The following is a 70,917-nucleotide window of genomic DNA, read 5'->3' on the forward strand; positions in this document are numbered from 1 at the left end:
TTTTGCTGAGCAGGGGCTTAGCCGGGAAGCTTGGCTGTCCACATGGCATCAGTTGGAACAATTCATCTGTACCTGCTTTTAAAGTGGTGCATCACAGAACTGGCAAGTCGGGGCTGGCTCTGGATCCTCTCCCGGTGGGCGTCTACACAAGGTGGCTTGAGCTGCCTCACAGAAAGGCAGCTGGGGTCCCACACTCTGTGTCCCAAGAGGTGGAAAGCAGAAGTTACCAGTTTCTTGAAGCCTGAGAAATGAGACAGCCATCATCCCCACTGCTTGGCCAAGCAGAACAGACCCAGATTCAAGAGGTGGGGACAGCAACTCCATCCCTCTGTTGAAAGCGTGTCAAGGAATTTTGGAAAAATGTTTCCAAGCCTCCACAATTGTTTATTTGTTGTATCTTTTATGCGTTCATTTATTTATTCTTTAAAAGCTACTTTGAACATAATTAAAACTGTCATTCAGCTCAGGTACCCCATTTCATTAGACCATGCTCAAATGTTGACCAGAGCAGCCCCGAGTTTGTATCGGGAGACAGATGCAAATCCTCCCAAAAGCCTGTCCCCGTGGCTTGGTGGTGGTGACAAAGAGGAGACCACAGCTGGAGAAAGTAGCTTCTTTCTGAAAACTGAGGAGAGAATGCCCTGTGTGGTGTCTGTGTCAGTGGTGGTGGTGGTGGAGCTCACAGCTGAGACACATTCCTCACAACAGGCTCCTCCTCGTTTCTGCTCAACTGATTGGTTGCAGCCCGAACCTCCATGTCGTCACTCTCTGTGCTGTTTTCTCCGCTTTCTCTATCCTCTTCAGGCTCAGGGGAGTTTCAGCCTCCCGGTGTACTCAACCTCCCATCTGATGTTTTATTAACAGTCCTTCCCTGTTTCCTTGTCACTGACACCAGCTTGGCCTTTCTACCTCTTCTTAAAATAGGTATCTGTTAACACACACTAAGTGAGCTGGAATTCTGTGAGCTGCGGGAAGAGCAGGCACCCCCTGAGAGGGGCCGTAGAACCCCCCTCCCACACCCATCCACTCAAAAGGCTAACTGCCCTGAATGGGCAAACATTCAATACTATTGTTGAGAATTACAGGCCTTTCCATCCAGCTGTCACTTTGCAACGATAACATTTACAAACAAGCAGGTGTGATTATCACAGGAACACAGGGTAATTATGCACATGTGGGCTAGAGGGAGCCCAGGGAACCCTCTAGGCTGAACCTTGGAGTCAGTCCTGAGCATTTTCCATAGCGCTTCCCCACCCCCGCTCCAAGGGAGGTCTTCACAGTTTCCCAGTCGGAGCCTCAAGTGTTCCAGTGCTGCTGCAGCCCCGTCATGGAGGAGTCTGTGCACGTGTGTGCCCACACGCACTAGGGTCCCATCGCCTGGGGACACAGCAACTGGGGGCCACGGGTGCCCCTGTCCTTACCCTCTTGTCAGGTTGGGACTCTGCGAAATGCAGGGAGGCTGGGAGCTGTAGGGACAACTCAAGAGGACAGAGCTGAGAAGCTAAGGAGGCATCTGGAAACTCCCTCCTTAATGCCTCCTGACACCAGGCCTTTCTGCTTGGCCGCACATGCGCAGCACAGCCTGTGAGCATTTTGGCACTGCGTTCACGTGCACGTGCTCATGAGTGTCTCTGGAGGGCGCTGATCTTAAAGCTTTCTGGATGCCTCATGCCACGGCATCTGGGCACCACGGCCGCAAGGGGTTCAGTACCTCCCACGCTGAGCACTTCGGACACCTAGCAGGGACTTGACAGGTGTTCGCTGAGTGAAAAAACGGGCAGCCACTGAGCCATCTCTAGGGACAGGGCCGCGCCATTCAGACCCTCCTCTGTCTCAGCCCTCGTCTCCAGGGGCACTTGACATGTTAGCTCAGCTCTGCAGGGCAGGCAGCCCCCTCTTTTGTCATCCCCATCTGTGTCCTAGAGCGCCCCCGCCCTCCAACCTTCCAGTCTTCCCCTCCTGCAGCAGAAACCTGCCCTCCCAGCCTTTCCCCTACCCTGTCTTCACACTTTATCTCCCACCAATTGGCTTTTTTGCCACACACACACGTGCATGCACACACCAGCTCCTCCTTTAAACCTACATATCCCCCTGTATATGAAATGCCCTCCCCTCCTACCATGAAACAGATCGACCTCCACAAAGGCGAGACCCCCACCTCCCTCGGACGGCCTCCTCCCACATTGGGATGCAACCCTTCCTCCTCTCTTACTCCTAGGTCCCCTTTTACAGAACAATTTGGATCGCTACTGTGATGTTCATCTCTGTCTTCCGCACAGAAGTTGTGCGTGCTCTCTTGCTCTCGCTCTCTCTCTCTCCTGCTCTCTGTGCAGCTGCCCTCCATAGCGTCCGGTCCCTGGGGAGAAGCCACAGTGCATTTTCCAGCTTGGCTCTCTCTCTCAGGTCCCCAGCAGAAAGCACTGCAGTAGGGATGTGCTCAAAGTCTACCGAACTGGGAAGGGTAAGGAGCGCCTGGACCAGAGAAGAGGGCAAGCCCAGCTGCCCGCTGAGCCCCAGTGCTGCCACCGCAGGGTCCTGGCATGGGCAGAGGGCAGCCCTGCCTCCTCTCCATCAAGGCTTCCCGCCCTTCTGTCCAACAGTGCTCCCTCCAGCAGCCTGGTGAAGCTATTAACCCTGTGCAGAACGTTGTTCTAAAAGGCATAAAACAAAACACTCAGATTACAAAGGACCCAGTGATACTGAAAATCAGATGGCTGCGTGCACTTGAGCAGGGGAGCCTCACCCCAGCACCATGCGTCCACGGGCTCTGCCCTGGAGCCCATCCCCCCCATACCTCTTCCCCTGCCCCCCCACCGTGGGAAGCACCCTCGAGGTGATGGGATGCAGAGGGGGTGCCACGGGGGAGGGAGAAAATGTAGGACAAGGGAGTCTGAAACAAAAGGCACGCTCACCAGGGATTCCTGAGAGGCTGCGGCTGCTGTTCATACAGAAAGATCTGAATCATGATTTATGGTTTGCAGAGCTTGGGTGCACATGGAGAGAGAGGGGGAGAGAGAAAGAGAGAGGGAACTGTTCTCATGGACACAGCACAAGAAATAGCTGCCCTTAATTATAGCTGGTAAATAATTGTTCCTACTGCAGCAACAATGTTTTCAAATGAAATCTGTGGACTCTGGAGGTTTTTTCTTTGCTTTCATCATTGTCTCCATTAGGCACTTAGACATACTGAGCATTAAAACCACCCGCAACCTAAGTAATATGAATTCAAGGACCACACTACCTGGAAATAGGAAAAAGAGCCTGTGGTTTGTTTTTTTTTTTTCCTTCTAAACCAGCTGCAAAGCAGAGGAAATCGAGTAATTTTTATATTATGAGATTTCAGGGGTTTTTTCATACTGTGTCTATTTCCTTTTAATGACAGTTGTCAGAAGTCACTCTTAAGAAAGTACTTGGAAACTGAATAGAAAATGTCTCACACATGTACTTTCCCTGTTTTTGTGAAATTCAAATACGATGTGAGCGACAGGCACTGAGTGCTTGTCCCCCACGCGCAGCAAATGGAAGTTTTCTTCAAACCTTTTGTTCGCAGAGGTAGGAGGGGAGACCAGGAGTCCATCAGGAGGCACCCTGCCTGGGATTCAGCCCGGATAGGCCAGGACTAAATGCGCCAGGTGAGCTCCTGTCTTGTGGGGTGAGGTTGGATGGGGGGGGTGCTGGCAACCTTGAGCACCCCCATTTCAGGAGTTAGAATGGAAGCAGACTCAGCCCCTCATGAGAAGCCAGATCCCAGGCTCCGGCCCCAACAGGAGGCAGGGTCATGTTGGGCTCTGTGTTGAAACCTTGTGTCTGTCACTGGGAAGCAGGCTTGGCAGGAGGCAATCCAGCCAGCGTGGTGGTGCCCCCACGCTCAGTTCCCAGGGACCCAGGAGCTGGGGCTGTAAGGAACCGGGACCCGGCTTCGGCTGGTCCCTCAGACCACTTCTGCAGGAGGCCAGGGGACAATGCTCCTGTTTGGGGCCCTGCAACCCCGTTCGTGGATTCTGCTAATGACTGAAGACCCATTCTGGCTAAAACTAGTCAGGAAGAAACATTCTCTTCTTTATACCAAAATCCTGGTGAATGCACACACCTTCCACGTGGAGGCAAAAATCCCGAGTTCAAATCATGGCTGGGCCAGCCATCAGCCCTAGAATTCTGGCTACACAGCATAAGCACACTGGGTCTCTGTTTCTCAACAGCGATATGCGAAGGCTCAGGCCCGCGTGCGTGGTGTTTTGCACTGGGTTGTTGAGGACTTCCCATGTTCACAGAAACATCAAGTAAGCGGACAAGGACCAAATCTGCTGTGTTAGCTGGCACTCTGGGCCTCCGCATGGGGCTGTGTGTGAACCCAAGTTCAGCGGTGACCCCGCCTGTGTCAGAAGTCCTGTGAAGGTTTAGAACAAAGCCCAGGGGGGCAGGGAACCACCTCAGGAGAGGGGGTGCTAGGAGTGGAGACAGAGAGGAGAAAAGACACATGTCGTTCCCAGTGGGGAAGCCCACCCCTCACCCAGCCCCTTACCACCTTCCCAGCCCCCACCTCTGCCAGCCAAGCCTTCTCCTTCCTCCGCCCCCAAGGAGAGCCTTATGCATGGAGGCCAGGAAAGATGAAGTCATGTCTGATGCAGCCATCTGCCCGGAGCTCCTTGGGAGATGCCCCTATCTGTAGAGCAGGGCTCAAGCAGGGGAAAGCAATAAACGTTCTGCCCTGAGATGTCACCTTCTAGAATGAATCCTGTGCCCCAGCAAAGGACAAAGGGTCCAGGACCCTGATACCAGAAGGAGGGGACAGCCAGGTGTATGTGGCAATCCCATACCGACCCCCACCCCCGCCCAGGTCCTCACGGGCACAGCAGCCTCGCTGAGGCAAGAAGGCAGGACTGCTGACCCCATTTCACAGACGGGGGAGGGAGGCCCAGAGAGGGCCCCTCACGCGCACACGCACAGAGCTCAGGAGAAGCGGCCCCAGGATGGGGGGCCCAGCCAGCTGGCCCCTGGACTCCAGGTGCCCCTCTGCTCCTCCTCCAGCGCACTGGAAACAGCCTTCCCGCGCTGGTGGGTGAGTGCTGCTGGGCAACCCGGGTGTCCTCGTCCCGCCTCTCCGACTCAGCACCCACCAACAATGCCCCAGACAGAGTCGTGGGCAGAAGGTACCCCCCAAATGCTGACTCGCGTCCTAATCTCTGGGGGCTGTGAGTATGGCGGGCTGTCCAGCAAAGGGGAACTGAGGTCACGGATGGAATTAATGCTGCTGATAAGCTGGCCTTGAGTTAGCGAGGACATCTTGGACCACCTGGGAGGCCTCAGCGTAACACGAGGGTCCCCCAAGGTGCGTCAGGCAGAAGCGGAGCCGGGGGGCGGGGGAGTGACCGTGGAAAAAGGCACAGCGGACCACGGAGCTGGCAGCGAAGCCAGAGGAAGAACCCAGGAGCTCTAGACGGACTACAGACGGGGAAAAGGCAAGAGACCGATTCTGCCCTGGAGCCTGCAGAAGGGTATGGCCCTGCTGGCTTCGAGGGCGGTGAGATAATCAAACTGTGGCAGTTGGTGACAGCGGCCACAGGACACGAACACGTGGCTGGCAAGTCATCGTGGGGGTCAGAAACACTGCGGTCTGAGGTCCGGGGACCTGCACTTACAGCCCCTTGGAAGCTGTGTCCCCTGAGCAGCTACGTCAACCTCTCTGGGTCTGGTTTCCCATTTCTAAAATGTGCGATCAGGCCTCCAGGATTGCTGTTAGTGCTGCCAGAGAAGTCAGGCTAATTAACTGTCAACAAGAAAAGTAGGGGTGCTTTCATCGATTTGCCAGGGGCCCGAGGCGGGCGGGGAATTAACATTTTTTTGAACCCGAGACAGAAGTCGCTAATTGTTACCCACAGAAATTGCTTGAATATCTGTAAACATTTACTTTGCTTTTCAATAATCACGTATATGGCTTTAAATCAATATAATGAGCGCCCTTGGGAAGGACTTCTGCAAGCCAGGAAGAACCCCAGCGTGAGGCAGCACCAAGTCAGGACCCCGACTCATCCGTGCTCCAGGACTGGAACACAGATCACAGGACAGGAACTGCCCCACCGGCCCAGCTCACACGGAACACAGGGCCACCCGGTAAGTGACAGGGTGGGAAACATACGCTCTGCACTCACCGGCCACGCGGCAACTGAAAGCTGCTTTCGAGCTTTCTGCTATTGGGGTCACATTATAATGGGATAGGTGGTGTTACCGTTAGATTCCCGGGGGTGAATTCCTCTATGGAGAAGCATTTTTATAATTCCATAAATCACCTGGCTTTCACTTATCGTAGTCGCGTCTTAGAATTGTAATGCATCACGTGTTTATACAGGCACCACACAGCAGAACCCGGAATTGTTTACGTAGGGAGCCAGCATTTACTGAACATCTCTTGTTAGGCTAAACACCACACCAGTTCCGTATAATCCCTCACACTCAACTCCTTCCCTTATGAAATATTTGTATATATACATTAATAGATATATATATTTATATACATATAAAGCTTATTTATCTATATATATAAAGTTACATATATATAACTTTATATTTATAGAACCTTATATTAATAATTGTACAAATATAAAATTATATAAATACACTACATATTATATATTAATTGTATATTATATTAATTATATTAATATAATATATAATTATATCATTGTAAATATATACACATATATAAAATATCTACTTCTGAAGGATATCAAGGATTAAGCTAAATAGAATAACGTAGCCAGGGACACACATCTGGGAAGAAATAGGACTGGAGTCACCCCCACTCTCCCTGGTTGTCACCCCATGCACTTTGTTGGCCCTACCACATTGCATGGCCCCTCCTTATGGAAGGTGCTAGGTCTTTCCTCCCTGTGAGTTTATTCCTCATCCTACCATTGGACCTGGCTTTTGATTTCACAGTGTGGCAAACTCCCCACTCCCACATTCACCTACAATAGCGCACTTTAAAAAAAAAAAAAAAGTACATTAACGGTTAGAGAAAATATTGTGTCATGGATCCCATTAGGAAACTTTAAAATTCATTGAGAATATTCACCAAGTCCTGGTAGTTTGCGGGAACTCTTTTGGGAACCTGGGATGCCAAAGGCTCGGCGTTCTCGATTCCCCGCCAAAGAGTGGAGAGCACAGGAAATAGACAATGAGCAACCAAGAAGGGAAAAAGAGGGGCTATCAAGCTGTGGGTGAGCGCCACCCAGAGAATGCCCTAGACCAATGTCCAATAAAACCTTCTCGGGGCGCCTGGGTGGCTCGGTCAGTTAAGCGTCCGACTTCGGCTCAGGTCGTGATCTTGCGGTCCGTGAGTTCGAGCCCCGCGTCAGGCTCTGTGCTGACAGCTCAGAGCCTGGAGCCTGTTTCAGATTCTGTGTCTCCCTCTCTCTCTGCCCCTCCCCTGTTCATGCTCTGTCTCTCTCTGTCTCAAAAATAAACGTTAAAAAAAAAAATTAAAAAAAAAAAAACAAAAACAAAAACAACAACAACAAAAAAAACCCTTCTCTATACAGGTGGGACCAACAGAAATATGCTCCTGGCAGAGGAAACAGCTGGTGTGAGGCCCCTAAGGCAAGACTGAGTATGCTTACTGGGGAGCGTAAGAGAGGAGAGCCGCCCAAGACGATGTCGGGAGAGGGGCAGAACCAGATCTCATCGGGCTTTATGGTCAAGGAGCAGGAACGTGAGTTTTTGTGAGAAGCCAAGGGTGGCACTGAGCAAGGGAGTATCATAGCCTGTTTTGCATTTTGTTGGGTTGTTTTTAGACCACTCCAGCTGCCATATGCAGAATGGACTGTGGGAGGTCCGGTGAACAGTGGAAGCAGAGAGAGAGAGAGTATGGTGGCTTCTCTGGAGGGTGGTGGTGGAAGGGGAGAGAAGAGAGAGGTGGGGGCTATGCTCTGGAGAGACAGGCAACAGGACTTGAACCGAACCATGGCTATGGTCAAGTGAACCATTTGTCTACAGGGAATCTATCCCCGCAGAGCATGGCGGCCCTGCAGGCAGAGTACAATCTCTCCTCATTTATTTTGGACTTGGCTACATGACTTCCTTTGGCCAATAAGAGCTACACGGGAGAGCCAGTGTATCAGATATAGCAGAGGGTGTAGAAGGTACCACTTATTTCTGCCGTCCTTCCTGAGTTTGTCCTCTACACTGTAAACCGGGCACATCCCAGGGAGTAACAGCTCTGACAGCCTGGGTCCTGAATGGGAAGACCTGTAGACCCCACCTAGGCCCAGTTGAGGCCATCTAACACCAACAGACCCATGAGTGAGGAGTAAATGTTGATCACTGTGAGCTACAGAGATTCCAAGGTTATTTGTTACTATGACAGAAGTACATAGTAACTTCTCTACAAGACTATCACCTAGATCTTTGGCTTAACCAACAGTGTACATAGTGGTTCTGTTTACCAATTTGGGGGTTGACAAGTGGGATAGAAGGTGGGAATTGAGATTTCATTTTAGGACACATTTAACAAACAGGAATACCAGCTATTTTAGGGAAGACACACTCCTTGCATCTGTAGGAGGATCACATTGTTTCCGTTTGGAATTTAACATCCCAAATAAATTTCTAGATCCCTTTATATGCGATCTGTTCACTGTCAAACATTTTACTCCCCGGAACTGTTTATTTCACTTCTTTCCAAAAAGAAAGTGCATTTCGAGTTAAATCTAGTTTCCCCCAAGAGGTCCTAACGAGATGAAAGATAGAAACAGGGTCACAAAAGGAGGAAACCCACTGCCCATCACACTGTCATTCAGCTGGGTGACATTTCCAGGGAGCGAGCCTGCTGAGATCAAGGTGGGGAAGGGACTGCCCTTAAAAATCACATCCGGGGGGCGCCTGGGTGGCTTGGTCGGTTGAGCGTCTGACTTCGGCTCAGGTCATGATCTCACGTGAGTTCGAGCCCCGCATCGGGCTCTGTGCTGACAGCTCAGAGCCTGGAGCCTGTTTCGGATTCTGTGTCTCCCTCTCTCTCTGCTCCTCCCCTGTTCGTGCTCTGTCTCTCTCTGTCTCAAAAATAAATAAACGTTAAAAAAAAAAAAAATTTAAAAAAAAATCACATCCGGGTCATTGTAAGTAATAAAATCCACATGGATAGCCCATTGTGAAGACAGCCAAGGGAATCTTTCCCAGCAAAGCAATTTCAAGACAAATCCATCTTAAACAACACAAGGAACGTATTTTGTTTGGATATTTGGTTTGTGAATAATTGTATTTGTGTTTCATTTATTGACAATCGTATCTCCACGTAATCATATAATCTTGCCAATTCAGGCTTAAAATTTTTAATTCCATCATAGTTAACATACAGTGTTATATCAGTTTCAGGTGTACAACATAGTGATTCAATAATTCTATACATTACCCAGTGTTCACTAAGGTAAGTGTGCTCTTAATCCCCATCACCTGTTTCATCCATCCCCCACCTACATCCCCTCTGGTAACCATCAGTGTGTTCTCTATAGTGAACATTCTGGTTTCTTATTTCTTTTTTTCCTTTGTTCATTTGTTTTGCTTCCTAAATTCCACATTTGAGTGAAATCATATGGTATATGTCTTTCTCTGACTGACTTATTTCACGTAGCATAATACCCTCTAGCTCCATCCAACCATGTTGTTGCAAATGCCAAAAATCCATGCTTTTTTATGTCTAAGTAATATTCCATTGCGTGTGTGTGTGTAATATATCTTCTTTATCCATTTATTGATGGACACATGGACTGCTTCCATAATTTGAGTATTGTAAATAACGCTGCAATAAACATAGGGGTGCATGTATCTTTTCAAATTACTATTTTCATGTTCTTTGGGTAAATACCCACCAGTGAAATGACTTGATCATATGCTAATTCTATTTTTAATTTTTCGAGGAACCTCCATACTGTTTTCCAGAATAGCTGCACCAGTTTGCATTCCCACCAACAGAGCAGGAGGGTTCCTTTTTCTCCACATTCTCATACTTGGTGGTTCTTCTGTTGATTTTAGTCATTCTCACGGCATGAGGTGATATCTCATTGTTTTGATTCTCATCTCCCTGAAGATGAGTGACGTTGAGCATCTTTTCACGTGTCTGTTGGCCATCTGGATGTCTTCTTTGGAAAAGTGTCTATTCATGTCTTCTGCTCATTCCTTCACTGGATTATTTGTTTTTCGGGTGTTGAGTCTGATAAGTTCTTTATAGATTTCGGATACTAACCCTTTATCCGATTATGTCATTTGCAAATATCTTCTCCCATTCTGTCGGTTGCCTTTTATTGATTGTTTCCTTTGCTGTACAGAAGCTTTTTTATCTTGATGGGGTCCCAATAGTTAATTTTTGTCTTTATTTCCTTTGCCTTTGGAGACATGTGGAGCAAGAAATTGCTGCGGCTGGGGTCAAAGAGGTTGTTGCCTGTCTTCTCCTCTAGGGTTTTGATGGTTTCCTGTCTCACATTTAGGTCTTTTATCCATTTTGAGTTTATTTTTGTGTCTGGTGTGAGAAAGTGGTCTAGTTTCATTCTTCTGCATGTTGCTGTCCAGCTCTCCCAGCACCATTTGCTAAAGAGACGATCTTTTTCCCACTGGATCCTCTTTCCTGCTTTGTCAAAGGTTAGTTGGCCGTACATTTGTGGGTCCAATTCTGGGTTCTCTGTTCTATTCCATTGGTCTATGTGGGACAATTCACATTTTAATGGTTTCCCAAGAAATATCACAACGTATTTTTAGCTAATCTTTTATAATAATATTTTTCTATAAAAAATAATATACATTCACAGAAAGTTGTTAAATACGTACTATTAAGTAAAAAAAGACAGAGCTATAATATCTTCAGTATGATACAATTAAAATTAAAGTCAATAACAAATGGTATATACATGTATAAAAATAGTGTGTATACTATATATATAAAGATATCTGGACAGATTACTGTTAAATTACAAACAAGAAGTAAACCTCTGGAAATTTCTATTTGTTATTATTCATTTCTTTTTTTTTTTCTTTTCGAATACGGAAGGCGTCACGAGTTGGCGCAGCGTCTTTGTGTCGAGGCCATGCTCATCCACCCTGTATTGTTCCAGTTTCAGTGCTGAGCCTACAACTCATTTCTGTATCACTTAAATCCTTAAAGATAAACACACGGACTTTTCATCACGAAAAACAACAGCAATAAAGATATTTTACCGAGAAGAACCAGAAGAGGAAATCATTCACACGGGAAAGCCTGAGGAAAACATCTTGACGCCAAAGCAAAGGCCTCGAAGAGAATAAATTACATCCTTAGCGAGGCTCCTGGTCCACGGGATAATGAAGAATCCGGCCCCAGCTTACGCTGTTCAATCCAGCATGCCTCCTGACAGCTTAACACATGCTTACTGCTGCTTATTATACTTTAATACAGATTCAGAATTAATATTTGATGCTCTTCTGTTGTTTCCCTGTTGATGCGTATCTACAGCCTGAAGAAGCAAGCTGCGGACTAGAGACAGAAAAGCACGCAGCAAAATTCACATTTCCCCTTAATGTCAGAAACCACAGATACGTTAAAAAGGATCATCGGGGACGCAGGTACACTCTGACGTTTTGATCTAACCCATTTTCACATTCAAAAGTGTTATTCAAAGTACATAATTGTGCTCAGAGCAGAAAGCACTTAGTGTCAGCTTAGCACTAGCTCCAAATCTCAACGGGAGATTTACGGGAACGTGGCGGCAGACACGGGCTCGGGGCTCCTTCGGGGCTCTGTGGAGCTCTGGGTGGGTTTGACGGGGTCTGCGTGTGCCTCCTGGCTTCTCCCTGACCCTTATCTGTGAGCCTCTGTTCCCCGCCTCCACCGTCACCCCTCCGTTATGAGAAAGGAAGATGCAGAGGCAAAGGAGACGCCGTTCGGTTCTGCGGTGGATGGACTGATCTCAGAATCTCCATTGTGGAATCTCCACTCAGGAGTTTGCAGATCCACCCCCTCTCCCTTGGCCTTTGGTGTCTCAGCTTGAATGAAGCCAAAGGTCACTGAAAGCTTCAGGGGAAACCGCTGAATTTCACTGATGGCCGTGTCAAAATCTCCAAATCAAGCCTGGATCCATCTTCCAACAGGGATTCACCAGACTGACGCATGATGTTTCCAAGGCTGGCTGGCGGGGGGAAGTTCGAACAGAATCTCCAACCTTGCAAGTTTTTGCCTGTTTGAAGCCCTGCCCGCCCCTGGGGCTTCTGATTAATAGCCAAATGGAAGTGCTAGTATTGGACGAGCGCCAATGCCATATTTTGACAGCATCTCTGAGAGCAGTTCACGCCTAAAATAGCCCATGTGGGTGCACTGACGCTCTGTACTTTTCTTCCAACTTTCCAGTCTCTCACAGGACTGTGCTCATCTTTTGAACTGCTGTTTTAAAAAAAGGAATCTTTTTAAAGGTTGATTCAAAAAAATCAATATTCTATTTTTGGCCATAACACTTAAAGTCAGTATATGCTGGAGCTTTATTATAAATCTCTCCTTTAGAGCATGGACCAACTCAAAGAGGTGTTTTATTAAGTACAGGAAGACCTGATCACCATACTGCTTCCTTTGTGGCCATGGCCAAGGTCCCTGGGCCTGGAGGAAGATGTTGGGATGAGTCAACTTCATCGTTGTCAATGACGAGCTATCACTGCCTTGGTAAGATGAAAAGCCAGGTGTCCACAGCCCACGGCAGAGGTGTATTTATAACCACTGCAAAGGCTCAGGACCCCCACTGAATCACCTGAGGCCCTCCATGAAATACCGCTTCTGGGGCCAAACTCAGATCCACTATATCAGAGGCTCTGCAGAAGGATACGGGCTTAATAGACTTTGTAACCTCATCACAGAGACAAAACTCCTAAGAATCCGTTAGAGTAAACAGGGTATACGACGAATGCCCAAGTGTCGGGCGCAGAGGATTAGGGACTAAGACGGACATTTAACAGGAGGAGACGATGTAACTCAGACCAGCTGTGCTAATCGCTGGGTCCAGCTCTGTCACAGAGGAAAACCAGAGCCCAGAGAAGCTACTTGGGCTTCCCAGGACCTGACGATGAGTTCGCCTCCGAGCCGAGTCCCACACACAAAGACTCAGCCTCCCTCTGACCCACTCAAAGTGAAATGGAACACTCAGCCCATTGTGTGGGTAATTACACATTTTTTAACTCACATCTGATAAATCCACATAATTAAGCCCCCCTCCTTCCCCCCAAAATATCTTTTTTTTTCTTTTTGAATTATCTATATAATTGCCTTCATTTTCCACTTCATTTTGCTCATGTAACTATGCCTTCACCCCTCCTCTGGCAGAGTCAGCAGGAAGCAAGCTTTTCCCCCAGACAATCCACGCATACTGAACTATTCCCATCTACAGAGCACTATGATTGGTAGACTGAGGAATTGTGAACACAAATAATAAATGACCACATCCAAGCGCCCTGCCTTTCTAAGCTCAGAACCTGTTCGATACGTGGTCTTAGGAGAAGGTAGCTCGCAAGACGAGGTAAGGCGTCATGCCCAGAGGGGCTGGGGGCATGGCATAGTGCTGCATGGGGGAGAGGCGGGGAGAAGAGAGGGCATGAGAATGACAGGGGCAGAGCTCCAGAGATGGAAAATGCCACCTGGGCTGGGGCATCCTCTGGGAAGAAAGGGAGCCATCGAAGGGCATCAGATGCCTGGTGGTTTGAAACCAGGTTGGACTGGGCTCTATCACTTACCAGCTGGGTAGTTTGGGTAAGTTACTTAGCCTCTCTGGGCCTCAATCTCCTGTTTGTAAAAATGGGTATCACAGTGACTTTCCTTGTTAGATTCTCGTCTCAGTCTGGCCTGGTGGAACAAACTACCATAGACTGGGGGGCTTAAACAGCAAGCTTTATTTGTCACACTTCTGAAGGCTCAGTCCAAGGTCAAGAAGCCTGTAGATATGGTGTCTGCTGAGCACCTACTTCCTGGCCTGCAGAAGGCTGCCTCTGGCTGTATCCTGGCTGAGAAAGAAAGCTCTGATCCCTCCAGCTCCTTACGGGGGCTCTAATCCCATCATGGGGGCTCCACCCTCATGACCCAATCTGATTGTTACTTCCTCCCCAAATCCTCACTTCCAAAAACCATCACACTGGGGATAGGGTCCCAACTTACGAATTTCGGGAGGATGCAAACATTCACTCCAGAGTGAGTTTAATCTGAGGATTAAAGGAGTTGAAATCTGCAAATCATTTTCAAAGGCCCCAAGAGCATCATGCTCAGATCCTATCATGCTCAGATCCTAGAGGCTAGAAGGTGACCGTGGTTCCAGGCGCTGAGTAGGAGAAGGCTGTGATGATACCACATCTACTCCACTGTCCATGAAATAGACACAAAGAGCCACACTGTCCAGGGGTAGAACCTGGCACCAGAGCCTAGGAACATCAACAAGTCACAAACAAGAAAGACATGGCAAGAATGAAGAAACCAGACGCCCTGACTGGCATGCTACCCGAGAGAGAGGCAGGGCACACAGATGGCCTTACAGTCCCTACAGCTGGTTCTGACAGAGGAATAAGAATGCCCTGGGATCTGCTGAGCACAGGGCCTCACATGGCCCACCAGTAGGAGCCCCAGAGGCCAATGGAGGAGAGCGACCGGATGTGGCTTGGGGAGTTGGAAGGAAGACACTTATAGGAAATGGATGCCCTTGAGGGAATTGAGAAAGAGGAGAGGGGGTGCTAAGGCCTGGGGAGCCAGGAGAGAGGCTTTGTCACCTTACAGGGACTGGTTCTGGGGATGGCAGATGTGGCAACTGAAGGAGAACCCCAGGTTCTATATGAAACCCACCTGTCTGCCAGCGTCTGTCACCCATGCAAAATACTGAAACCAGGATGGATGGGACAATGGCTGAATGGATAGGTGGATGGATGGAAGGATGGATGGATGGATGGATGGATGGATGGATGGATGGATGGATGGGACAATGGCTGAATGGATAGGTGGATGGATGGAAGGATGGATGGATGGATGGATGGATGGATGGATGGATGGATGGGACAATGGCTGAATGGATAGGTGGATGGATGGAAGGAAGGATGGATGGATGGATGGATGGATGGATGGATAGGCAGGATGGTGGATGGAAGGGTGGATGGATGGATAGGAAGGTGAGTATATGGATGGGTAGATGGAGAGATACTCCATAATAAAACTTCCAACTAAACAGAACCTAAAACTAACAATAACCTCACTTTCCCATCTGTGAAATGGAACTGTTGTTTTCCATAGCCTTTATCTTTGCATTGTACAATTCGGTTTCAATAAATTGGGTGGCAGTTCTGATGTCATACCACAAAATGCTGCACAAAATTCTTCTAACCTTCTTTTCCTCCACCACTCTGTGTCCTCCTGCCTTTGTGTTCCCACTGAACTCTTGGAGAGCGGGGCTTGTGCCTGGCCAGAGTCCAGGGTCACTCACCTCACCCTTAGCCTCTCTGGGCCTCAATCTCCTGTTTGTAAAAATGGGTATCACAGTGACTTTCCTTGTTAGATTCTCATCTCAGTCTGGTCTGGTTCGATCGGCACCCAGCAAGAGGCTCTGTCCCCACTGGACACCAGCTTTTGGTTTGACCACCCCAACTTGTAGTGACATCAGGACCCGTGCACCGTGGCTGAAGAAGAACTGTTTCTGAATGTGTCTCTTAGCTTCTGATCATGCTGAGCAATTCCAGGGGTGGAACCAGGTCCTTGGTCGCGGCTGGCCACGCATCGCCAACGTGTTTGTTATCATCGCTTGCCAATGAGTGAATGTGTGAACACGTGAACCAATTCTCGGGCTTCTCCTACGCCGTCAGAAGACAGGCCCCCCAGCTCACATTGCTAACTCTGTTCAGATTCTGGAAAAACAGGTTCCAGAAAATACAGAAATTAGACCGAGAATAACAGCCCCTAACATCTGGGGAATATAATCCGCTCACTTCCCTACATCTAGTGCACGCCCCCCCCCCACTCCCCCGCCCCCCCCCCCACCCCGTGAGCTAGAGAAGTTGTCTCAGAACGCATGCTGAGTGGTTTGTCTTCCCAGAATATGAACCCCTGCACTGTAACTGAGATAATGTAGAATAGATGTCACTTCATTTTCAGTGGCTTTCATTGCAACTGATCTGTTTCTAATGGAGATCTGACTACTACAATGAAGTTTATTTCTTTGCATTCCTAAGCTTCTCAACTTGACTTTCAATACTATTTCAATAGGCTTTTTAGTTAGTGACAGGATGCTGGGGGGACTGCCTTTAGCAGTTTTTAGTAAAAGCTTCTCTCATAAGCACAAATGTGTAACACCAATTTATTTCTCCCTGAACTTATAACCAACGTCATTCAAAAAAAAAAAAAAAAAAAAAAGTCTTAAACATAAAGGTCACTGATTTACTTTTATGAAACTCATCAAAAATACAGCTTCCCAAGATGAGCAAAGCTCATGCAGACTGAACCTTCCCCCCAGTTCTCCCGGCCTGTGGTCACGGAGCATGGCTAACCAGACGCCTAGCACAAAGGCTCACTGAGAGCCTTGGGCCCTGGAGGCCACCTGGGGGCCACTCCAGGAGCAGTGCCCCCGTGACCGGGGTTCAGACACCTCTGCCGCGGGCAGATGGGTGGGGACAGCAGGACTCAGCTCCCTCTGCTGTCAGGGTGGAGGCAGGAACTCTGCCAAGGGCGAGAAGGCAGCTGCGGGCGTCCCAGCGCCGGCAGGTGTGTGCAAGCTGCTTGTGACATGGAACCGGAGTGGCCCTGCAGACTGGGTGGCACAGGAGATCTGGGACACGGGGACACAGGGGGCCTGGGGTGACAGAGCAGGCTCACAACCCGCACTCGTCCCTGGGGGCCGGGCGGCTGGAGGCCAGGGTCCTCAGGGTGGTGGCAGGACCTTGCTCCCTCTGTGGGCTCCAGGGGAGTGTCTGATCCGTGCCCTCCTCGCGGCCCTGGTGCTTGCCCAGGTTCCCGGTGTTCCGGTCCTTGCCTCTGCCACCACGTGGCAGTCTCCCTGCGTGACGTCACATGGCCTTCCCTCCCTGCTTGCCCACCCTGGGATTCCTCTTCTTATGGGGACACCACCTGTGGGATGAGCACCAGCCTAGTCTCCTACCTCATCACCATAACTTGATGATGTCGGCAAAGACCTTCTTTCCAAATAAGGTCACATTCGCCAGGCTCTAGGACTTCCACACCACTTTTGGGGGACAGATTCAACTCCTAACAGACCGGCTGCTTGGCAGGCCGCAGGAGGCAGAGGCAGAAGAGGGCTGCGCCTGGCGGCAAGCCTGGGGGACAACAACGCGGGGCTGTGGTCCCAGAGAGGGGCCCCCAGAGCAGGAACCCAGCTTCACATGGCTTCGGGGCTTCCAGCCGCCAGCGGGGCGCAGGCCCCCTCTGTGTCCTCACAGGACAGGTAACGTTCCACCTGCTGCTACTTCCTTAGGGTCATGGAAACCGCCACTGCCCCCCTACCCCGAACCCAACGACAGGAGCCTGGGGGTGGCTGTTTGACCCTGACTGAGGAGCCAGCTTCTGTCTCCCACGGAAGAGGCCGACCCACAGGGGTGGTAGGAAGCCAGCCTGAGACCCCAAGGCCCGGATTCCAGGCCCCACTCTGTGCCTCCCAAGCCAGCCTTCTGATCTACGAAAGGAGGGCTTTGGGGGAGAAATCTCAAGTGACTTCCACTTACACCGCTCTGAACCCCACTTCCCCACTGACTGATCTGGTAACTTCACAGTGGCCAGACTCCCCTTCTCCGTGACCTTCAGCGGCAACCTCTTGACCTTCCCATCGCTAGTTCACAGACACCTTCCAGAGAAGGAGCAGAGGCTCGGAGGGGCTCTCCAAGGCCCAGGAGAGCCACTGCCACACCTACCGCCCAGAACCTGAACCCCGCTCTAGCTTTTAATGTAGTTTCCAACAGCTGAGGCAAGAGAAGGTGGGTGGGTGGCCAGCAGAAGGGCCCCCAGGGCCCTGAGTCAAGGATGCACCTTTCCAGCCCCGCCTTTATCTCCAGAAGTGCTTGTCCCCGCGAGAAGCCACACGGCACCGTCACCCGCAGAGAAGGAGGCGGCAGACGTGGCTTTAAGGGCCCCGCACCAGAAGCTCAGCCTCACCTTGGTGCCCCACACGTGTCCCACACTGGACACCACTCCTCGCCCCCTGGAAGGAGGGGACGGGCCTGGCCGTCCCCGCTGGCAGGTCAGGGAACCGTGCACGCTGGCTCTGAGACGCGACAGAGGTGCCCTGGCACCATCAGGCTTCCTGAGGCAGAGGCTGACTGGAGGCGAAAACCCTGGCCAGCTCTCACCTCTCCTTGCACTCATATTTGGGGGCCATATTATCAATCGGCCATTAACGTACAAGAGGTTACGAGGGACAGGAAGTAGTGAACATATGTGTCAACACATGAGAAAAGAATAGCGTCCAAGGGAACGTGCCAGTCTGGCATCACTTACCTGAAGTCGGCACACACTCGTCTAACGGGTTAAAGGCGCTAAGAAAATCAATGATTTTTTTTCCCTCATGCATATGCAATTATATATGGGATACTGCCTCTCTCTGTATGTAGCTTCAAAATCATTATTACCTTTGTCAAAGGGGGCAGCTAATGAACGTGCAACGCTGCATAATTAGTGAACTCTTTAATAATAAGGTTCATTTAATTGACCTTCATTTCTGGTTTCAGAATAAATCTGACAATATTACTCGCCAGCCACTCCCAAAAGCAATAGTTGTACCGTAAGAGCAATAATCTTGGGGCCTGAAAATTCATCTCTAAATGAAAGAATTTTCTTGTTATGGCCGGAACCCTACAATAATGGCAGCGCCCTGGGTAGAGGGCAGGGGAGAGGAAGTCGGAGAGACAGGATTGGAAACTTTCTGATAAAGAGGCGCCGTGGTGCTCACAGTTGTTCTTGTCCCGTCCACGCATTATTTTATAAGAATTGTGTAAGGGCACCAGTTGGTAAATACCAGAGGGCTGTCACGGCAGGGATACCCGGCTCCGTAAACACATTTGCACACAAGTGCTTATAAACTGGCCGTCGATCATGCCAGGAAGACTTTCCAGCCTGTGCCATCGTGTCCCAGGGTGTCTCTGGCTACAGAAGGTGTTGTGAGGTGTCTCTGGGAAGCGTAGTCCCTACCTCTTCTCTTCAAGACCTACAGCATCACCCTCGGTGCAGGGACAGCACCATCAACAGTGACCCGTGGTGTGAGACAAGCCTGCACCAGTGTCCAATGAGTCTGGGCTCCCACTGTGCCCTGGACCCGGGGGGAGGGGGGGGTCAGGAGGAACCCACTGCCCCTCAGCACCTTCCCTACCCCTGGCTGGTGTCCCATGGTTTCCTCTTCTCTTCTCCAAGCCTATGCTCTTCCACTGGGTTCCTGGAAGGGCAAGGAAAGAAGGGCTTCTGTGGCCTCATCATCACCGAGAGTCCCCCGCTCTGACAACTGCACAGCTCTGTGCAGAAGCCAGCATCATCAACAAGTAATGAGAGCAATAGAAACACAGTAGCCAACAATCCCGAAATTCTGAAATCCACAATTAAAAACTGGAAAGTTTCTGCAACTGGTATGTTGGTCCCAGGCCGACTCACCACTAGGGGAACAAGAACCCGCCAGGATCGGAATGGCGTGTGCTCCAAGGCAGAGACTGCGGAGAAGCAAGGAGGGCGGGCCGTGACAAGACCCCGGAGCAGAAGCAGGAGGAACATGTGACCAGCGTTCCCTCCAAAGGGCTCCCCTCGGAAGAGACGACCCACGTTGCATGGAGAGCCATGCGGGACAGTCGCTTAGACGTGAGTTCCTTGTTTCACACGTACCTTGTTCGTTTCATCTTCTAGCAAACTTCTTTTCTCCCCAGCAGAGGGGTACTAATTAGTGCATATTAAGCACCTATTAATGGCACTTTGCCTACTTGGCCCTCAGGCATTGCTGAAAATGCAGATCTGGGTCCAAGAACCAAGTGGTAACTGGGTTTAAAACCCTAGGAGCCAATTGTCCCACGATTCTACACCCTCCCCAGCCCACCCCACCACCATGCTTTTCAACCAGGGGCCACGAGCACACCAAAGGGACAAAAAGCACCAGGGTAAAACAAGGAACACTTTCTGTGCCAACAATGTTGCTCAAGGCAGACAAATTTTAACTTCTTTTATTTAGAGCAAATGCAAGCCTATTAAACTAGACAGTACTCATTATTCTTTAAGTGAGACGAGTGATGATTTTTCAAAAAATGTTCTGTGGAAGGTCTTTTTTTTAATTCGCTTATTTATTTTGAGAGAGAGAGAGAGGAGGGAGGGGAGGGGAGGGGAGGAGAGGAGAGGAGGGGAGAGAGAATCTCAAGCAGGTTCCAGGCTATCAGCTCAAGAAACCTCGAGACCAAGACCTGAGCCAAAACCAAGAGTCGGAGGCTTAACGGACTGAGTCACCCCGGTGCCCCCTGAGGCAGATCTTCTATCCCTGCTTCCAGACCAGGAATCCAGGCCGGACTCCTTCTCTGCTGTGAAGAGAGGCTTTGGTGAAAGGGTCCCAGGACACTGAGCAGCAGCGGGCCCCCCCTCTCGCCCAGCTGCAATGGCCCTGCGCGCTGAAATCCCGGTCCATCTGTGGGCCTGCTGTTCCTCCCAGAGCCTCTCACCAGTAGACCTGGAAAGGTCCACAGAACCAGGCTCAGGCTGCACACGATTATGCTTTTAACTTCCTCTCCGAGTACTGTGCCGTGTTTGTGCTCACGGGGACCCCGGGCCAGCTCTACAAGTCTTCCTCCTCAGTGACATCTGGCCTGGACTCGGCGGGCAGCTCTGGGCTCAGCGGGGCTCTCTCACGGACCTGAGCTCGGCTTCCGGGTCAGCTGGGGACTGGCCGGTCCAGGGGGCCTCCGCTGGGTAGGTCAGTCTACACCACGAGGTTCTGATCCTCCTGCACACCAGCCCTGACCTGCCCACGACGGCAGCCGGGCAGGGTTCTCAGGAGACCGCAGAAGCACACACGGCCCCGTGAAGCCCGCACTTGGCACTGACACGGCACCACGTCCGTTACCGACTGTCGGTCAGAGCAAGTCGTGAGATCGGCCCAGATTCAAGCAGGAGAAAAACAGACGGTACCTCCTGACAGAAGAGAGCGGACGTCACACTGCAGACAGGGAGGGGAATCATCGCTGCCATTTTTTGCAAACATGCAGTGTTTTCTCTTCCCGTATGCTTCCATCCAGAACCTCTAGATCACAGCTTCCCAGGAAGCTTTACCCGTCCCCAAGGACGTGCAGTTGGGGGCCCCACAGACAGATGCGCGCCCACGTGTGCATGTGCGTGAATGTGTCTGCCTAAGAAAGAGAGTAGGGGTTTCAGCATCATCTGCAAGAATGAAGCATCTGTAAATTGCACTTCGTAGGGGGAAGGGTCCGTGCATCTCTTATATTCCCTACTACCGCCAAAACACGTCCGCATGTCGTGTTCTGTTTCCTTTGCCAACAGCTGTCGTCTTTCTCCTAATTCACTCACCAGCTATTCCAGCTCTACGTAGCCAGAAAAACAAGGACCGTACCAGACAGTTCAATAGACAACATTTAATATGGGAAACTGGTTACAAAGGTGTTAGAAGAGATAGAAAACCAAACCATGAGGCAACCCAAGGATTGGCTAAAGCAGGAGAACTCTCCCCCGGGATGGGAGGACTACCAGAGAGAGGCAGAGGTTAGTGGAGCCCAGAGGCCAGGTCCCCTGCAGGAGCTGGGTCCTCAGGAGGGGCCACAAGGCAAAAGCTGGAACCACAGCCAGCACATAGCAGCTGCCAGAAATACCTCCTGGGGCTGAAGAGAGAGGAGAGGGTCCAGGGACACCTGCTGGGGCCTGAAGGGAGAGGAGAGGGGAGAGGGTCCAGGGACACCTCCTGGGGCTGAAGGGAGGGGAGAGGGTCCTGGTTCTGGGACACCTGCTGGGGCTGAAGGGAGGGGAGAGGGTCCAGGGATACCTGTTGGGGCTGAAGGGAGGGGAGAGGGTCCAGGGACACCTCCTGGGGCTGAAGGGAGGGGAGAGGGTCCTGGGACACCTGCTGGGGCTGAAGGGAGGGGAGAGGGTCCAGAGACACCACCTGGGGCTGAAGGGAGGGGAGAGGGTCCTGGGACACCTGCTGGGGCTGAAGGGAGGGGAGAGGGTCCTGGGACACCTGCTGGGGCTGAAGAGAAGGGTGAGGGGAGAGGGTGCAGGGATACCTGTTGGGGCTGAAGGGAGGGGAGAGGGTCCTGGGACACCTGCTGGGGCTGAAGGGAGGGGAGAGGGTCCGGGGACACCTGCTGGGGCTGAAGGGAGGGGAGAGGGTCCTGAGACACCTGTTGGGGCTGAAGGGAGGGGAGAGGGTCCAGGGACACCTGCTGGGGCTGAAGGGAGGGGAGAGGGTCCAGAGACACCACCTGGGGCTGAAGGGAGGGGAGAGGGTCCTGGGACACCTGCTGGGGCTGAAGGGAGGGGAGAGGGTCCTGGGACACCTGCTAGGGCTGAAGGGAGGGGAGAGGGTCCTGGGACACCTGTTGGGGCTGAAAGGAGAGGAGAGGGTCCTGGGACACCTGCTGGGGCTGAAGGGAGAGGAGAGGGTCCTGGGACAGCTCTGGGGCTGAATAGAGGGGAGAGGGTCCGGGGACACCTCCTGGGGCTGAAGAGAGGAGAGAGAGTCCAGGGACAACTCTAGGCTTGAAGAGAGGGGAGAAGGGAGAGGGTCCAGGGATACCTGTTGGGGCTGAAGGGAGGGGAGAGGGTCCAAGGACATCTGCTGGGGCTGAAGAGAAGAGAGAGGGTCCAGGGACAACTCTGGGGTTGAAGAGAGGAGAGAAGGGAGAGGGTCCTGGGACACCTGCTGGGGCTGAAGGGAGGGGAGAGGGTCCTGGGACACCTGCTGGGGCTGAAGGGAGGGGAGAGGGGAGGGGGTCCAGGGATACCTGTTGGGGCTGAAGGGAGGGGAGAGGGTCCAAGGACATCTGCTGGGGCTGAAGAGAAGAGAGAGGGTCCAGGGACAACTCTGGGGTTGAAGAGAGGAGAGAAGGGAGAGGGTCCTGGGACACCTGCTGGGGCTGAAGGGAGGGGAGAGGGTCCTGGGACACCTGCTGGGGCTGAAGGGAGGGGAGAGGGGAGGGGGTCCAGGGATACCTGTTGGGGCTGAAGGGAGGGGAGAGGGTCCTGGGACACCTGCTGGGGCTGAAGGGAGGGGAGAGGGTCCTGGGACACCTGCTGGGGTTGACAAGCAGCAAAGACACCCTGGCTGCTGCAACCCTCCTTCCAATGCCGCCCACGGGCCGACCCAGGCCAGGAGCCTGGCTGTGCACAGGGACAAACCACCTCGGTGGCTCACAAGGAAGGCCTGTTTCTCACTCTGCTCCAGTGCCCATCACACCTGGGTCTGGCTCCAGTGCCCATCACACCTGGGTCTGGGCTGAAGAGCAGGTGTGCTGTCCTCATGCAGACAAGGGGGGTCAGGGCGGGTCAAGGACCACCAAGGAGGCTGTGCCGGGCCCTGGAAGGGCCCACACTTCATGGGACGACGCAAGTCACATGGCCCAGCCCAACACGGATGAGAGAGCTCCGTCCACACAGGGTCCCCATCAGCCCCGTGGCAGTAGGCAAGAGAGGTATTCCTCTTGCAGAAAGGGCAGCTGTATGTTTCCTGTGGCTGCAAGTAAGAAATCACCACACGCTGAAGACAACACAAATGTATTTTCTTACAGTGCTGGAGACCAGAATTTTGAAATCGGGTCTCACTGGGCTAAAGTCAAGGAGTCGCCGGGGGTTCCTTCCACAGGCGCCAGGGGAGAATCCCTTTCCTGTCTTTTCTGCTTCTGGGGCCACCCACATCGTCTGGTGTGTGGCCCCTCCCTCACATCACCCCAACCTCTTACCTCCGTTGTGACTTTCCCACTTCCTCTTCTGATCTCCTGCCTGTCGTTCCCCCATAAGGACACTTATTGTTACTTTGGGCCCACCTGGATCATCCAGACAGCCTCCCCATCTCATGATGCTTAACCTAATCCCAGCTGCCAAGTCCCCTTTGCCGCACAGGATAGCATTCCCAGGTTCTGGGGGTTGGGATGTGGACGTTCATCCACTACAAGCAGCACTAGCTCGATCCACCAGCAAGGGGTCTGGAGCGATGCAGGGTGCAGGGACCAGGCTCCCGCACCAGGGAGCACAACAGAGGAAGGGCAGGGAGGTCTTCCGGAGTCTCCTCCCAGCCTCTTCTTTATCAAGAAACAGTCCTTGCGTGCAGGGGGGGGCTCCATCCCACCCACGAAGGGAAGAAATTCACAGCTCCTCGCCTGCCGCATGAGCTCATGAACGGTCTGCTGCTAAAGTCTGTGCAGCCCAGTGTCAGACTCTCGGACAAGTGAGATAAACAACGGTCATAATTCAGGTGTCCTACCTCGTAACACATTGTGTTTATGAACACACTGGCTAAGAGCTCCAGCTCCAGAATCCATCTCCTTGAGCATTATGATTCCTACAGGCTGTCACTGGAGGCCACCTCGGTTCTACAGGCAGGTCACAACATGGCCCTTTGCATCGTCAAGGCCAGTGGAAGAAAGAATGTCTTTCACACCAGTCTGCTAAGACGGCGTGTTAGATGATGTTATGTGGTCTGGGAAGGCACATGTCCTCTCCTTGGTTACACTCTATTGGTTAGGACTCACAGGTTCCACCTGCACTCAAGGGAGAGGGGATTATACACGAGTGTGACTCATTGAGAGTCATCTTAGGGTGTATCAACCAGACAGAGAGAGAGAGAGAGAGAGATGATAGACGATTGATAGATGATAGATAGCCCATCGATATATAATAGATGATTGATAGATGATTGACAGGTGATAGATAACAGATGGACAAATGGATGGATGAATGGATGGATGGATAATGGATGGGTAAACAATTGACAGATGATAGATAGCCCATCGATATATAATAGATGATTGATAGATAATTGATAGACGATAGATAACAGATGGACAGATGGATGGATAGATGAATGGATGGATGAATAATGGACAGATAGATAGATGATAGACAATCGATAGATGATAGATAGCCTATCGATATATAATAGATGATTGATAGATAATTGATAGATGATAGATAACAGATGGACAGATGGATGGATGGATGAATGGATGGATAATGGACGGATAGATAGATAAATAGACATATGATAGATAACAGATGAATGGATGGATGGATGGGTAGATAAATAAAAGACGGATGGATGGATAGATAGACAGAAGTTCACTCAAATGGAAAGTTACCGAGAAGACCCCAAAATACATTATATTGGAAATGTCAGTAGACATACGGCTATCTTGTTCCAGGGAGAGCAAAACTGAAACCACCAGAGGAAAGCTGCAGGCAAACACACTTGGTCACCACATAAGAGAACTTTCTGACAATCCAGCGTTCAGAGGTGGAAGGAGGGGGTGGCCTGGGGACGGACCAAGTTCTTCCCTTGGCGCTCACAAAGAGGCCCTGGGGACACTGACGCTCCTCTGCGGAGGGTTCTCGGCAAAAGCAGTCGTGGTACCTACCACCTGAAGGCCCAGGCTTCTTCCAGCTCTAGGTACCAATAACTTTCCATCTCCAAAGTTTTGAGAATGGATTCCTTCAAAACTAAAGGGACCCCGGCCCATCAGAGATACGGAGTTTAGAAGGCATCACGGCTTTGCGGGACCCCGGCAATGGTGACCATCTGTAACATTTTAGCCCTGGCTGGGAAGACAGCAGCCGGGGCACAGTGAGACGGTGCGTGGGTGGAAGAAAACGGGGGAGGAGTGAGCCACACTGGGGTCACTGACACTAGAAATCAAGAAAAAGGAAAATTCCAACATTTGGTCTTCAGCTGAAACCAAACAGATGTTTCGAGAACTGAGAGGAGCTTCGGGTAAGACGTACGTAGTTCAAGCTGCAGCGACTGAGAGGGGAACCTCAAAGTATCTCAGATCCGTATCATTAACGGCCCTCGAGGAAGACACGGGAGCTGAGAAGCTTGCTCGTGGCTGGTCCGGTGGCAGCGCGTTCCACGTCTCGTGCCCTGCAAAAGCCTGGGGATGTAAGCTCAGGGTTTCGCCTCTCATGAGGCCCTGGCCCAGGACCGGAAGCAGTCTCTCTCCCTGCTCCCTCTCTGTCCTACTCCTTTACCTTCCGCTCCTACGGCTGGGATTGCTCACCTCTTCACAGCAGTCTTGAGAGACGACATCCCAGCATCCATCCCAGAGCTCTTTTTGCAAAGCCCAACTGGACCTCAGCCTCCTCCGTCTGAGCGAGCGGTTCCCGAGGGCTCCGACCCCCCCCCCCCCCCCCCACTCCAGGGGTAGGAGCCATGTGCCGAGAGGGTGGAGTGGACAGGGGCTGCAGGAGGCCGGTCGTGGGCTGCCCACCTCAGCGGACATCTTCGGGGACAGGCAGCCGTCTGGTCAACTGAGGTGTCCTTAGAGGGCAGTGTCCCATTTCCAAGTGTGTGGTTACAGATCGGCTCTGCTTTGCTCCCAAAAGAAACGGACCTCTCCCGGCTCCACGGTGCCAGCAGGCCGCTCTGAAAGGCCACGCGCACGGCGTGTTCCTGGGCTGTCCACAGCCCGACCGGCGCGTACTAACCACACGGCCAGAGCCACACCAGCAGCTGCAGAGGAAAAGGGCTGTCCACGGAAGGACAGCTGCAGCCGGCTCTCCAGCTTGGGGCAAGGCAGCCCAGCTCCCAGCCAGTTCCGCCAGCCTGGGCCCTTGGCCGGGACTCAGCTTCTCCGGATCCGCTTCCATGGCCAAGCGGGGAGGACACAACCGTTGTGACAATAACCTTCCTTCGGTGTCAGTGTCCTTCTCTTCCTCCTCCTCGCCCTTCCTGGGAAGAAGGCTTCCACACGCACGGACCTCTCACCTGTGCCCTGGGTGACCGTCTGATCCACAGCCCATCCCTTGCAGATGTCACACAGGTGGGGGAAGGAGCCACCAGGTCTGGGAGCGTCACTCTGGGCCCACGGGGCCTCCTTCACGTCAGACCCGTGCAGGGCGCCCGGCCACGGCCAGCTGGCCGGAGGAAGGCCAAACGGCGGGGGCGGACATGGGTGAGGACAGAGGAGTAATAACAGAGCGGTGAGATTCAGCCATTTTTAACCTTGGGTGGCTTGAATCAACACTGCGCCTCTCATCACAAGAACACTGGGGGAGCACAGCATACTTTTCCCTCGGCAGGTAGGGGCCCCTCCGTGGGCTGTGAACCCAGTTTAGTGAATCACCATTGCTTCTGGGAAGAGAAGGAGAAAGAAAGGAGGGGAGGGGAAGGGAGGGGAGGGGGAGGGTCGGGTAGGTCAAAGCTCACACGTATGGCCAAAGTAGGTATGATTCTGTGAGGCTTTGGGTACGTGGTCCTGGAAGGGGATGGAAACTGTGTTTCTGACCATGGGTGCACTGAAGCTATTTGAAAGCAGAAACGGATGTACTGACCTTGGCATGAGCCAGCCAAGCGCACACAGAGCCACCCTTCCCCTTGTTCCAACCACGGCCTCCGAGCCACACAAGAGTCGGGGCCGGCTTGTTCGGGGTCTGCATCCCTCCTCCCCAGCCGGCCTCCTGCATGAACGTGGATGCCCGTGTCTGGAAGGCGAGAAGGGGACACATCTCTGATTTCTTTGGCCGGACATGGCCATCGCTGTGGGGCCTGCACCTCCCCAAGCACTTCCAGTGCTCCCGGGACCCACACGTCCCAGCCCGGGGAGATTTTCCAGACTATTTGGGGGATTAAGGGAGCGAGCACGCACATGACCTCAGCACACATACACGACCGCTGGAAGGACACCCAGAAAACCTTGAGCTTTGGAGGTCTGCCTGCCTGTGCAGAGGGTCCAGAGAACTGGTGCTCAGCAACTCGGAGGTCAGTCCCGGCTCAGGGCTTCCGAGCTCCACGCTGGGAGACCTACTCGGGGCCTCTCTCTGGCTAGCAATCTGGCAATAATTATGAAAATGTATATACGTGCAACTCCCCTCCAAGAAATTAATCTCAAGGGATACCCTCCGATGTCGTTGGTACTGAACAAAGGTGCATCCTGTGGTATCTGTGCTAGAGCTGAGAGAGAAGGCCCAAGGACCACCCGACGGAGACAGTGTGGGTGCTGGACAGCGCATCTGGGGGACAAGGCTCTGGTGCCAGCCTGAGGTGGCCCCACACATGCTGACAGGAGGGCATCTCCAGAGATACTGTAAGTAAAAACAGTGAGAGGCTGAACAGTGTGTATAACGTGATCCTGTTTGTATTTTTTGAAGTTTGTTTATTTTGAGAGAGAGAAAGAGAGCGCGAGCGGGGCGAGGGGGGGTGGGGACAGAGAATCCAAAGGGAGCTCTGTGCCGACAGTAGGGAGCGCTTTGCGGGGCTCAAAGTCACGACCCGTGACATCGTGACCTGAGCCGAAGTCGGACGCTTAACTGACTGAGCCACCCACACGTGCTTCTGTATAAGCAGAAGCGTGGACGTATACTTAGAGCGTCTGTGGTTGCCGGGAAGGTGTCTGGACTTAATAAGCTGGGGGCTGGCACATGCCATTCACACTGTGCTGTCTGCATTTTTCAAGGTGGAAAACGAGCACGTGAGACAACAGCGCTAAGCACGCTCTCTGATTTCGCTTGCTGTACATCTGTACCAACAGGACCACTGAAGCTTAACACGAGACGCAGGAAGAAAAACCGGTCCCGATCGATACCGCGTGGCCCGCCTTCTCTCTACGTGGGGAGGCCGCGACGCTCTGTGCGAAGAGCCTGGCTGCACACTGTGCACGGTGAGTAAACGGTTATTAATAACAGTAATGACGGCCTCCATTTGCTCCTGCAACACCATTGGCTTCACCGTGGGGCAGGATATACTCTGAAGACGGGCCTTCGGTTTCCACTCCCATCTCGAACTTAAAGAGGTCAGAAGACAGTTTACGTGAAAGGCCCATCTCTTGTTCTGCTCTCTGCTGGGGCCCCAGCTGCTTCCTTTGATTAAATCCGCCGACAACCGCGTTAGCATCCCTTTGGGACACTAAACGCTCCCGTCTGCACACACTCGCAAATTCATAAATGCCTCGGCACACACGGGATGCCCACAGGCTACAATACGTGCACAGGTCCCCGAACATGGGGCTCCGCCCAGTTACCAGAAGGGTCCTGCAGTGTCGCCTGGGGTAGCACACAGAGAGGGCGGGAAGGGAGGACGGGGCGGAAAAGACCAGTCTCTCCTTCATCCCGAGCGAATCTCACACTCGGCGCCTCCCTAGGAGGGCAGCTGAGACGGTCTGGACGGAGCTCAGGGCCTTCTCCAGAAGAAGGGGGGCAGGGGTGGGGCTGGGGGGCAGCAGACCCTGCAGGAACCCAGCCTGGAGAAGGGAGAACACAAGGAGGTGGAAGAGGTGACGGCAGATGTTGGGGAGAAGCGGGGAACGTGTGGGGCAGCGGGCTTTGAAGAGGCCGATGGCTGTCCCCGCGCTCCCCAGGCCCCCGCTTCCCCTCCCCCGCCCCCTCCAGCTGCAGGAAGCTTTAGAACCACGGGGCACCCAAGGCTCTTGCAGCTCAGGGACCCGGGGCTCCTCCACCTGGCCTTGGAGGACCAGAGCCAGCACTGGCCGCGGCGGCCTCTGGAGCCACTAAGAAGGACCACACGGGCAGGGACGACGGTGAAGCCGGGTCAGAGGCATGACAAGGACCTGGGGCAAGGCACTGCCGAGGCCACTCAGCTCCCTGGCGAAAGGAGAAGTGGGTCACAGGCTCCACCTGCTCTTGATCTCTGGCGTCCAGATTATCCCCCAGCGCCCGGGATGAGCCTGGGGAGGGCCCTGCGTCCTGCCCCTTCTCCTTCCACACGCTGTCCACGCAGCGGGACCACACGTAGCTTTGTACCTTCGGCTCATAATACAAAAGACACCACGTGTGCGCCAAGTAAACTAAACTTGAAACACTCCTAGCGCTGCATCTGGGATCTAAATTTACTTCCACGAAATTTAAGGTTTTGGCCTTAAATTACCCCTACAAGTGAGCTTCTGCGGGAAAGAATCGACGTCAGCACCTGCTACCTGGAAATCCAGGTCTCATGTCCTGAATGTGCCAGAAGGGGCCCTGTAGGTCACCTGACAGCTCCCTTTCCCCGTCCCCTCCCTCCTGGCCTGCCTCTGCCCTACAGGCCGTAAAAGCTAAGATCTAGATCCCCTCGCCACCCTCGCGATTCGGGGTGCCCAAGAGACACCATCCTGGCCAATGAGACGCGGTACAAGCCCCTCAAGGAGACAGTTCCTCCAGAATGAAATGGTGAGGCCTCTGCAGTCGCGGTCTTTCTGTCACCCTTCGCCCATTCCTCTTCTACGTTCTCCCTGCCTGGAATGCAGTCGCTGTGCCCGGAGGGAGAGCAGCCATCTTGTGATGTGAAGGCAAGACCATCTGCTACAAGTGGCATTGACAAAGGTGTATCGCTGTGGAGCCTGGTTAATGCTTGGGAGGGGCTGTAGCTGCTCTGGGCAGACAACTTCAAATCGCTTGCCACGGGAGAAAGAAATCTAAGCCCCATCTTTTTTCACAATTGTTAGCTGAACCTTCCCTAATTTGCTGCCTACACACCTGTAAGAGTGATAGAGGCTAATAATGATGGCAACCAAATAAAACTGTAACAAAATGAAAGCAATGAAATTATACACGCACACGCGTACGTAATTATTTTCAATGTATATTGCAATTATCAAATAAGATAAGTTATACAACATTGTAAGTTTTAAAACATTATTGATGCCATTATTCTACCTAAGATTGCTCATGCCCGAAAAGCCTTTGAAACTTGAAAAGACAGTGGACAAAGTAAATGCCTCTGGGTCCTAGTGAGAAATCCCAGCCCAGGTGAGACACCATTCCCCAACAAAAATGGAAAGGTGGGAAAGCCCTCCTGAAAGAGAGATTCTCACAATCCTGCCTCTCTCGCACACGAGTCCCTTCGTTTACCGGGCAGTAAAAGGCCTCGCGGACTGTAACTCGGCCACAGAACCTGACGACCGGACTGCAGGGGCCGGAGCAGAAGACGGGTCAGGGCTGCGGGAGGAAACAAAGCCCCAGAGCCCACAAAGTCCCAGCAGCGGCGGGACACGGGAGGGACGGCCCCACCTATCTGCTGCTTAGCGGATTTCTGATTCTGCACCAGACGATGCTCTAAATAAAGCCAGGAATAAATATTCCATCAGCACATCCCTTGTTTCCTCAGCCTGTGAGTGTTCAGCTGCACAGCGAGGCTGGCCTCCCTTCCCAGCCTCATTATCCTAACGGCGACCCCCCCCCCCCGCCAAAAATTGCAAAGAAGACAGCTCTTGTGCCCCCCATTGGTCTGTGCCCACCTCGAGGAGCAGTCTGTCTCCCTTCTGCCCAGACTGCATGTCTAGGCTGGAAAAGCTCCAAGAAAATAACAAAGGACCTGAGTCTTGTCTTCTCCAAGCAGGCTGTGGTTGCCCTCGGTGGAGATGCCATGGGACCACCCTCTTCCTCCTCCTCCTCGTCCCCCTCCCCTTCCCTCTCCTCCTCCTCTCCCTCCCCTTCCCCTCCTCCTCCCCCAACCACCCTCTTCCTCCTCCTCCTCCTCCTTTCCCCCTCCTCTTCCCCTTCCCCCTCCTCCTCCCCCACCTCCCTCTTCTTCCTCCTCCCCCTCCCCTTCCCCCTCCTCCTCCCCCAACCACCCTCTTCCTCCTCCTCCTCCTCCTCCTCCTCCTCTGTCTCCTCGTCCCCCCCTTCCCCCTCCTCCTCCTCCTCCCCTTCCCCCTCCTCCTCCCCCAACCACCCTCTTCCTCCTCCTCCTCCTCTGCCTCCTCCTCTGCCTCCTCCTCCCCCTCCCCTTCCCCCTCCTCCACCTCCTCCTCCCCCTCCCCTTCCCCCTCCTCCACCTCCTCCTCCCCCCCCTCCCCCTCCTCCAGCCAGTGTAAAGCACCCCACTGCGTGGACGAGCTGGGTATGATGGGCAAAATAATCAGACAGTGGCTCTGGGAACCGAGACTAGCAATCAGACTAAGTAAAATTTAACAGAGAAATCGTAAAAGTGCGTGACTCTTTATTGACTGATCATTATCGGTCGGTCGGTCTGTAGATTGATAAGCTGTCGTGTCCCAAGCACAGAGTACACAGGTGTGTCCCAGCCAGCTCGGCTGCTGCCAACAAAGCACCACAGATGGACGGCTTCAACCTCTGGCATCCGCTCCTCACGGCTCTGGAGGCTAGAGGTCGGCAATGGGGCTGCCGAGGTCGGGTCCTGGTGCGTTGTAGACGGCCCCCTGTCCCTGCCGTGTCCCCACGTGGACTTTCAAGCCCACCAGCGTCCTTCCTCTTCTTCCTCTGCTGCCATCGATCCTATTTGATTAGGACCCCACACCATGACCTCACTTAACCGTACTTAACGTCCTCGGAGGTCCCATCTCTAAATACAGCCACACTGGTGGTTAGGACATGTGAATTTGAGGGGGTGGGGACTCTATGGACGTGCATACATACATGCATGCATGTGTCTGTATACACATGGTGCCCATGATGCATTACACAGTGCAGAAACGCAGGCGGGCACACACGTATTTGCACGTCTATCGTTAGACTGACGGGAATCCTACGGTTATTATTTTGGCTACCTCTGTGACTTAGGGGTCACCATCTACACCGAATTGCAGATCTGGGCCTGGAACACCCCCGGTGGGGTTCCTTGAGGTCCCTGCTCCCTGCGTGGCTCTTCCAGAGCCAGGACAGACGGTGCCTTCTGCGTGGCACGGATCGGGGACCACGGACCACGACCGGCACCCGCCGCCCTGCCCACGCCCCTCCTGAACAACCGTCCGAGCACATTCCCCTCCATGCCAGCAGCGAGAGCGGCACCGGCCGGCCTGGGGGGGGTTCCAGGTGCACGAGGCAATCGGAGTTCCTGCAAACAGAAGGCATTACTGGCTGCACAGGCTGGCAGGCACGTCCCCACCGCGTCTCTTCACTCCTCCCTGGGAGCCCCGGCCAAGTCCCGCCCACTGTCCCCAGCACCTCTCCTGCAGCACACTGGTCCCCTCACCGGTGGCCTCTGAGCACAGACCCCCTGGGGGGTACGAGACCCCAGGAACACATCTTCTGTCCCAGGTTCACTAACCCTCTCAGCGGGAACAAGAGAGGCCTCGCGAATGTGGTCTGAGGGTGAAAGGAGACAGGACAGTCAGTGACTGATCCCCATCAGCCATCTCTGCCACCACGCAGACTCGGAGGGGCAACAGCTTCGTTTTCTCCGTGGGGTCAGTGACCACGTGCTCTTGCGCTCCCAAAGTCGGCGGCAGCCAGATCCCCTCCGCAGCGTATGTCTGGAGGCCAGCCGTCTGCCTCAACGCCTGGCACCGTGGGGAGGCCTGATGTGGGGCGGGCAGGGCCACCGGGGTGCCCACACACCCAGGCCTCCACAAGGCTCCCGGTGGGATGGGGCAGGGTTCCCAAGAATGCCTCCAAGCGGTTCATCTCGGACACCCCGAACCAAACAGACTTCACCTCCTTTGGAGGAATCATTTATAAGTCCAAGTTCAGCTCCTGAGCCCATGTGGTGAAAACCAACCCTCCAGTGCAAAGACCAGAAGGACAGGGCTGGCCCCGTCCCTCCTTCTCCAGCCCCACAGCACAGGCCATCGTCAGCTGGCCCCCGACGAGGCTCGTTCCCACCCCACTGATACTCAAGGCTGCTACCACGTCAGTTCAGTAATAAAGCCCTCTGCTCCTGAGCACCAGATTAGAGGTCAGGCTTGGGACGGCACTGTGCCACCATTTAGTCCGCTTGTGACCCAGACGGTTCCTATGCAGGTGGCCCTCCCCTCCCGTCACTGGTGGATGAGGCAGGATGCAATCCCGTGCACAGATGGAACTAAAGCCCAAAACGACGGCCGGTGATTTAGAGCTGTCCTCTGCCTGTACTTCCGACGTGGTTTAAGTTTGTTTCTTTATTTTGAGAGGGACGGAGAGACTGCAGGCAGGGGAGGGGCAGAGAGCCAGGGAGACAGGGAAACCCGAGCAGGCTCTGCAGGGTCAGAGCAGAGCCCGATGCGAGGCTGGATCTCACAAACCCGAGATCATGACCTGAGCCGAAATCAAGAGTCAGACGCTTAACCGACTGGGCCACCCAGGCGCCCTCCAACGTGTCTTACAATTAAATGGACGTGTGCGTCCCGTCTCTCTGTGTTTGCAGCGCACTTACCCAAAAATCGGAACCCATTTTAAATGTCTGCTTTGGGAGGCCGTGCTCACATAAAGGACCGGTGGGAGCTTGCACGGCACGTGCCACCAGAGAGGACGCGTCCTCCGCTCGGGAGAAGGCCGGCGGGCTCCGCACCCAGATGAGGAAGTGTGGCTTTGGTCACTTCACGCTACCGTTCCTCCCGTGGGCGTGACACAGGGCTCCCCAAGGCTGCCACGGAGGCTGCAGTGCCCTTCCGGAGCCTCCGTCCCCAGGATCCCAAAGCCTCCCCAAGCTGCAGCTGGGCTCCAGTCACTGCCTTTTCACACACTGCCTTCCCTCGCACCCCCCGCCCCGGCCCCAGCACACCTGCAGTAATGCAGTCGTCACTCACGTGTCTGTGTCAATGCACGTGGCCACGTCCGTCTGGATCTGTGTGTACGTGCTTCTGTGTGTGTGTGTCTGTGTGTCTGTCTGGATCCATGTGTCTGTGCCTGTATCTGGGTCTCTGTAACTTCCACCACCGTCACCCACAATGCTGCTTCCTCGTCACCAAACCATAATGCCTGTGTCTTCCTTTTTTGCACAACTTAGTATTTGCTTTCAAAACGTAGAAAAAGAGCTTACAGAAGAAGGAAAAAGTATCATTCTGTCTCCACGTAGACACACATAGCTTCACCGTCTTCACCAGCCCGCAGCTTCAAACTCAATTTGTGGCCCGTGGCCCCGGGTGACAGGGGCTCATCAGGCAGTCACGCAGGCAGCAGTCCGCTTTGAGCGGATCTGGGGGTGCAGACACGGCAGCCCCCCAGCAGCAAAGCCAGGGCGCTTGACGGCCGGACCCGCCAAACAGGACACCGTGTGGGTGAGTGGTGGCCCCCAGAAAGGTGTGTCCCCTTGGACCCTGTGAATGTCACCTTATTTTGAAAGTCTTCGCAGGTGCGATTAAGATTCTGGACCTGGATTGTCCAGGTGGGACCTAAGCCCAGCAACAAACGCCACTGGGAGAGACGGGGGAGACACGTGGAGAAGACAGAGCCACGTGAACACAGGCACAGATCGGGGCAGCGCTGCCTCAGGAGCACCCAGAGCCACCAGAACCCCGCGGGAGGCAGGAAGGACCCCCCCACTGCCGACACCTTCATTTCCGGTCTCTGGAACCAGAAGCTAAACCTCCATTGTTTTAAGCCACCCGGTTTGTGGCGCTCTGTTTCGGCAGCCACACAAAACTCCCAGGGCACAGGCAGACGTTCCGGAGCAGGTCCCTGTGCTCGGTGCTCAGCCCACTCCAAGGATCCCTCCTCACGGCCGCTGTCCTGCCCCAGGAGAATCGCCCGAGTTTACGAGGAACCAGGCTCCCGGGACCTGCACATCCTGCGGCTGAGAGGCGCAGCCCCGGGCCATTTCACTGGTGTCCGTGAACCCGCCTCCCTCAGGATGGTACACCCTCTAGGAAACCGGCTGCAGGAAATCACAAAGCTGCTCTGTAGTTTTTAATGTTTATTTATTTTGAGAGAGAGAGAGCGAGAGAGCGTGCAGGTGAACAGGGGAGGGGCACAGAGGGAAAGGGAGAGAGAGAATCCCAAGCAGGCCCTGCACGGTCAGCGCAGAGCCCGACTCAGGGCTCAATCTCACAAACACTGAGATCGTGACCGGAGCCAAAATCAAGAGTCAGACACGTAACGGACTGAGCCCCCAGGCGCCTCCAGAATTCTGCCTGGAGAACAAATTGTGTGAATGTTACTCACACTTTGGGGGAGGCGATACTTGATGGTTTACAAGATACACTGTACTACACTACAAAATGTCATAAAAATCACTGCACGGACTACATCATGTAAATACTTCAAGGCTTTATTATGTGCTTACGTCTAATCGAAATTCATGTACAGTCACACGGAACACGTTCTTTATGCACCATAACTGAAAACGTAAAACACAAAACCGACTCAAAGTATTGCTCAAATAAAAGCAATTTTTCTTTGTTTTAAGGTGTGACACCATGGTAAGATGGAAAAGAAACAGCACATGAAAAGAAACCGTCAGGTGGATTTTTAAAAACTTAATTTAACTATTATAGCGAGTATTCCCAAGACTACTCTGCTGTGGACAATTAAATGCATCGCACTCACGATCCCCAGCCATGTGAAAGCTCAGGGACCGAACAGACGCACATCGGGGACAGAGGGGCAGCCGGGAGCACAGCTCTGCCGGCCCTCCGGGCCCCACCGTCCCCCAGGGCCAAGGACGAGGACAGGGTGGCTGGAGGACGGGCCCGGGAAAGCCGCACTGGTGCCGCGGTCAGTCCCAGCCTGCCTGAAGGTCACAGCGACTCACGCAAGACCAGGAGGGTCTTCAGAAAGCAGGGCGGTGAAGTTAGGAAGGGGGGTGGTCCTCCCCTCGGATGCTTCGATACTTAGCCATGTCTTCAGGGAATACTTTAGAAAGTTCTTGAATCAACAGGCTTTTAAATTTCTAAGAAGAAAAACACACAGCATCAAAGTATCTTTGTTGGTGACCTGTCACCCAAGTCACAGACTACTTACTCCCCACCCCCCAAGCCTCAAACTCAAAAGAACAGAAACTGTGCCTTCCCTTTGCGTAAGCGGCCGTCCACACTGCCTGCTCATGACCCGGCTACCAGCAATGCCTACGAGCTTAGAACTGTGTTAGAGGTACGTTAACGAACTACCTGAGAGAGGAATCCATGAGCACAACATAAATACCTCAACCAGAAAAGCCCCTCCTGTAAGGTGCCAGCCACACATGTGGAAATGACTTTTGCAGACAACACACGTAACGGGAATCCTCACACAATATTTAACTAAGCAATTATTAACTCAAACCACATCAAACTCGCTGTGTGCAAGCAGCTTGATCAAAGCTTTCGGAGCACCTGGAAACCTCTCTACTGCAAATGCTGCGGCTTCTGGATCCTACTTATCCGCCTCGCACTCGTTCTAATCCGGTCTGAAAAGCAGCGAAGTACCTGCCAGCATCTGAAAGCCTCTCCCTGAGAGTCACACTGAAAGGCAGCTCTACAGACACGAGCAGACCTCACGCATGTTCTCAAGGGACACCGCACCTCAACACAACCACCGTCTGAGCTGCAACTCGGGCAAGGTTGAACACACGGTCCGCGGGGCAGACGAAGGCCACGGAACTGCGCCACGAGACCCGCACAGATCTCCGATGACGGAGACGGATGCGCGCTGAAGGTCACAGTCCCCATGCGTCACCGCCCGCAGGGATCCCCGCACTATCCGCGGCGCTGGAGTCGACCAGGGCGAGGCCAAAGCGGGAGCCGAGCGCACACAGCCCACAACCCGTCCGCTCGCTCACAAGGGCACCGGCCACCACGGCCTGATGTCCTGAGGGTGACGCTGAGCTCAAGGGCAACGCACCCCGAACTGACAAAACAGGAAGGAAGCTGCGGGCACCACACAGACCTTCACAGCAGTGCCACGCGCAGGGCAGGCTACCCGCCACCAGGACGGATCACCGGGGGAGACGTTAGGAAGCCCGGTGACCCAGGGCAGCAGGTGACAAAGTCGTCACGGTCATCCAGGCAGGGCCTCTCTGCTCCTTCCCCGCGCTCAGCCACAGAGCCCTGGGCCCCGAGCCCCGAGGTCACCGCGTGGCCATCCCCGCACACACGAGATATCGACCTGGTACTCAGTGGGTGCTGGACCCCAGCAGGGACACAACGCTCGTCCCCAAGGTGCTGGAGCCCAGGCTGCCACGGACGAGATGGGAGAGGAAGGGAAGAGGGGCTTCCTCCTCAGGCGTCCCCATGGAAAGGTTGGTCCCCAAGGCCTGAGGAGGAGACGCAGGCTGAGCCCCGAGGACGGAGGGTGCAGAGGACAGGCCAGAGCTCCAGAGAAGGCCGCGCGAGAGGAAACAGGAGGGAGGGGGACACGAGGCCGGGCAGCCAGGCAGGGGTGAGGAGTGGGTGGAGGCAGGAGCTCGCAGCACGAAGCCAGCACGCATGGGCGACGAGGGGACGGCGCAGCGCGGGAAAGGAAGAACCACGCACCCCAATCTGAACCACCACTCAGTCAATGTAAATTGAAAAAAAAAAAAGCCCCGCATATTTCACGTCCAAGATGCATGGAATTTTCTAGTTCTCATCAAAGCAAAGAACACCCAGAGAAGTGCTCTGTGGAGCGCTGAGGACAGGGGCCACAGCACGAACGGGCCTGGAGCCAGGCGCTGGAGACAAGCACTGAACAAGGAGCAGGGAATAAAGCCCCGGAACCATCATTTCAGGAAGTGGCAGAACAGACGGCATCAAAAAGCAGCAAAGTACAACCTGCAGTTGGTCTTGTGCCAACGGCTGGCCAGCGACAAGGAACCGTCGCGAGAACTCGCCGGGCTCTCCTAAAAGGCAGGCCACCACCTGCTGCGTCCCGTCCGCCCCGACCAGGCCCTCCGCTGCTCTGTGTCACTTACCGCCCATTACACACAGAGATCTCAGCTGTGCCACCGTGGGAAATAGTGCACGTTTTACCACGTGTGGAAAGGAACAAGGTCTATCGGCCAAATCCGCTTTGTAAGGATCTCTTCACGTTCGGACCTTAGCTTGTGCTCACAAGCGCCTTACCTTCATGGTGTCGATCTTGCCTTTCACCTGTTCATTCCTGGCCAGGGCCCTCTCCAGGCACTCTTTGGTGTAGAGTTGGGGGTTTCGTCCTTGATCTATGTATCTGGAGACAGCAAACACCTCCATTAACGTTCTCCTGGCTGACACCTATTCTCAGTTTTCTCAGGGACAGAAAGGAGCGAGCGCGATACAACTTCACACGGCCTTGTTTGGACGAAACAGTGCCCAGGAACCAAGTGAATCAGGATTCTTCCATTCACGCAAGTATAGATGATTTGGTCTATGACTTCTAATAGCGCGACTGACTCACGCAACCAAGCAATGACCAATTACGACCCAAGCGAGCTTCACATCCTCAGTGTTCGCTCTACTTCCGTTCCCTTGACCCTCACGATAACCTGTAAGGTCGGGCAGCTCTCGACAAAGAGAGGACCGACGCGAGCCAGGGTTTCAGGCTGGGGAGGGGAGGGGTTCTCGCCAATATGTGGCCTCCACTCTGGGGCGGGGGGGGGGGGGGGGGCACCCCATCAGTCCCTGGGGAATCCCTTTGCAGAGGAGCCTGGGGACTGCCGGAGCAGCCGGGGAGCGGTGCACGGGGCAGCCCCAGCCCTGCCGGCCCCAAGATTACACACAAACTGCTGTACCACTTTTGGGGGGCGGGGGCCCTGACACACTACTTCCCTAAATACACCCAAGTAACATGAATTTAACAGAGGGATGCTCTCCAATTGTTTCTAAATTGTAGAGCTGTTTTTGAGATTTCTGACACTTGTCCCCAACATGCCTTCATTCCCCTGCAGACTTCACCAAGCGCACTGGCTGGCTGAATATCCACGTTTACCAGCCGTGGGCCACGTGCCCGCTTCCGTACCTTACAGACCTTCATACCCTTCAGCTACACTAATTACTCATTACAAAGGAAAAGAAATCACGGCCACGAAGTCCAGTTTACGCTCCAACAAAAAACTGTCACTTCAGAGATTAAAAAAAAAACACTGTTCAGTTACCGTTAATGGCATAAAAACTGGCCTTCAATTATGACAGATAAAAAAATCAATACATCACATGTTTTAGAAATTCCATTTTATTGTAATGTTTTTGAAATGGTGGAATGAAAGAAGCCAAGTTAGGGTTAGTTCTGAACAAAACACATCCAATTCTGAAGAAAAACACCTGACAGGCTCAAGTGTCCGAAACAAGTAACTGTCTCAACAGCAACAGCGTTCGGATGGGGCTCTCTCTCCAGGCCCGAGGGCCAAGTGCGCTCCCGCGGACACATCAACCCCCAGTCCCGGAGAGAGGAGCACGGGTTACAGTTTTCTCTCTGCCACAGTCAGTGTGCCTGTCTGGAAGCGTGAGCTAAAAAAGGCCCCTGAGACCCCGGAAACTCCTCCCACATCATGCACGTCGACGGACAGTTCTCACCTGCTACCTGGTGGAGCTCAGAGGCCAACGCGGTCCCAACGCCCCGGATGAATCTCAACCGTCCCTTCTGCCCACTGGCTGTGGCCGTCGCGGCCCAGGCCGCCCTGCCTGCTGCCCATACACAATCAGTCCCCATCCCTTTCTCTCACTGGCCCTTCGGAAGGCTGGGGCAGTCACCTGGCATCTGGCCTGACATCCATCCCACACATTCACGGCCAGAACAGCACTAATGAGGACACTTCAAGAAAAGCAAATTAGCCTCCACATTCCTGCAATCCACAGGCAGGCAGGCAGCCACCGTCTGGGAGCCTAACGCTGTAACACACACACGCGGAGAACTCGATGGGCTCACAGAACATGCTAAGAACACACAACACCATGGCCAGGGAGAAAGGACAGGGCCAAGAGCAGTAAGAGTGCAGCCTGTGTGTCCCGTCTATGTGGGCAGCTCCTGAGCTGTGCTGTCACGAGGCCCTGCATCTCTGACCTTTCCGCGACGTTAAAATGGTAACGTTTCCCTTAACTGTCCAAGGAAATCTAGTGACTCAACATTTGCAGTTTTAAGGCCAAAAGGACTGACGTGCTCTTGCCATCAATGCTGGCTCCGCCTCCGGAGAGAGATGCTGCCTGGCAAGAGACATCGGCTCTGGGCGAGGAAGGACGAGTCCAGAATTTTTCTCTTAACTCTGACACTTAGCCACACAGCCCGGCGCAGTTACTTACCAGTTCTCTCACCTGTAAAATCAGTGTGATAAAACCTGAACTAAACAAATCTGTAACTTTATTTCCTGGAGGCGTTCTCTGGGCCACGCCTAGGACAGGCACACACAGCTCTCCGGCAGCAAACAGTGAACAGCCTTCCCAATTTCACTTGGTCTAAGAACCTTTATTTCCGCCCCCAGAGCAGGTATTTACCATCTCCTAAAATTAGCACTCCCAGTGCAGCCTGAAAGACATCACACCAAATTACTTCTCACGCTGTTTCTGCCTATAGTTTTTTCTTTTTTCTTTTATAACAGCCCGAGTAGAACTTTTTATCCCTCAAGAAAAAAAGCGATATGGATTTTCGAGAGCCTATGGTGTTTTTCACATATTTAATAAACCTTTACTCACATGTTAACTCTTTTTCAATATGTAGATTTTTTTTTTTTGAGTTTTTAATCCCATTAAAACACAGCCTCCCTGAAAGCAAGTAATTTTCGTCTATCTTCACTGGCTTATCCCCAGCACCTATAAATTGCTAAATGCCAGTAGCTGAAGGAGTCATTATAGCATCATTAAACAAGAATTCTACTCAAATGAAAATCAAGAATGATACTTACTCAAAAACTTCTAAAGGCACAGTAATGTCATGAAGCTGCTGCCTGCACTTATCAATATCCTGTAAGCCAGTAACGATAAAATTCCTGGGGGAAAAAACAAAAGTGGGCCATGTGGTTAATTCACATGACAGCAGGAACACCACCCAGGCGGCCAACTAGAACTCCACAGGGGACAGAGTTCCTTACCCCAACAAGGCGCATGGCTCTGTTTAGCTACAGAATTCCTAGGAAAGCTCTGGAGTTGGAGAATACCCTCAGGTATCTGACTTTCTTCCTTTTTTCATGTATTTATTTTTGAGAGAGAGAGAGAGAGAGTGAGCACACGCAGGGGAGGGGCAGAAAGGGAGGGGACAGAGGATCTGAAGCAGGCTCTGTGCAGACAGCACAGAGCCAGATGTGAGGCTCGAACTCATGAACAGCGAGATCATGACCTGAGCTGAAGGCAGACGCTTAACCACTGAGTCACCCAGGCAACCCTTGACTTTCTTTGCTAAAGTAGAAACAACCAATACGGGGGGCGGGGGGGGGGGGGGGGGGGGACAGAAACCAACCCTTTTGAGAATCTGATGAAAACTATCAATCTTCTCTCAAAAACAATTACCCTGACTTCCACCTGGTTTTGTGTGCAATTTCAGAGAACACATGGGGCAGCGGACTCCCACTTAAGAACCCATCCTCTGAGTCTGGGGGTAAGAAAACCATCCCTGGCTGGTTCAATCTCAGCCTCCTTTTGGAGGCTTCAGAGATCACCAGGCTAGTTCCCCTGCACTGGGTTTGTAATGCTGGGTTGCAATTATGTTGGATGTCTGTACCCCCTATAAAGCCGAGCTCTTCATCAGGACATTCTGTTCGCGTATTTGCCTCTTGTTCATCCCAGGGCCTAATACCATGGCCAGCACGGAGCTGTTGCCAAAAAAGTTAATAAACGGTCTGCAACCTTCCTCACCACCTCCCCCATCCAACTCCTCCACATTCAGGCCTCCGCAGCAAGTGGTTTCAGACCCCTCTCCTTCCGGGGCTCAATCCGGTGCACTCCCCCGTGAAGTCCGCCTCCCCTCTGGGGACGGGGACAGAACTCCCCAGGAGGGCCCAGGAGAAAAGGAAGGAGTCACACGCGCTCGAGGACAGGCTTTGATTATCAGGCCCAGAAACTGCACAGTCGGCCCATGGTGACGTCTCCAAATGGGCCCCCAAGAAAAGGTTGCAGCAAAGCAGAGCGGGAGGGAGGAGGGCCGGCAAGAGGCGGCGGCGAGCCCGCCCCGGGCGCTCAGCCTGGAGCCAGACCAGGCCCAGACGACGGCGGAGAGGGGCGGCTCCCGGCCAGGCCCCGGCTCCCCCGCGGCCCGGCTCCCCGGCTCCCCGGCGCGACTCCCGGCAGACGCCGCCCCGCCAGCCCCGGCAGACGCCCGCGGACTCGGGCCGCCACTCACAGCTTCTGGTTGAGCCCGGCCTGGCTGCTGGGCTGGAAGTCGCTGACGATGATGCCGAGCTGCCGGATGTTCTCCACGAACTTCTCCAGGTGCTCCTCGAGGTGGTCGAACTTCTCCGCCATGGCCCACAACAAACACCGCCCCGCGCGTGGTCCTGCTCCGCCGCTTCCTGCTTCCGCCCGAGCCCGCCGCCACTTCCGTTTCCTCCAGCGGCAGGAGGCGGGGTCTGAGGGGGCTACCCGCGCGGCCGGGGGGGGCGGGACCTAGGCTGTGGGCGGGACGAGCGTTGGGGGCGTGGTCTGGGCCGGGATCGGCGTGCGGGGGCGGAGCTCGAGCGCAGGGCGGGACGGAAGCCAGCTCAGCCCCGCCCCAGCAGCCCCGAGCCGCCCAGGTGAGCGGGATCCTTCCAGCTAAACCGGGTCCCCAGGTGTTGTCAGTCCTCAGGACTGCCCTGTTGCTCTGAGGCCCGCCAGGAGCTAGCCCTGGGGACCTGCGACACCTCGTTCTGCCTCCCCTAGCCCTGCGCAAGCTAGCCTCTGAGCCTTCGTTCTCGTCCATCAACTTGGAATATTGAGTGCAGACAGCTGCTTGAGATTAGACTGGTTTAAGACCCCGAGCGCAACAGGCAGTGCTTGGAAACAGTAGCTTATCCCCACGAGGAAAATGACTTTTGTTTTCTGAATATACAAATTACTCATTGCAAATAATTAAAACAATACAGGAAAAAATATAATGAAGAAAGAGGGAAAGACACCTGAAATCCTGCACCATGACATAACCATCTTTAAGATCTCGGATACCACTCACTCCTGCATTTCTTTATTTGCAGAGTCCAGCAGGCACCCCACCCCCCCCACCCCCACCTGCTTCCCTGGAGGCTGGCCTCCCTCAGCCAGGCCCAGGCCCTCTTGGAGCCACCCAGCCTTGGCCCTGGCACTGAAAGTCAGCTCATGCTGGGCTTTGGACCTGCGACTTTCCCAGTAGCGAACTATCTGCCTTCCCCAAATGAGTACACGAGCAGCCAGGACAGCTCAGGGTGACTAAAGCCTGGCGTCACAATTGAGGCCTTCCAGCACTAACTCCCGCCAGTCCCACCAGAGGCCAGTCATCTCCATGCACCATACAGGGCAGCACCTTCACAAACCCCCACCTAGATGGAAATCCAAAAGCTTCCATGAAAGGCCCAACAAAGGTAGTTTCCCTGCCCCGCTGTTGGAACCCTTGCAGTCAGCGCCGGCCCCCCTTCCTTCCTCTCGTGTGCAGCTAGCATCCACCTCCTGAAATTCTTCTGTCCAACCACCTCCCACTCAGCGCTTCCTTCCCTAACTCCTGCCACCTACCGAAGGCAGGCCCTCCCCCACTCCTGCCAGCTCTAATGAAACTGCCCTATCTATAAAGAATAACCCTTCCTGCACGGAGCTTGTGGTAAGCTGCTGCTCACTGATCTTAGGAAATTCCATCTTGATCGCATCCCTCTTGTTCTTAAGAAACTTTTCTGCCCATTCTTCTAGGACTAACCGTGGTTAGCTCTGGACTCTTCAGACTACAGTGATTTCCTCCTTTACTAAATATCATAATATGCATCGTCCTCACTCTTCAGTTCCTAGAGTCTTAGGCAAAATGAGGTAGCTCCTTTTCTAGATGTTCTCTCCCAGGTGTGACCAAAAATGGGCACCCAGTGAAGGTAATTGATTTGTCAAACGTACTGAAATCAGGGACTCCAATCGATGTGCTGTACGAAACTTACATGGGAAGCCTCTGTTCTGCTCTGAGTACACAGAAATATTAGGTAAAATACTTCCCTCCCCATTCAACAACAACTAACTTCAGGGGGATTGTCAGACAAGGCAGAAATTAAATATTTGTCAAAGAAGAAAAAGATGATTGGGGAGAGATCAGGATACGAAGTTAACAGTCCTCCATTTCATAAGAAAGTGATAGATATTGATGGGAAATTAGAATTTGTTCAGTATTTATTTTAAAAATTTAAGGTTCCCTCTTTAGTAGAATATATAATGTCCAACCTGGTCAGGTGAAAGGGAATTAGGAACACATGATCAATTCAATAGAAGGCAAGAAAAAGAGAATATGCGAAGCAAAGAACAAACATGGAAAAGAAGCTACAATAAGGTGAAAGAATGAAGGACAAATGTGTTGGTGATCAGGATAAATGTAAGCAGATTTAACTATTTAGTTTTAAAACAGACTCTCAAATTGGAAGTGCCGTACGTTGCTGATGTTATGCTTGCTGTTTTAATCTAGGTACACGGTTTTTCAAGGGCACACCTAAAACAAACGCACAGAAAGGTTGAAGGAAAGAGACAGGATACAGTAAGATATGCCAGCAACCAAATGAAAGTTGTGAAAGCATATAAAATCAAAAATTCATAAAAGGTGGAAAGATCGTTTTCCTGACAAAGGGAAGAAACCACAAAGATGATGTAATATGAATCTATAAGCAACTAACAAAACAGCTTTATGATATCTAGCACAAAAATCGATAAATAATGCGGTATCATTGAAAATCCATAATCATAACAGGAGATTTGGAATACCTCTATCAGAACATGATATATGAAGTAGATATATAGATAGAGAGAGAGAGGATTTGAATAAGAGGGCTAATTAATGGGATCTGTGAGAACAGGGAACTCTGAAAACAAATTGTTTCCAAGCACATGTGGTATATTTATAAAAATGGGACCATTCACTAGACCACAAAGGAAGTTTCAGCAAATTCCAAATTTTATTACATAGACCCGACTTTCTGACTTCAGTGTAATTATAACAGAAATCAATGAAGTTATTTGCTCTTTACACACACACACACACACACACACACACACACACACACACTTGAAAACCAAAACACATTCTGAAATAATCTATGGGTGTCCATACATCTGAATTTGCATGGGCAAGACCCACTGGTTGACTGTCATCCTGGTGATTGCTAATGGCACCTCTTCCATTCACCACCAAAGATGTCTCCATCTGGTTGATACATGCCATGGTAATTGTAGTTACAGGGGAAAGTGTAAAATATTTGGAACTGAATGACAAGCCTTTCTCATCAAACGTCTGTTTTGGTTCTAAAGCTATACTTTGAGGGGAAATTGCCCAGAAATAATAAGCTATGGGTTCAACTCAAAAAGTAAAAAAACAAAACAAAAAAAAAAAAAAAGGAAGAGAGAAATCATGAGCCCAGAAATTATATGGAAAGGAGTGATAAAGACAGGTAATGATGAAAATGAAAGCGATTTCATTCGTTTTCTTTCTACTTTCACTAGAAGCCAAAAGATAAGCAGTAAAAAAAAAAAGCTTATAGCTGAAAAGATGAATAAAAATCAAACAGACATACTTCCAGCCAGTCCCATCAGGGAGGCCAAGAGACAGAAAATCAACAATATTATACATGAATGAGGGGACATAATTGAGTTACAATGAAACTTATATGTCCCTGTTTTGAAACCTTGGAGGATGTCACAATTTTCTAGGATACTTATGAAAATTGACCTAATTTGACCTAATAGGAAATCAGAATAGATCCTAATCTTTCAATAAGCTGGCCAGTAGACAAAAAAAATCTCTTTCAAAGAAATGAAAAGTATCAAGCCCAGACAGCTTTTTACACTAGTTCATCTCTTTTTAATCAAACATGAAGGAAAAATAATTTCCAAGTTACCTGAATGCTCTCCAAGACTAGAAAAACAAGGAATACATCCCAGCTCATTTTTAAAGGGTTATATAACTTTGATATTAAAAAGCAGACAACAAGGGCAGTGGAAAGAAATAAAGGAGAGAAGGAAGGGAGGAAGGAAGGAAAGGGAGGGAGGGAGGAAGGAAGGAAGGAAGGAAGGAAGGAAGGAAGGAAGGAAGGAAAGAAGGAAGGAAAGGAAGGAAGGAAGGAAGGGAGAAAGGAAGAGATATCAGTCAATTCTCCTTCTGAAAATAAATGCAAAAATCCTAAATAAAATAGCAGAAAATCAGTTATTATGTATCACTTATCATTTATTTCTGCCTAACAAACCTCCCTAAAACTCAGTGGCTTAAAATACAACCATCCTCTATCTTGCTCTCAAATCTGCGGTGTGGGCTGTGTATGGCATTCACAGCTTGCCTCTGTTCCTTGTCACATCGGCTGGGCTGGCTTACCTGGGACTGAGGGATCTCACGCACATGGCCACCACGTTGGTAGTGGATGTGAGCTGAGAGCTTAGCTGACGGTAAGCCAGAGACCACAGCTCACCTCCGTGCTTCTCTGTGGGCTTTGGAGCTTCCTCACATCATGCCAGTGGGTTCCGGGAGCACACAGCTCAGGAGAAGCGGGCAGAACCTTTTATGACCTAGCCTCAGAAGTCCCACTATGCCACCTCCACCACAGCTGTGGCATAGCTAGATTCCCAGGGAAGGACCATGAAGGCGATCCATCAGTGGGAGAGGCAAGAAATCATACTGTTGGAAGAGCAGGTAAAGTAGGAGATATTACTGAAGCCCATTCTTGGAAAATACAACCTGTCCCACCTGACAGTGAAAAAAAAGAATGATCTATTGGGCCTTTCTTAGGACTGCAGGAAAGGTTCACCACCATAACATCTATTATATAACTAAGTCCATTGAAGACTGAAGGAGAAACACATGTCAGGTAGATTTTTAAAAAAATAGACATTTGAAAAAATCCAACCAGATTTATGATCTAAAAAAACAACAACAACAAAAACAAAAACAAGCACAAAAACACTTCTGGGAAACCGGAGAATGAAAGAAACTTTCTAAATCTAAGAAAGGACAGTCTTGAAAAACTTCCTGAAGCCATCGGACATAGCCAGGAAATTTCAGGAACATTTCCATCAGAGTTATGGACACAGCCAGGGTGTCCAAGGTCGCCCCAACTATTAAGCATCGCCCTGGAGTTGGGCCACTGCACGGCAACCATGGACGTAGCCTTGCTGTCATTTGTGGCCTCCCTATCATCAGCCTCTGTTTTTAATGTGGAAGGCTTCTGGAATCTGCATGCCATCCGCGAGCAGGGGCCATGCTGATCTTCTCCGAATCGTTCCAGTTTTAGCGTATGTGCTGCCAAAGCGATCGCTGTCTGCCTCTTCTGACACTGAACTTCCGTGTGGCCCCTGAATTGTCCTTAACACTCCTGGGTGTTTCATGCTTCAGCATCCCAGCTGTATTTAAGCATTCTACACTTACACATCCCCCAGTGTCCCAAACATAGGCGAACTAACTCTGTAAATGATTTTTGATCATCCGAAGGCCGAGGGAAAAGGAGACCAAGAAATCGGCATAAGGAAACCAAACGCCTGTTTTCCTGTTATGGCTGTGACCCCTCAGGAAGCTGCCCTCTCCTGTTGGGTAGACCCGAACCTCAACTTGCTTTCCAAATAATTAAGAGAAATCTGTGCTTCTGTGGTTTTAACTTCTGGCCCCTCCGCCACGCCCCTGTCCTGTATTTGCGCTGTTCTTTTATCCAGCGCTTCCTGAGTGCTTTCTGCTGTCTGCTGAATTTTGCATCGATAGCCCCCCATGGGGCCAGCTTCTAAGAGCAGCTTTGTCCTGAGGCGGGGTTCCTATTCTGCTCTGCTATTCTGGTCCTTCCTAATTAAGGTGCCCCGAGTTTGTGATCATGCTACCCTTTGTATTAGTTCCCTAGCACTGCTGTAACAAAATATCATAGACAGGGGGCTTAGACAAGAAAAATGTATTGCCTCACAGTTCTGGAGTCTATAGGTGCAAGATCAAGGTGTTGCAAGGGTTGGGTCCTGAGGCTGTGAGAAGAATGGTTCCATGCCTCTCTCCTGGCTTCTGGCGGTTGCTGGTAATCTTTGGATTCCGTGGCTTATCGAAGCATCACCCTAATCTCTGCTTTCATGTTTACACAACACTTGCCCTGTATGTCTGTGTTCAAATTTCCCCTTTTATAAGGACACCAGTCAGATCAGGTTAGGGCCCACCCAAATGACCTTATTTTAACTTGATTACATCTGGAAGAACCCTAATTCCAAATAAAGTCACATTCGGAGGTACTGGGTGTTAGGTATCTTTGGGCGAGGGGGAAAAAATTCAACCCCTAACACCTTCCTCTTTTGTTCAGGAACACTAGCCCTAGCTTTCTGTGTTGTGACCACAGGGTGGTTAACTCAGGGCCAGATCGCGATGAGAACGACCGTGCTATCAGTCCCGACACTTTTGTGATCCGTGATTAGTCTGCCAATTACCAATTTCATCCCCATAGACTTTTCTCCTTCCCCTCTCCTCCTGTTTGCATGGGCTAGAGTGAGAGCAAGAATGGAAGGTTGTGGGGTGCCCTGGTTAAGCCGGTTAAGCCTCTGACTCTTGATTTCAGCTCAGGTCATGATTTCACAGTTTGTGAGTTCGAGGCTCTCATTGGGGTCTGTGCAGTGTCTGCTTGAGATTCTCTCTCTCTCTTTCTCTCTGCCCCTCCCCTGTTCTCTCTCTCTCTCTCAAAATAAATAAATAAACTTAAAAAAAAAAGAAATGGAAGGTTGTAAAGTCAGACTTTTAAAACCATCCCAAATGGAACCATTGAGGTCCATTAAATACAAGAGAGTTAAAAAGTACTTCTAGGGGCACCTGGGTGGCTCAGTCGGTTGAGTGTCTCACTCTGGATTTTGGCTCAGATCATGATCTCAGGGTCATGGGATCGAGCCCCTTTGAGGGCTCTGCACTGAGCACAAAGTCTGCTTAAGGTTCTCATTCTCTCTCTCTCTCTCCCTTTGCCCCCTCCCCCATTCATGCATGCATGCTCTCTCTCTCTCTAAAATAAAATAAAATAAAATAAAATAAAATAAAATAAAATAAAAGTTCTTCTGGATCATTTAATCCAAAATTACTGTTCTGTTGATTACTGTTCTCTGCTGGAAGCCAAAGCATCTCCAACCCATGAAACCCGGCACCAAAATTTTCCCTTGTCTCCTTAAACAACTAAACAGTGGCTGCTTTTTTACTTAGTATCCTGAGTGCTGTTGATTTGTGGTAAGAAATGTTTTGAAATGGAAGCACCCCAGGCTCCAGATGTAAATGGAATTAAGTCAGAAAATCCCAGCAAGTCAGAAGATGTACCTGTTAGGACGCTGCCTGCAGAAACCCACAGAGTGCTGCTGCCCGTACACTTGGCCATTTGTTTTCCCTCTGAAGCTGACTTGGTCCGCCCCTGGGAAATTTCCTAACTTCTAATACTTCGTGACCTTGGGATCTGGAGGCTGTGTTTATCGTCCTTTTTTTTTTTCATTCCCATTATTCCTCTATCAGCACTCATGACCCTTACTGATGCCATTTGGGACATTTTTTGCCATTCACTCTAATTTATTCTGAGAACCAGATTCAGCTTAAGTTAAATTAAAAAAAAAAAAAAGCAGCTATTGTACCGAGAGGGCGAAATAAGTGGTTTCTGCTTTTCATTTTGTGGATTTCAGCAGATTAGCAGTTCTAGCAGAAGGGAAGATTTGCAACTCTGTTGTTTTGATGGTGATGATGGTGGTCATGATCATACAATGGTAATATCTAGCACTCTACTGAGCATTTTATACAGATCATTTTATTTATTCTTCATAACCCTAAGAGGAAGCTACTATAATTTGAACCATACATGGCCAAATGTGAGCCAGAAAGTTTTTGCTAAATACAAAATTGGGAGGCGGAATAATTCCAGTTGGTAGAGGATGCTGATACTGTTTTTCCCCCAAGTTCCACATTAGCGCATGAGTGTTGAAATCAATCAGATACTCCATTCATTCTATTAGGTTCACATGTCAAAGAGAGGGCATGCCTCGTGCAATAAAAAATAGAAATTGTCTCATGTTTTCACACTAAGAACTATTGAGAAACCCTAAGATAGTTCTTCTGTTTTCTTTTCTATGCAACGTTTGCGGATCTATCTAGAATTCTGTGTAATCAACCTGTGACCAAGATTTGAAAAGCAACAAGATAAGATTATACTCGTATGGCCTACAGATGGGCATATGACCCAATCAGGAAATGCAAGCATGCAGTTAACTTTCATAATCAAGTTTCTATGAAAAACATGACACAAATTCAAGAGAGGGCAGGATAACATTGCAGAATTAGGGATGGATAGAGTGAGGCATCTAACTCTTTAGCAAGTCATACAAACAGAGGAACATAAACTGTTAAGACTTTGTACCTGTTTTTACCCTGCTAGTTCTTCTAGCACCCCTGGGAGGCCTGATGTCTCATAGCCCTGTGTAAAAATTAATGACATCCAGCTGAAGTCCAAGGTTGTCTTAAACGCCCCAGAGAGAAATGAGTTGTGCTCAAGGATGCTCTTCTAATTGTGATGATCCAGAAAACAAAGCCTCGCCTGGCAGGAAGTCACAGTGCACGTGGACCTGAAATACCTACTTCCAGTTCTGATCCAGAAAGACCGAGAACTGGGATGCTGTCCAGCAGCAAAGAGCATCTGAAATAAGCAAATAGGAAGCAGATTTTGTCAGGAAACTAAGTAAAAATATCTTACAGTTCTCTTCTATGGAAGATAGAGCTAAGAGAGGACACGATGTGGGTCGATACAAGTTTGAACGGACATGGTGAGTGAATGCCCGGGACAGCAGGAGCCCTGTTAACCTCCTTAACCTTCTAAAAGTGGCAGTACTGCTCTTCAAACAGGTCTTCTGAGAAGAGGGTCCCAAGAGGGGATTGAACATGCAAGAACTTTTTTAGGGGAAATATCTGTGAGAGGAAATGAGGAGGGAACCAGAAAAGGCTGGAAGAACCATCCAGAAAGGTGTGGGTCTGACACCAGAAGAAAGAAGGAAGGAAGGAAGGAAGTGAGCTCTAGATCTGTGCTGACCCAGATGGTGAATGCTGGATACTTGAAATGTGACTAGTGCAGCCGGGGAACTGAAATTACTGTATTTTAATCCATTTAAAGTGAATGGTGGGGGTGCCCGGGTGGTTTGGTCGGTTAAGTGCCCGACTTCGGCTCAGGTCATGATCTCACGGTGTGTGAGTTCGAGCCCCACGTCGGGCTCTGTGCTGACAGCTCAGAGCCTGGAGCCTGCTTCAGATTCTGTTTCCCTCTCTCTCTGCCCCTCCCCCACTTGCACTGTCTCTATCTCTCATAAATAAATAAACTCTAAATTTTTGTTTTAATAAATAAAGTGAATTCATCTGGAAATCGCCTCAGGCCGCCAGTGGCATTGGGGCCCTCGAGGATGGAGGAATGATGACTCAGAAGGAGCATGAGTCCTGGAATGCCCAGTGGAGCAGAGCTGCCCCACCACACTGGACTACTTACCTTGGACTTTTGGAGTAAGAGAGAGAAAAAAGTCAATATCTTTAGGACAGGTAGGGTAATGTGGCATCCTATTAATCGCAGTGATCTGAAGGTGGATGTCTCAGCTCGAGCAGAGAACAAATTTGCCCTTGTTCTACCTTTTTTGGTCTATGCGGGTCCTCACCAGATTGGATGATACCCACCCACATTGATGAGGGTGGTCTTCCCTCAGGCTACCAACTCAAATGCCCGTCTCTTCTGGAGATACCCTCACAGGCACACCAAGAAATAATGTCTTACCAGCTACCTGGGCACCTCTTAGCCATCAGGTTGACACACACAATTAATCATCATGGGCAGGGAGATATGAGATTCTTTATACATTTTTGCCATATTCTCCTTTCTCACCCCAGGGCAAGGCAGAACACTTTGGGGGAACACATCTGCCAAAGTTCCTGCCCCCTGCTAACTCGCATTTCAGTGGGGAAGATTGGTAAGTGGTGCCATCCATACTCGGAGAAGGAGGGCCAAGTGGTGTCTTGGATTTGTCAGTGCACATGGGCTGCTCCCTAGAAACCCCAGTAATACACTAGTCTCCAGCAGAGGAGCCCTGAGAAGGAGGCCTGAGATCCGGCATCGGTGCGGGCAAGCTAACCAGTGGCGGACTAGGATATGGGGGTACACCGCCCACCTGTCTTCTTCAGATGAGGCTTGGAGGTAGGCCGCATACCCGTGTCCGCATTTACAGGTCTAGCAAATCCTTGGCACACAATACCTGTCTGTTGCTTGAGCTTATGGGCTGGTCATCTCTCTTGCGTCTTGGGATGGAAAAGTCTAGAGAGTCAGAAGGAGCGGTTCCAACCCAACACTCGGCCAGCTTTCAAAGCCTTCACATTCGTTATTGCCATCCCTGTGAAAGAGTTAAAGACTCACTCTTTAAAGGCTGAGAAGTCTCGTCTTTGGGGCCCTGGGGAAGCAGGGGCATCTGGTCTCCCGGAGCAAAGCCTTCCCATGGGGGAGAAGTGACGTGTGTGCACTTTAAGGGGAGAGGCAGGCTGAGGGGCGGGGGAAGGAGCTATTTGCAAGGGAATTTGAAAGCTTTTCCTGCTACTTTACCTTCTCAACACCAAATAAAATGGTTCCTTGCAAGGACTGCTGTTTACCGGGGACAGTTTGGAGACCTGTTGCTACAAACAGTGGCTCAGAACCATGCAGACTCGTTCTCTTCAATTCTGGAGGGCAGCCCTCGGACACAAACCTGAGGGGGCCAAAACCTAGGCGTTAAGGGGCTGCATTCCTCCCGGACACTCCAGGGCAGAACTTGAAGTCTTGCTTTTTCCAGCTCCCAGAGGCTGTCCACATTTTTGAGCTCACAGCTTGTCCCTCGGCCTCAGATCCAGCAGCTACGTCACACTGACCTCTGCTTCTGTCCTCACATCTCCTTCTATGCCTCTGAGCCCCCTGCCTCCTGCTCTCACGTTTTAGAACCCGGTGATTGCACTGAGCCCACCTGGAGAATCCGAGCTACTCCTCCAACTGTGAGATCCACTGATGAGCAACCCTGTTCCCATCTGCTATCTTAATTCCCCCTCGCCACACAACCTAACATACAAGTTTGAGATACCTTTGCGGGGGAGCAGTATTCTGCTACCAGGGAAACACTATGGGCACACAGTAGGTGGGGGACCAAGGATGCTGACAACTGTGAGACTGTCCCCCACAAGGAAGGGTTTTCCTCCCAGAATACCACCAGTACCCTCTTGAGAAACATAGCTAGAGCCTTGTTCATCCAAGATGCTTCGTGCTTGGCAGTGCAGAGAAGGAGGCGGTGGCTTAGCTGGGCATGTCAAGGTGCCCTCCATATTTGTAATTACAGCACCGAAGAAAGAATGAGAGTAGAAGAGGAAGAGACACCTAGAGAAAGAGAAACGAGATGGACATCTATACAGGTAGTCTGTCATCGTCTCATGGAGAGGCTGCAAAACTGGACTTAACGATTCCCAGACTTGCCCGCAGAAGACAACGTCCCACCCATGAAAAGAGGTCACATGAGAGATCAACTTGAAATGGAGTTCAGCAGGGAGAAGGGTGGCAGGGAGAAGGGAAGGCCTGTGGCATCCACCCTGCGGGGCAGCCCTGAGCGGGGATAGAGCGTTAGAGCTGTGGACAGCTTCCCACGCCATCCGCATCGGCTGGAGTGGCCAAGCCTTCCAGAACAAGACAGAGCAGGGGCTTCTGGGCTCAGGAGCGGGTTCTGGGACTCCTGCCTAGAAGCTCCTTCTGCAGCCCAGCTGTAGATTCCGTGCACCACACTCCCTGAATTCAGTCACTTTCTGTGCTCACCGGCTGGAGGAAATTCACGGTGGAGCCCCCACGGGGAGGTCTCCAGCAGAGGACCCTTGCACCTGTATCCACGGGCATCTGTAAGACACAAAGAATGCCCAATTCGGGGATGTGAGAGTACAGTACATGACAATCATCAGCCCCTCATTACTCCTAGGAGATCACTGACAGAGTTTACCCGGGAAAAAGAACAGCCGACAACCAGGAAAAAATAAGACTTGCAACCAAATTATTTGTACTTTTCAGCTTTTGCCGTGGCAATAAGCAGCCTCGACATGTCAATGGCTTGCGCCAGAAACAGTTATTTCCTGCTGATGAGACACAAGGCAGGGACGGGGCAGCCATGACTTGGCTTCACTTGGCTCTTTTGGGCTCTGCTTGGCACAACTCCGGTCTTCTTCCAGAACCCGGGCTAAAAAGGTAGTGCATTCTGGGATGTGCTCTTCCTACGGGAGGAAGGCGGGAGCCCTAGAGCCTGGGCACACCACAGGATCACATGCGAAGCCTCTGCTCAGCCATAGCAAATGTCTGGTCACTCACATCCCAGTGACCAGAGTATCTTACAGCCCAGCCAAGCCCAGTGAGGGGAGCGCACACGCCTCCCAGGAGGCTGCTCTGGGAGGAAATGTGGTGGTGAGGGGGATGCGACATTCTTTATAGAGACGAGCTAAGGGTTAGGAACAATATTCCAACTAGTCCTCAGTCACTGTTGCAAGATTGGATACCATCCACCCCACGGCCCTACATGCCTGTTAATTCCCCCTAAGTTGGAAGGACCAGACCTTCCCATTGGTCCAGGAGAGCCCTGTTTACCCTGGTTGTACCTAAGTCTCACTCAGTTGAGCACTGGTCCCAGATAGAAGTGCCTCAGGTTGGATAATACACAACAGAGTCTCTTCCTCGTGGCCACATCCTTTACCTCTTAGCTATAGATTCTTCTCATCAGCAGGTTGGGGGGGGGGGTGGTCTTTTGTGAGGTAATATCCAGACTGTGGGAAGACATCCTTGCTGCAGTTCTGAGGCAGCAGACGGTAGGGGGGGGGGGGGCGGGGGGGGGGAGCCATGGGCCCTGGGGCCTCCTGCCATCTACTAGTTAGGACCCAAGGCAAGGAACTTAGCCTCTCTGACCCTCAGTTTTGTCCCCTGAAAACTGGAATTAGGCTACATGACAAAGATTTCTTGAGGATCACCTGTGAGCTAGGAATGCAGCCCCACATTCCTCATACACAATTCCAAATCCTAACGTGCCTAAAAACCTAAGGGTGTGGTCATTTCATTTAGCAGCAGGATCTGAACTGTTGGACGGTCAGTTATAATCTTTTTTAATATGAGTGAGCTTGTATGTTGTTTATAGATTTCTCTTAAAAAAGAGAATGGGGGCGCCTGGGTGGCTCAGTCAGTTGAGCATCCAACTTTCGCTCAGGTCATGATTTCATAGTTCATGGGATTGAGCCCCATATGGGGCTCTGTGCTGTCAGAGTCTGCTTGGGATTTTCACTCTGTCCTCTCTCTCTGACCGCCCCCAACTTGGTCTTTCTCTCTCTCAAAATAAATAAATAAACTTAAAAAAAATACAAATGAAGTTGACGCCCAAGTGCTATACCAGACCTAACATAATATCCTATGTTTACGCCATTGTACCCATTGTATTAGGGCTCTCCAGAGAAATAGAATTGATAGGATGGATGGCTGGAGTGATAGATGATGATAGACAGAGTTTATTTTAAGGAATTGGCTCATGTAATTGCAGAAGCTAGCAAGTCCAAAATCTGCAGGTAGACCAGTAGGCTGGAGACCAGAGACGCGTTGGTGCTGTAGTTTAGGTCTAACAGCTGTTTGATGACAGAATTCCCTCTTCTTCTGAAAACAGTCTTTTTCTCTTAAGGATTTCAATGGATTGGATCAAGCCCATCTACATAATGGATGTACGCAAGGTCTGTTGAACCTGTTGTACTCAAGGTCTACTGAATTAGATGTTCGTTTCATCTAAAACTGTTCTCACAGAAGCACCTAGAATAGTGTTTGACAGAATATCGGGGCACCATTGGCGTAGCCGAGGTGACACATAAAATTAACCATCACAGCCATGTTCCTTTATAAAGTCAGAAAAATTGAATGTTGATGCAGGTCTGGGGCCACCTCAAGGTCAGTTGGTTCTGTCCAGCAGGAGCAGGTCCCGGGAGAGCACTGTGAGAGGGGAGAAGAACACATCCATATCCAAACCATTTAGGATGTCCCTGACTGTGCCCTGAGTTCATTCCCTGCTACCCCGAGACCCCAATATCACCACTCTTGTCAGCACCCCTGCAATTCGAGGAAGTGGGGTCTCCAGAAAGCGTTGAAAAATCCATGGGCAGGAATTCTGACCTGAGATATTTCACTTGGAGCATCGCTGTGGGAGCTTCGAGCATTTGGGCATCTGACATTGGACCAACATCAATCAGAGTTTAAGGAACCCACTCGAGGTGGGGCCTTGTGTCCACTTGCCTGTAAGTGAGGATGGCCAGGCCACGACTGCATGTGGGATTTGCCCAGACTCAAATGTTCACTAATTTTGTTTGCATTGTATGACTTTTTACTCCCATCACTTCAACGCATTCTTATTATCTGAAGTAAATGCCAGTCGCCAAGAGACAGCTCATCCTGCTGTCCTTCACTGCCTGGCTCTCACCAGCGGGAGTCAAGACGTACCCTGGGCACTGAGGCTGGCTCACAGCACCTCCTCCCCACATGGGACAGTGTCCCCTCCCCACATGGACAGGGCCGCCTCCCCACATTGGACAATATTCCTAATGCCTGGAAACATTCGGCAGTAGCTGCCCTGGTAGTTAAGAGTTGGCCATTCTCTCTTTTCAATACTATACCTTCTCCAAATCTTGGATAAAGATCTAATAATTTGTTAGCCATGTAAAATTGCTTTTTAAAAATCATTAAAATAGTGTCATGGGTCTACTCGTGGTGTCTGCTCTGCTGAATTATGTATGTATATTCACGGCAAGAACATCATCACGCAGGAGCTGTGATTTCTTAGCCTTCACTCTTTACATGTTAATCTCCAGTCTGTTGATCTAAGTAGAATATATTTCACCAGCATTATCATTGCAGAAATTATCCAGCTTTGGTTCTGATTGAAAGTATAAATAACATTTCTTTGCATAATCATGACAGCAAATTGAACTAAGAAATGCCTGGCCACTAAATTCTCAAAGGACTTTTGTACTTAACTCATAAACCACTCTGATCGATAATCCATTCCAAGGTATATATTTTATTTTGGCTTCTGTAATCATTGCTGGCTTTTAAAAGTCCATATTTTGGGAAAGCATATGAATTCCCATTTCTTGAGAGGGCGAATTAACACTTCTCAAAGCTTAACACTATTTATAGATTCTAAATTGGGGACAGGGACTTTTTTTAAGTTAACAGTATTAAGGAACCCCTCTATGGCAGGCCTTTTTACATATGTTCCTGTCATTAAGTTTGGAAATCTGTTTTTCCTTTTATTATTACTTCTTGTGCAGCTTCTTGGCCTCATTCTTCTATTCTCTTTCCTCTGTAACGTCTTCTTTCTTGATGGGATCCCTCTGAATGTAAACAGCGTTGTCTCCACACACAGATTTGCCAGAAGCTCTTTGTAAGCCCAGGGACTGTAAGACTCACGGCTGATGAGTTCTGCATTCAGGTGCCCCGGGGAGCCCTGGTGTCAGCTTCCTCGGACGTGAGTCAGACACAGTTCTGAAGAGTCCCCTCAGGGCATGACCTGTGTGTGCGTGTGGAGACATGATGTGAGGGTGTGTGAATGTGTGTATATGTGAATGTGTGTGTATGCATGTGTGTATCTGTGAGTCTGTGTGAGACAGTACAAGAGAGCATGTATGTATGTAGATGGGAATGCGTGTGTGTGCGTGTGTGTGTGTGTGTGTGTGTGTGTGTGTGTGTTGGTGGGGATGTCCAGAGTGGAGAAAGCCACCGAACACTTGCGTGAGAAATAATCTTTTATTTCTTAATTTTCTTAATTAAAAATAACGCTTAATTTTAGGGTTAGCTTTTTCCTCACTCAGCTACAGGGGGACAAGCCCAGTCAGACACTAAAAATCGAAGCCTCTGAGGCCGGGGGCGAGAGTCAGAAAGGCTAGGAATCTCCCAGTGTGGGGGCTGGAAACAGGACATGAAATTCTGACCAAAACTCAGGTCGTAACAGAATCTCTAGTACAGAGCAGAGAATCCCACATCTGCCCCCCTACCCAACCCAGGGCAACCTGGTAAAGGCCTTCTTGTTTTTTTAAGTTATTGAACACACTTTTTTTTTTTTTTTTACGATTGCTACCCAATAATGCAATGCACAGAAAAAATACTCAAATAGTACAAGCGGACTTAGAAAGAGTGGCAGTCCCCCGCCCCGTGCTTCCCAACCCCCTCCCTGTGGTCCTTCCCTCTTCTAGACGTTACACCGTATCTCTATGAAATGTGCTCTGCTCGGCATTATTTCATTTGTCAGCTTCAGTGTTACGTGTCAGTGTTTTCCACTGCGATCAGCGGGTTTAGCTTAAGTTTGCCTTACCACCGCTCCCAACCAAGCGCATCACTATTTTTAGTTTTCCTATTGTTTCCTTTGTAACCCTGAGGAATTTGCTCGCACTTCATGCTCCGTCTGGTACAAACCACTCACCCGGACTCTGTGAGGCGGCGGCCGCTTGTCCCCTACCCCAGGAGCCCTTCGGGGCTTCATTGACTTCATCTGCAGAGTTGGTTCCCACTGTTATACAGCAGCAGTGATTATCTGCCCCAGACTGAGAAATCATGTTTACATGCAGCCGGGTGGTGTGCTTTGATATCCTTTTTTGCTCTACTGTTCACTGAACCCTCTCTGGAGTTTCTAACGCTTTTGAACCCTTTGCCTTCTTCGTGTCTTTTCCCTTCTTGTTTCCCTCAAACTCTCCAGCAGTCGAGCTCTGTGGTCACATCCTCCTCCCGCCCAGGCACACCCTCCAGGGGCTCTTCAGCCTCCTGCTCCTGACTGCCCTGGGGCTGCCCTGCTGGGGGGCAGGACCCTGTGTCCTCTGGCCCTGCTGTCTTCCTTCCCTGCTTGATTCAGGCTCAAGGAGCTCTCAGTGAAAGAACACTGGTAGATAACATTTGGGAATCCTTCCACATCTGCAACTTTTTCCGCTCTGCCTTCTCACTTTCTGCTTTGATAGTTTGGCTGGGTAGAGAAATTCCAGTCACCTTCCATCAGATTGGTAGTGTTTTAGCATCCACCATGGATAAGAAGAGATCTTATTTCAAACCTGTTTATGTTCCTAGGAAGAACTTTTCTGCACCCTTGGTTTCCTGAAAATGGGTCTGGGGATAGGTCTCCCCACTCGTGGCACTGAGAAACCAACCAATGGGCTGCTTCAGTCTGAACACTCCTGTCTTTATTCTGGACAATTCTCAATCTCTATTTTTCATATAACTTCACTCTATTTTCTTTTATTGATTCCTACTAGTCACATACTGAACCTCATATATTCTTCCTTCAGGTCTTTTGGGGTTTTTTTCCTCTTATGTATTTTATCTCTTTTTTCTTATTCTCCTGACAAGATGATCTCTATTTTGTCCCCCTACCCTTCCCTGATTTTTGAAATTTCTCAACAATTATTTTTCACTTTAAAAGCTTTTCCTTATCCTCTGATTGCTCCCTCTTCCTGTAAAACCTTTTTCTTGCTTAGCAGAAGCAATATATATGTGTGTGTGCTATTTCTTCCTTTTCCTGTTCATCTGCCTTGGTCTTTCTAGCCACTGGCAGAGGCTGCCACATCACTTGGTCCCTACTCACCCATTCCCGATTAAGTACAAAGCTGCCTCGAAGCTCATTATACGTGGGGGGCACTTCCTCATGCTGGGGATGGGCCCCAAATGCAAGAAGGCAGAGTCTGCTGCTTGGGAAACCAGTTCCCACAACTAACTAGCTGGAATTCTCTTCAGACATTTCAGTGAGTGTCTTCAGAAAATAATGCGACTTGGAAAAAGGGATGTCGATGAGGTAATGGAGACTTGTTTTATGTGTGCTGTCGTTATTGTTGCTAACTAGGAAATAAATTCTTTTTGTGATGGGGTAGTCTTCCTGGGAGACAGAGGAGGATCTGACCCTTACGAAAGTACAGCATGTCCAGCAACCACGTCAACATCCCTTACAGTAAGAGGGGAGGAAATTGAATCAGATATTTCTCTGCAGTCAACAAAACCAGTGGAATTCAAGCCCAGCCCGCAAGCCCGTCTGGATTTCCCAGCTCACGATGCAGCTGAAACCTCACGGGGATCCCTGATGGGGACGAAAACCACAGCACTCTTAGCATGAAAAGATTTGAACCCAAATGAAACAGAACTCTTTAATTATATCAAAACGGGGATGTAGACTGTCCTCAAACGCATTCTCTGCTACTTACGGCTTCCCTTTGCTTCCTTATATCAACATTCCTCAAATTATGTGTAAAACCAGACTGCTTTCCTTGCTGGTGTGCAATCTTAGAGATGGGAGTGACTTCGTAGTCACTGATTTAAGTTCTAATCTCAGAGATGAAGAAAAGGAAGCCCAAGGAAGTTTCCAAAGTGCAATACCAAGGTCATACAACCGGCTGGTGGGAGAGGATGTTAATTAATGATTTTGGCCATTATTCTGGTAGTGATAAGCAACTTGGAGTGCTTCTTAAGATCTTAAAGATGGGCATGTCCTCAACCCCGCTGCTCTGAGAAATTATTATTTTCATACTCTTTTCTCAGAAATGTACTCCAGATTCTGACGCTTTATGTATCCTACCTTCTATTGCGAACATTCCTCTACTTGGTTTTCAGTGATATACACTGGGGAAAAAAGACAATGCTTCCAGGATATAATTTAATTTAATTTAATTTGGGGAGATTACCCTTCCTTTGGAGTATTTTCATGGAACTCTGTGGTGCACGTTTACATGGGGCATTTGTTCCGTGAATGAGTTGAAAATTTTGTTGATTTTAAAATACTGTTCATCAGGTGCAGAATCTCAATGACAAGTATTTGTTCCCCAAACCATCTGGTGCACACATATCAGGTTCCATTTCCAGACACCGGGCACCTTGCCATTGTCCCATTCGGATACAGGTGGTTTCAGAGCAGGACCGCGTTAGCGAAAGGTAATGAGCAAAGCTGCTTGCGATGACAGATCTTTTGGCAGATTTATTTCTGCCCAACATTCTTAGGACGCGGCTGGATATTGACAAACTGTGAGAGAGAAATTTCCAGGTAAAAGAAAAGGATCTTTGAGAGTTCCAGGGTTTGGGAGTGGAGGTGGGGGGTCCAAACCGTCCAGAGGCCGTTTCTGAGGCCAGCAGCTCCCTGTACAAATGGGGACCCCACCGCTGTGCTTTCCAACACCCTCGTCAGCTGTGGCCTCGGTGAGTCACCTGCCTTCCTTTGGGCTTTGGGTTGTGCATTTGTGAAACGAGGCACAGGGCAGGGGACGGGGGAGACGCCCGGGGATTGTTACAGCCTCAGGATTTCATGCTTCAATGTCACAAATAAAAAAAAATTTCTGGAATGTGGCTCAAAAACAAGCCATTTAAAGTCTCTCTGTCTGTGGCTGCAGAACATTTAACAGAGGCCTGCAGAGTTCTTTACCGACGAGCTGAGTGTATTTTAGGTTACACCAAGGTTGAAAACGCAGCCTGTCTCGGTGACAAGTGCCTCAGAGATCTTTTGAAGGCATTCACGTCTGCTTCAGTGTTTCTCTAGCCCAGGGTCATATTTTATCTTGAATTGTGATGTTGACGTCGAATTATAAATACCGGAAGTGTTAATACACATGTTCGGTTACATAACACAAGTGGATAACATTGTTTAAGTGAGTAAGTTCCATTAAAAAAAAAAAAAGCCTCCTGTGTGACCCATGGACATTCTTATCAGCATTTGAGGCTGACATGTGACTTACGTTGTGTGGCACCAGCACCGAAAGCAGCGTAATCCACTTTGTAATAAACCCGATTCCTCAGCCCCCGTCACCGCCGACCGTGACAACGGGCGTGCACAAACACAACTCGTGCCCGCTCCCTGGGGCTGGGGGCCCGCCCCTGGAGGTCACATCGCTGGGGTCACCTCAGTCCTTGGCAAGGACACTCCCAAAGAGGCAGTGTGGCACCTGCGTCCTGCTCCCTCACGGTGCCAGTGGTTACAGGAGTGCCTGTTCAAAGCCAGGGCTTCCTTGGAAAACACAGGTCGAACCAAAGCCAGCTGCTCTTTGGACAGTGACCTGCTGCAACGTGACAACCGACAACAGCAAAGGCAGGCAGGAGCCCGGGACACCGGAGTGACGGGCCCCATGCGTTCTCCGCATCTTGTAAACCCTCCCCGGCCTTCATTTCCACCTGTGTTCACGGGATTCTGTTCTCAAGAAGGGCGTGGGTCTGGAAAGAAAAGAGCATTTACTTTAACGTCAGCCCAGAAGACCCTTGGGAAGGAGCCAGTGGTCATGCGGAAGAAGGGCGAGTGTTTTCAGGTGGCGGAATCAATAAAATCCAGAGCACAGATTTCCCAGCCGGCTCGGCCCTGCACCCTCCCGCCCCCCCGGGGCTGCTGCCTTTCTGCTCCGTCTCCCGGACAAAGCGGTCACGGTCACGGAGGTGGGAGGGAAGAAGGCTACACCCCGGCTCCCCCATAAAACGGGAAAAGAGAGTAATGAGGTCCCAAGGATGAAATAAGTAAGCCCCTCCACCCCCGGACTCTAACTTCAGACATCGGGCAGATGTGTTTCTTCTCGCCATCAGGGTGGCCCCTTTGAGGGTTTCACGTGACCACATCTCAGAGGGACTTCTCTCAATATTCCAATTCCAGAGCAAGCTGACTTGAAAAAACAATATTAGCCCAGACTGGCAGTGTGGATCCAGCAGGAGGGAACAGACCCACCGCGTCAGTCTCTTTAGGGATATATGATGACAGAATGTCCAGATGTCGCCAGCCCCCAAGGAGCATCGAGGCACAAACCCTCCCTCCTGACCTCAGGACATCACCGCCTTGCGACAAACAGGGACAAGAGCAAATGGCAGCTCAGTGCTGGGAGGACTCTCCCAAGAAAGTACCCTCCTTGCTTCCTTTTCCCCTGCGAGACGCCCCGCAGGACCCCATAAAGGTACAAAGTGCTTCGTCTCCTCCCCAGAGGCTCAACAGGAAGTAAAGATCACAAGAAAAGTCCGCTCCATCAAGAGATCTTAAGTCAGAGTAACAAAGTCCTAAGCTCCCGGGGCAGAGCTCAGTTTATAACTTCTGGACCCTGGCCCGGGTTTTGATAGCACCGTCGATATTCCCGGGCGAAAACTTAATAGGAAAAAAAAAGCACCGAGAAGGTTGGGTTTTCAATGCGATTGCTCCCAACGTGCATGACTGAAACAATTGATAAAGACGTCGAGTGAGTTTGGATGGTCACCCGCACGCACCCAGGACCTGGACAGCCCTTGAGAGACATAGGCTCTGTTCATAAAGAGCACTCAAGGGTTAAGACATAATAAACGATCTGCGCAAGCAGTCGTTTGAAAGTGACAACCGAGACCTAAGAGGAGCTTAACAATATGTGTGTGACAGATAAGTTTGAATATGCAGGATGGGAAAGATAATGTTTCTCATGTGCTTCTTTAATTATAGCTTTGGAAGAGAAGGTTGTCAGTTACACCTTCCTGGAGGAAGCTGTCTTGCGATGTCTCCGTTAATTACGGCTGTCTGTGTATTGTTGAGAAGGTTCCCAGTCCCCCGGCCTTGTGGTAGGTAGGTCCCTGGCTGGGGCACTTTATCCACAGGTTGGTCAGTGCAGTTCTCCAAAGAGGGGTGACGTCAACAGGCCATCCACTTGGACCCACGCGGAATCCCCTGCTAGCCTCCAAGAGAAGCCCCATCAGCATAAGTGCCACGTCACCTCCACGGCACTGGCCCCCTGGACACCGATACCAAAGTCCATCGTGGTCATTAATCTTATTGATGGAGAGCTGTGTGAGTCACCGATGGCTTTGTCATCTGTCGTTTGCAAAGGGGTAAGTTCAGAGAACAGTTGGACTCACATGTCAGAAAGGCCCTGACTAGGTAGAATTCCAAATGATATGCATAAATACTTCCCCCTCCAGCTGGTGAGCTTACCACCACCCTTATCCCCCTGGAGTGTGGGCTTGACCTCGTGACTCACTTCCAAAAGACAGAGGATAGAAAGGAGTGAGTAACGGTACATCGGACCCTCCACCTGAACCAAACGGTCAAGGTGATCGCGCGCAGTGACGTCACGTCCGCATCGTGTGCCCCTGATACGACGCCATCCAAGGGAACTTCACCTTCCTGGTATTCTTTCCAAAAAGTCCCTGAGCCCCTGTGTCAACATGAGAAAAGTCTCAGAGAAGCCAAATTGTGAGACATTCTACAACACTGACTAACACTCCTCAAAACCGTCAAAAATGACAAAGACTGAGAAACTGTCACAGACCAGAGGAACCTGGGCAGGCAGGATGCTACATGCAGTGTGCTTCCCGGGATAGGGTCCTGGACCACAGAAAGGTCACGCGTGGGGGAACTTGGGAAATCCAGACAAAGGCTGGTGTCCGGTCGGCAGCAATGCAGCGCCGTGAATCTCCGACACACCACGGCCATGCAGGATGGCATCAGGGCGGACCGGGTGAGGGGGACACAGGAACGGGGCGGGGACCAGGTGCAGGTGAGAGAGGCATCTGGATGCAAATTTATGGAGGCGCTCGCTCTCAGGACGTTGCACGTGCTAGCCCTGCCTGACCCTGGGTGAGGACTCTGTGCTACATTTGCAGCTTTTCTATGAATCTAAACTTATGCCAAAATCAAACCTTTATGAAAGAGAAAGATTCTGGTTGGAATCTTGCCATATCCTCATTAGCATACAGAACTGCGGTGTTCCTGGCAAGGGAAAGGGACAGTCTGGCACGAGCAGGAAGGGGCCGTGACCATGGGGGTCAGCCTATTATACCTGCTCTCCAGGTGCGTGTGGATCTGCCACATTAGGTGTAACACAGACGGACACTGTCGTTAGGCAACCCCAGCAAACCAGCTGGGGTATAATAGTCAAGCAGGAGCACCCCAGGTAAGGTCCCCATGTGTAACAAACCCAGAAGGACTCCTTAACTCGGGACCTTAGAAACCCAGTCAAAGTACCTGTGAAGGATGTTGGCCCACATATCGATGGGCTATACTCACTGCTTACACCAAATGGGGATGATACAGAATGGATGCTGGTAAGACTCCCTAAAGCACCGGGACGCCCAGGTGGCTCAGTCAGTGAAGCATCTGACTTTGGCTCAGGTCATGATCTCACCATTTGTGGGTTCAAGCCCCGTGTTGGGCTCTGTGCTGACAGCTCAGAGCCTGGAGCCTGCTTCGGATTCTGTGTCTCCCACTCTCCATGCCCCTCCCCCACCCACCCACACACTGTCTCTCTCTCTCTCTGTCTCTCTCTCTCTGGCCCTCCCCTGCTCACACTCTCTCTCTCTCTCTCTTAAAAAAAAATAAACATAAAAAAAAAAGAATCCCCAAAGCACTGACAAGAGCCCCCAAATCAAGGTGGATAGCGTCTCATTGGGTCTTGACGGGAGTGAGAACCATATTACGTGGTCTGGACTGGTTGGAAAGACATTACTGCCCAGTAGCCCCACGTCTATTGGCCACGGAGGCTCTCAGCCTTCACTTGAGAACCTCAGGAAGGAGCCACGTGATGTTACAAATCTCTCTCCTACCCCGGGCATTCTATGTCTGCGGTCGCCTTGAAAGATGAACATTCCCACTGGCTATGCCCTTGACAGATTGCAACAAGACACAGGGCACAGGATGGAGGGAGGGCGCGAGGAGATTTCGGGAGAAGAGTCACCTCCTACTTGAATCGAGAGCTAAAATAAGTTTCCCCATTTGTGCAGCAGCACGTAACTTCCGGTGTAACGCCACGAAACACCCCCGCTCAGAACACTCAGATGCCTGTTCCTCCTCCACTGGCCGGTGCCTGGGCACAGCCGAGGGGAGCCAACTACCCCTGGAAGCAGCCAGTGCCGAGGGAGATGGGGACATAACAACGAACAAATAGGCTTTTTTTTTTTTTTTTTAATTGACAAGGTGAAAAAAAGTTTTAAGATTGGGGACTCGTGCCTGAGGAACAGCTGAATGTCGGTGATGAAAAAGAACACGGAATAAACCCAAAATATGTTCTAAGGAAACCCCAAAATGTCTTCTGCATAATATTATCTCCCTGGGCTGGAATGCCAATTTTGAGTTTCTCACTATTTTTATTTTCTTGAGAAATAATCATTTTTATAAATAGCTTTTTAAATGTCAAACTAACCAGCTGAGTAATTTATCTCTACTTATCCTGAGTAACTTAACCCTTGCTTAATTTTCTCGGCATGTCTAAAGGGGTGGGGTGGGAGGTGGGGAGGTGACATCAGCCATAAACATCCAGAGTAAGTCATACTGGCTTTGAAAGGCTTGACTTTCTCTCATACTGGCCATGCCTGTCCCAATGGCTGGAAGGTGGTTGTCTGGCTGACATCCTGTTGGTTCTGGCCACTCATCAGTCACAGCCCACGACTGATGTCAGATAAGACAGATTGAAACCACTGAGGAGCCACTAACCAGGGTCCACAGGTGGCCATACATCCACCCAGTCTGAGGTACTGTGGACACCTGCCCACTTGGATGGTTATGGGCTCCTTGGTCGGGGCCAATCAGAACCAGCTCAAAGCCGGACTGAAGAGACCAGGAGGTCTAGCTTGACCCGGAACTTAGTTCTCCAAGGTCATGCAACGGCATCCGGGGCATCTGGGATTCACTAGAAATGCACATTCTTGCCCCTCCCCCAGACTCAGAGAACTGGAACTCAGGAGTGGGGACCGTGACAATGACCTGATCAAGTTCAGGAATCCCTAGTCTACAACCTTGGTTCTCAAATGGGCTGTCTGCTAAAAAACAAAAACAAAAACACATTTTATCACCAGAGGTTATAATTCCGTTAATATGGGATATGGCTCGGACACTGGGATTTTCAACACTCCTCCAGGTGACTGTGAAGGGTGACAACAATCCAGAAGCTCTGAGCCTCGGTCTTTCTTCGACTCCGTGCACTAGGGGAACACTCTGTCTTGCAGGTCCAAAACACTCGTTGGTCTCTGAGCATCAGTCTAGAGCAGGGTTCACTGCTCTGGCTGCACACTGAATCATTTAGTGAGGTCTCCAAGATTCTTGCTAAATTGCTTTTTAATTTTATTATTATTATTATTATTATTATTATTATTATTTCTCAGGTAATTCTAATGTTCAACCCAAGTGAAGAATTAAGGGGTAAGAAGCCACACTCCATTCTTATTTGGGCAGGACTGCTCTCCAACAAAGCACTGAATGATCTCACAGATGGGATTGGGGTGGGGTGATATTGTAATTTTTATAACAGGAAATAAGTTTTTGGTCTTTTCTCTTTTCCTGGCATAGAGCTCCTAAAACCCTTGGAATTTCCTGAAAGGCTGAGAGCAATTAAGGTGTCTTTTGTTATGTTAATGATGTGCCTTCTGGAAAGCACCAGAGGGATGGGGCCCCCCCCCCACCCCGTGGTCAATAGAGCCAACCCTATGATTCTAGGGTTGGAACTTTCAGTCCCATCCCCTGACCTCTGGGGAGGGGAAAGAGGCTGGAGACCAAGTTCAGTCACCAACGGCCAATGATCTAATGAATCCTGCCTGTGCACTGAAGCCTCCATAAAAACCCAAAAGGATGGGGTTCAGGGGGTTTCCGGATTGGTGAACACGTGGAGGTCTAGAGAGAGGGGCACACCTGGAGAGGGCAGGGAAGCTCTCCGTCCTTTCCCTTCACCTGTCCTCTGCATCTCTTAAGCATAGCTGGCTGTTCAGAGTTAGGTGTTTTTTATAATAAACCAGTCGTCTAGTAAGAAAAATGTTTCTCTGAGTTCTGCGAGCCTCTCTAGAAGGGGAACCCAAGGAGGCAGTCGTGGGAGTCTGCAATCCGCAGCGGGGCCATCAGAAGCCCAGGAGACAATTTCCCCTTGTGATTGGTGTCTCCAGGTCAACAGTGTCAGAACTGAGTTGCAGGACACCCAGCTGGTGTCCCAGATTGCTTGGTGGTGGGGAACCTTCACACATTGGAATTGGTGACCAGAATTGTCAGCTGGGAATTCAGTCCAGGGTTAAAGGTGAGTTCACTCTTCCCAGTACTTTGGGATGGCTTGGTTCTTTGCCGTGCACAGACCACCCTTCCTGAATGATGCTTCTTACACCTCTCCTGGGACTTTGGGTTCACAGCAAACCAAAGACCCCTGTGAGCAACGCCTTCCCGATGTCAGCCGCTGGCTCGACCTCTCTGCAAAGCTCATTCCGTGGTGGTATCGTGCTTCTATAAAGAGGAGAAGTATCATCTTTTCCCTTTTAATGTTCCCTGTTTGTATTCAGGGGCATTCATAATTAGGGCAATTTTATTAAATCTTTAAAATAAATAATCCCAAATTACATTTTACTGTAGCCTGTTTCACTGTAATTAAAATGCCCTGGTAAATATGAATCACCCAGAGGAAATCAAGGCCTCCATTTACATTTCTAAAGCAAGTGTGCAAAATCTTACTTAAAAGGATCTCAGCTCAACTGTGTCCCTTCCTCCAGGAAGCCCTCTGTGACCTCCCCCAAGGGAAACGAAACCCCTGGTCAAGGGCCTTCTGGCTCCATAGAACTTTTCTCCTTGTCACTCAAGAGTCTGCAGCCGTTGACTCCTGGGCGCTTTAGTTCCTCTCTGTCCGGTGAGGACTCAGCCAGCGAGGTGGCCCCCTCTTGTACCCCCAGGGCTTGGCCCAGCAGCTGACACAGACCTCGAATGAGCAGTGATTTCCTCCTACTGCAAAGAGCAGAGCGTGTATCCCTTCTCTCGCCTTCGCAGCCTTCTCCGGAAAGGTGGGCAATTCGACACCCACAGGCACTGGAAGGGATGCTGCCTTTCAGGAGCGCTGGCTGCACAGCATGCGTGGGGCTAGTCGAGGCTGGTTTGTTCCATTTTGGATTCTTTTTGCTCCAGAGGGTCAAACACAAAGCAGGGAACGTGCCACAGTTGAAGGGGTCAGAAATCCCCCAACGAGATCTTAATAAATGCTACCATGGTGGGGTGGGGGGTTAGAAGGATCAGACCTTCTTTAAAGAGGGTGGGGCTCTTTCCCCTGATTGCCTGTGGTTGATTGCATCTCGGAAATTTTCTGGACAGAATTACAATCTTAGCATTTGGTATGGACTGAGTTGTGTCTCCCCAAATTCATATGTTGCTGCCCTAATCCCCAGCGTGACTGCATTTGGAGACGGGGCTTTCACGGAGGTGATTAAGGTTACATGAGGTCGTAAGGGTGCGAGCCGAATCCAATAAGACTGTGTCCTTACAGGAGGAGGAAGAGACCCCAGAGCTCTCTCCCCGCACACGGAGGCAAGGCCGCGTGAGGACACAGCAGGGCAGTGGCCGTCCGCAAGCTGAGGAAAGACAGCTCTGCAGAAACCAGCTTGGACCTCAGACTTGCAGCCTCCAGAACAGCAAGAACATAAACCTTTGTGGCTGACCCTGCCCTTGTCTGTGAAACTGTTAGGGCGGCCTGAGCAGACCGACTCAGCATTCATATCTGCCTTATCAACAGCCACGTGTCTGATTTTATCCAGTAAACCTGGGACAATCGGCAAGAGGGCTGACTTGGGAGAGTGGGACTACCCAGGCACGTTGGTTTCCCTGGCCCTCCGGCTCTGGGTGTTAGGATTTCACTCACACTGGACCTCAACGCCTTGTTTTTGTACAATCCTTTATCCCCTCCCTATAACCAGGGGTTCTCAACCGGGGGCAACCTTGTCCCCTACGAAGCAAGGGTAACTTGGCAATACCTGGTTGTCCCAACCAAGGGCACGTCGCTGCTGGCTTCTGGTGGATGGGGACAGGGATGCCACTAGATGCACAGGACAGCCCCCTCAGCCCAGGTCCACGCACAGTGACCCTGCCCCCAAGAATAGGACGAGAAACCGGCTCTCATTCCACAGGTTCAGGTTCTGCATAGTCACAATGTTTTCAAACCCCAGATTCGCTCAACTAAACCCATCATTAGCTGAAGCCTGTGAATAATTATATTACAGACACCAGAAGAGAGTCATGGAAGAAAATGGGAAGGAAGGAAGGAATCATATAAGTTTCCAGTGAGCTTTATTAAAACCGAACAATTAATCTTATCACATCCTAATGCAAATAAAACATTAGCTACCAGATAAGATGATGTTCTTTTCGATGCCAGCTTGTCAC

General features: G+C 50.9%; 1 protein-coding gene, 1 long non-coding RNA gene and 1 other non-coding gene across 5 annotated transcripts; all 3 read right to left on the reverse strand.

Annotated features, from left to right (window-relative positions):
• Positions 1-18,640: 18,640 nt before the first annotated feature.
• MED10 (mediator complex subunit 10) lies at positions 18,641-43,187 on the reverse strand. 3 transcript variants are annotated; one of them, XM_053906865.1, is made up of 5 exons: positions 42,995-43,187; positions 41,565-41,648; positions 38,818-38,920; positions 25,937-26,085; positions 24,409-24,699 (listed from the first exon to the last, which is right to left on the reverse strand). In XM_053906865.1, exons 1-4 carry the CDS (start codon positions 43,114-43,116, stop codon positions 25,942-25,944), a joined length of 453 nt encoding a protein of 150 aa, XP_053762840.1. In that variant the 5' UTR covers positions 43,117-43,187; the 3' UTR covers positions 24,409-24,699; positions 25,937-25,941. The 3 variants fall into 3 exon arrangements, with proteins under 3 accessions (XP_019306372.2, XP_053762840.1, XP_019306371.1); XM_019450827.2 differs by lacking the exons at positions 24,409-24,699; positions 25,937-26,085 and adding an exon at positions 18,641-19,400 and having other exon boundaries at positions 42,995-43,184; XM_019450826.2 differs by lacking the exons at positions 24,409-24,699; positions 25,937-26,085 and adding an exon at positions 36,053-36,689 and having other exon boundaries at positions 42,995-43,183.
• LOC109267842 (uncharacterized) lies at positions 21,568-22,708 on the reverse strand. The gene is made up of 2 exons (XR_008423649.1): positions 21,948-22,708; positions 21,568-21,855 (listed from the first exon to the last, which is right to left on the reverse strand). It is a non-coding gene; the product is annotated as an uncharacterized LOC109267842 (long non-coding RNA).
• A 4,792-nt stretch (positions 43,188-47,979) lies between the features above and the next one.
• On the reverse strand, positions 47,980-48,086 carry LOC128778431 (U6 spliceosomal RNA). The gene has a single exon (XR_008424020.1). It is a non-coding gene; the product is annotated as a U6 spliceosomal RNA (small nuclear RNA).
• Positions 48,087-70,917: the final 22,831 nt, after the last annotated feature.

The sequence above is a fragment of the Panthera pardus genome, unplaced genomic scaffold (assembly GCF_024362965.1).
Source record: "Panthera pardus isolate Hobbes unplaced genomic scaffold, ASM2436296v1 HiC_scaffold_2, whole genome shotgun sequence".
NCBI lineage: Eukaryota > Metazoa > Chordata > Mammalia > Carnivora > Felidae > Panthera > Panthera pardus.

Bases quoted from the DNA above. Each gene is read 5' to 3' on its own strand.
- MED10 (XM_053906865.1), bottom strand. From the start codon at position 43,116: ATGGCGGAGAAGTTCGACCACCTCGAGGAGCACCTGGAGAAGTTCGTG. The intron at 41,649-42,994 runs GTGAGTGGCGGC...TTTTTCCCCCAG, and splicing joins GCCGGGCTCAACCAGAAGCT to GAATTTTATCGTTACTGGCT. The intron at 26,086-38,817 runs GTAAGGCGCTTG...TTACATCCCCAG, and splicing joins GCAAGATCGACACCATGAAG to GCTTTTGCAGGGCACGAGAC.